Source organism: Lepidochelys olivacea (assembly GCF_965140295.1).
Source record: "Lepidochelys olivacea isolate rLepOli2 genome assembly, chromosome: 14".
Taxonomy (NCBI): Eukaryota; Metazoa; Chordata; order Testudines; family Cheloniidae; genus Lepidochelys; species Lepidochelys olivacea.
Genome location: NC_140424.1, coordinates 10811231 through 10883319, shown reverse-complemented (window position 1 = coordinate 10883319; position 72089 = coordinate 10811231). Strand labels below are relative to the sequence as shown.

Here is a 72089-nt window from a genome sequence, read left to right as displayed (position 1 = left end):
GCTTAATTTTCAAAGATGGGGGGGATGCCCAAAATACACAAAACACCATGGGGGGGGGAGAACATCCCCAATCATAGGAATTGCTGTACAGTAACTGACCCCTGCTGCATCTATTCTAGTCTCCTCTCTCCAACTAGATATAATACTTCAGGGGAGCCCCTCACAGTAGGCAGACACGACAAATACTGGTGAAAAAAGTTTAAAACAGTGTTGCTGTGTAACTTCTTTTAAAATAAGCAAATTCTGTAGAGGCTTCCTTCTCGTTCACTAACATGGAATGCAGTAATCCACATTTGTATTATATTTTATCAAGCCTAAAATCACTGAGTACCTGAACAGAGTTTTCAAAAATTAGGCAAGTAAATACTGTAACTGTACATTAAGTGATACAACACCATATAGGGGTGGGATAGAAGCAAATATTAGCATAAAACAAGGGCTAGACTTGCTATCTTTTCCTATTTTATCCTATAGAGTTCCAATTAAAAAATGTTTAAAAGCCATCACAATTTTGCAAAGTTGCTTCCCTTCCTTGAATTGAATTCCATATTTTTCCCCAATCAAATGTGCCCTTAACTTTTGGGCAGGTGACAAATATATGGGAATGCTTCAAATGCATTGGGGGGGGGAGTTGCTAGGCAACAGGTCGATAATGCCATAAAAGGAGCTCAGGAATAAGTGATCTCCCCCTCCAGTCCCAGTGCTAAAGGGGGAGGTTGGGCTGTATTGTGTGTTGCTGTCAGTACAGCACTGCAGAACACCCCAGCTCCATTTCAACATGGATATGTAGCCCTGCCTGTTACAGAGCATCAGCTGTGGGGATGGGGAAAGAACATGCTACAGAAGAAGCCAAGACCTAATGCTTTGAACCACTTCTCTTATTAGGAGGTACAGGTACTCTGCCCCAGAGCCACAAGTGCAGCCTGAGTTCTGGATCAGATGCCCTGGCAACACGTCTTTCTTACTGCAATGGGCCTGGTTGTGACTAAATGCTTTTCTGAGCTTAAGAAAGGGCAACCCCCCGCACACACACACAAAGACCATCTCCACTTTTGCCTGCCCCTTCCTCCCCAGATGCCACCCTCCCCAAACACAATCTCCTGCCTCCGCTCCGCAAACACCATCCCTCGCTGTTCTCTGCTCTCCAAACACCAACCCCTGCTGCTCCAACTCCCTAAACACCATCCCCCGCTGTCCTCTGCTCTCCAAACACCAACCCCTGCTGCCCCCCCAACTCCCCAAACACCGTCTACTACCCCCATTCCCCAATCATCCCCTGCTGTTCCCTGCTCCCCAATCACCCCGTTTCCCAAACACCATCCCCCCTCCCCAAACACCATCCCCTGCCCCCGTTCCCCAATCATCCCCCACTGTCCTCTCCTCCCCAAACACCAACCCCTGCTGCCCCCCAACTCCCCAAACACCGTCTACTACCCCCGTTCCCCAATCATCCCCTGCTGTTCCCTGCTCCCCAATCACCCCGTTTCCCAAACACCATCCCCCCTCCCCAAACACCATCCCCTGCCCCCGTTCCCCAATCATCCCCCACTGTCCTCTCCTCCCCAAACACCAACCCCTGCTGCCCCCCAACTCCCCAAACACCGTCTACTACCCCCGTTCCCCAATCATCCCCTGCTGTTCCCTGCTCCCCAATCACCCCGTTTCCCAAACACCATCCCCTGCCCCCGTTCCCCAATCATCCCCCACTGTCCTCTCCTCCCCAAAACACCAACCCCTGCTGCCCCCCAACTCCCCAAACACCGTCTACTACCCCCGTTCCCCAATCATCCCCTGCTGTTCCCTGCTCCCCAATCACCCCCCTCCCCAAACACCATCCCCTGCCCCCGTTCCCCAATCATCCCCCACTGTCCTCTCCTCCCCAAACACCAACCCCTGCTGCCCCCCAACTCCCCAAACACCGTCTACTACCCCCGTTCCCCAATCATCCCCTGCTGTTCCCTGCTCCCCTATCACCCCGTTTCCCAAACACCATCCCCCGCTGTCCCCTGCCCCCCAAACACCAACCCCTGCTGCCCCCAACTCCCCAAACACCATCCCGTCCCCGTTCCCCAACTTCATCCCCTGCTCTCCCCCGAACACCCACCCCACACCGTCCCTTCCCCGCTCCCCAAACATCACCCCCCGCCCCAAACACCCACCCCCTCCGCGCACCCCAAACACCCACCCCCTGCTCTCCCCCCACCGTCCCCCGCTGCCCCCTGGAACCCCCCTACTGTCCCCTCCCTGGCTGGAACCCCCGACCGCGCCGCGCGGGAGCTTCCCCAGCGGGGCCCCCAGACGCCGACGAGCGAAGCCCCGACTGGGCCCCTCGCCATTGGCACAAAGTAGGTCACTCCGCGCTCCCACGTGATCCCTGCCGAGCGCCCGCCGCCTGGACGCAGGCGGGGCTCCCATGTGACGGGGACGCCCGCGCGGCTCGCAACCAGAGCGCGACTCTTAGGTTCGCGTCTTCCCGAGCCGGTCCAATATGATTCGGTCGGGCAGCTTCTGAGCAGCCTGGTGGGAAGGCTAACTTCCTGGTCCTGTAGGAATCCTGCCTCCACCAGCGCGCGGGGACCCCTCCCCCTGGAACCCCCTCAACGCTCAGGGGTCTCCCTTCCTCCATGGGAGCATGAGATAGTGATTTCACTTCGAATTATCTAGGGGCTTAGCGGGGTAGGTAAAGAAACATCAGCCGGTCTAATTCTATGGCCACCAATGACATTGCACTTGTTTTACAAGAGAGGAAGGTTTGCTTCTCAAGTGTGCCCACTTCCACTTTGACAGTATGGTGATGGGCGCCTGCAACCTAGTTACTTTTTCAAGAGACAACCAGGACCCAGCATTTACTGAATTATTAGCGACAGGTCTGCTATGTAGAATTAGGCACATCTGCATTTGGAAATGAGTAATGTGGTATTTGTATAACCTGAGCTGTTGAAAGACACGTCGAGTGAGCGTGAAAGCAAAGGCCGAATGGGTTTGACTCTGGAATGTCGTCTAGTTATTGCAGAAGATAAGGAATCCCGGTGGTCAACTCAGGCCATCTGTTCAGACCTGGCTGTTGCCCAGCACCATCTCCACAGCATCTCTTCAGCTTTGTGGTGACTATGGTGGAAGACGGCAACAGCTTGTCCAGCAAAGACTCAGGACGTCAGCCGGCAGCTGCAAGAGCAGTTCTATCGATGGGAAGCTCATTTCAAGACACTCCTTGATTGTCTCCTGCCAACTATCCCTCTTCTGGCAAGAAATTCCAGCAGAGCCACTTTCCTTCAACCAAGAAGAGACCCGGATTGCAGTCTGTGAGCTGAAGCCTGGGAAAGGACCCCTGAGTTGCTGAAGTCAAGGGAAAGTATTGTTATATGACAGCTGCATGGGCTCTTCCAGACCATCAGGTGCATTAGTGTAATCTGTTATGACAGGAGGGTGTAATTCTATTTCTGTTCAAAAAGGCCAAATATAGCAACTACAGAGGTATTATGCTCCTTTCAGTCCCTGCCCCTCTGATACTCTTCTCTTCCCTGTTCGTATCTTGAAATAGAGAAAAGCCAGGCTAGTAAGTGCAGCCTTAGACCTGATCAGTCCAGTAGCAAGCAGACCTTTCACCTTCAGACATCTTCTGGAGAAGATGGCTGTATTCAATAAGCCATGCACTACACTTTTTATAGAGGTCTGTCAGGCCTTTGATTCAGTGCATCGAGCCAGCTCCTAGGATCTGATAAGGCAACTTGGCATCCCTGGGAAGCTAGTGTTATTGATAGATCAGCTCTATACAGTAATGGAATGGAAAACCCGTGTTTTGAGTTAATGGTAGATAGAAGGCATGGTTTTCTATTTCCAGGGGAATTTGGCAAGATTGCATCTTGTCACCATCATTCAATATTGGCATTGGTTGGTTGATGGATAAGCTTGAGGAGGCATCTGTTGGTATTGAGATGAGCACCATATTGCTTCAAGACCTTGAATATGCCAATGATATTGTCTTGTTGGCTCAGTCTGGTAAATCACTGTAGCCGAGGGCCAATTTGTTCAGGCAAGAAACAGCCTGCATTAGTCTGGTTATTAATCCAGATAAAAGTAAATCCCTGGCTATTACCATCAATCAACTGCCAACTCTAGATTACAACCAGCTCAGTATTAATCTGTCCAGATGGTCACTGTCAAATACTTGAGAAGTGTCATAGCCAGTGTTGAGAATGCTCAAATTATGTGGACACTTGTATAGCAGCAGCTGCTGCTGTGGTCTGGGCCTCTGTGGAGATGACCTGACATCATGTTTACTACAAAGCTGTGGATCTATAGAACAATGGTTGATTTACTGATTTATGCCTCTTCATTCCAGGCAGAACATAGGGCCTTTCACCACTGCCTTCCATCTTTGCAGGTTCTCACTGCAGTCTTAGCTTCTTCCTATGTAATTTTGGTAGCTTTCAGTTCCACTGCTATTTTGCATTTCCTTGTTAACCTTGGTCTACCCTATCACCTCTTGCCTGGGAGATTCCAGTCCAGTGCCTGTTTTGTTATGTTATTCAGGTTTTTCCTCCTTCTGTGTTCTAGCCATCTCCATTTTCATTCCATAATTTTCTGTCCTATCGGTTTCAGTTTTATCCTCCTCCAGAGTCCTTTGTTTGTGATTTTCTTCTGGCCATCTAATATTTAGGATTGGTCTATGGGGAGCTGTTTATGAAAACTGGTTGTTTAGATAGTAAGGTCTTAATAAGTCTCCAAGTTTCAGCCCTGTATAATAAGACAGACTTTACAATGGTGTTATATATTCAAAGTTTAGTTTTGCAGGGCAAATTTTGTGTTTCTCCAGAGCAGCTTTACAGTTGTGAAGGCATATCTGGCTTTTGTGCCTTCATCTGTTCCACCGTTTTACTTACAATACTGCCAAGACATGTGAAATATCAGACCTCTTCTGTGTCCGTCCCAGGAAGTGTTATTGGTGTTTCCTGTAGTGTGTTGATTCTCATGGTTTTAGTTTTCTTGGTATTGACTTTCAACCCTATTAATTGTGCCTAGGCCTGAAGATCATTTGGTCTGGTCTGCATGTCTCTATAGGTATGGGACTGGATAGCAAGCTGATGTCATCTGCAAAGTCAAGGTCTTCCAACTTCTGCATGAAACTCTATTGTATGCCCCTGGGTTGTTCTGTGGTCTTTCTCATTACTCAAATTTATTACCAGTAAAAAGATCATGAGTGACATAAGACATCCTTATCTCATGCCAGTAGTAACCTTGAATGGCTTACTTAGTTCACGTTTATGTATTATTTGGAATGTCATATTTTCATAGAAGTTCTGAATGATCACAAATTTCTGGGGAATTCCAAAGTGGTGTAGCAAGTTCCACTCTATGAAAAGCTTTTCTGAAATCTATACTATTTGTGTAAAGTGGTGACTGCCATTCAATCAACAGTTCTGTGTTGATGCATAGGGTTACTATGTGACCTATACATGATTTATCCTGTCTAAACCCTCATCTATTCTTGTCTAACCTTGAATCTACTGCTTTCTTTATTCTGTCAAGAATAATGCAAACTTTACTTAGGACTGCCATCATTAGAATACCCCTCCAGTTTTTTCACTGACTGAGGTCTCCTTTCTTTGGCAGATTCACTATATGACCCTTTTCCCACTCATTTGGTATTTTCTTTTATTTTCCCATATCTTTTGTAAGAGGCCTATCAAACTATCTATTGTGTTCTTCAAGTCTGCCTTGAGAACCTCCACTGGGATGTTATCTGGACCTTGTGCCTTTCCACTGCCCTCCCTACTTCTACTCTGGGGATAAATCTTAGGCTGACATCCAGATCTTCTCCTCCTTCTGTGTCTGGGGGATTGACTGCTGGGTCGCCATTCAATAGTTGACTAAAATACTCCCTCCATACATTTAATTGTTCTAATGTCTTTGTTGTGAAGTTGCCCTTCTTGTCTTGGACTGGTCATTTGATATTTGTTTTTCTTCCAGAAAGTATGCATTATTCAATGTTATGCTCAAACAAATCACGCTAGCCAAAAGGGAAAAGAAAACTTCTCTTTTTTTTCAGGATGTCATCTACTATACTCTGTAGCTGCTCATAGAAGTCCTCCTAGTAACTGAAGGCATGAATGCTAAAGTTAGGAGCTACTACACTGGCAAGGAAGTAATTATGGGGAAACAAGGCCGTGGTGAAATTAACAAAAATGGTGCACTGGTCGCTGATTTTTGTGGAATGATATGGGCATTGGAGGAGATATCTTCCCTCAACATACTAATTATAAGATAACCTGGAGGTGATCAGATCACAGAACTGAGAACCAAATTGATCACATTACAATTCGGCACAAATGTAGAAGAACGTTAGACGATATATGTAACAGGAACAGGGCAGATATGGGAATGGACCACACTAGTGAGAACGAAATTGAGAATAAAAATAAGAACAAAAAAGAAATCTGAACATCAGATCTTATAACATCACCAAGCTAAAACAGATGACAGTATGACAAGAGTTTAGAATTGCGCAAGCAAATAGATATCAAGCACTAAAGATTAAAATGATGGAACAGTAGAAGGCAAATGGAAACAGGTAAAGGAAGCTCTCACTGAAACTTGCTGGGATTCAGGAAGAAACACCATAAGGAATGGGTTATCTGAGGGTACATGGCAGAAAATAGATGAAAGATGCAAAATTAAACTGAAAGTAAATCAAGCAAGAACAAGAACACAGACACACTGACTCCAGGAGAGAAAATGCTGTAAAGAACAAAGAGGCCCCCCAAAGTGCTCGGAAAGACAAATGAAAATGTATAGACAAAATGGCAACGGATGCAAGACCTCAGCAGCATAGAATGACACGAAGACATTGTTCAACATCGTTGGACAGTTTGTCAGGAAGGAAAACAAATACCAGCCGAGCAGAACCATAGCGATTGTCTCATATTCATTGTATGGCAGTGAAACACGGGGACTGAGACAGGCTGATGAGCCACATATTGACATTTTCAATTCTCCTTGTCTCTGTCAACAACTCTGTATTGACAAAAAGAAAAGGAGTACTTGTCCTTTTCTTTTTGCGAATACAGACTAACATGGCTGTTACTCTGAAACCTGTCATTATGCAAAACTCTGTATTAAGTGGCAGGACAAGATCAGCAATGAGGATTTTCTTAGCTGACCCCAACAACTGCCTCCAGGCTTGGCAGCTCTCAGAGGATGGATATGTTATTGATACAGAAGACTAACAAATCTCAAAGTGCATTGACAAAGGAATACTGCTCAATGGCCAGCGAGCACGTCGTCATGAAAAATGTTGGTGGCACAATAAGACCGGCAATGACAGGCATAAGATGATCCGGGTGGCATTTGACCTGCAAAGAGGCTACATCCATTTAGGATTTGTCTCTGATGATAATAAAAGTAAGGCCCATTACCCGTCCTAATATGGTCGAGCATAATAGTAAATTACTTCATGGAATATCAGGGTTGGAAGGGACCTCAGGAGGTCATGTAGTCCAACCCCCTGCTCAAAGCAGGACCAAAACCCAATTTTTTCCCCAGATCCCTGAATGGCCCCCTCAAGGACTGAACTCATAACCCTGTGCTCAATGCTTCAGTAATATCTTCACATACGCTGTTCTTTGCACCACAGCTATATCCCACATAGTAGAAGCTGAAGAGACTAACGCCTGTTTCTGATTGCTCCTGTTCTTACCATGAATTAATGGTGACAGAGGCAGCAGACAGATACGGCAGGAAGAGGAAATAACAGAGGGCATTTCCATCATGAGGAATATGGGGAGAAAGGTGAATGGAATCAAACTTTGGACCAGAAACTGTGGAACTGGAAATATCTACATGTAAAATCCTGTTCATACTGCAGCCTTTAGTCCATGTAAAGTGGATAATGTGGTTTGCAAGATTTTAAAACGGCTACAGATTTATTAGAGCCCATTTACACTAACACTTGTACAGGGCCTTGTCTAGCACAGATAAAATAATCTGTGTTCTGATATGTTGGTATTGTGATTGGGAGTTATAGGACTGTGTTATAATTTAGGTCATTAGTCCTCAACACAGGTCTATAGCTATGTTGTCCCACCTAAATGCAAAAGAAAACCTTAGGTTAAAAGGCCGTGTCTTAGGTGTGAACTGGGATGGTTAGACTTGTAGTATAGATGGGCTCTTCGGAAGAAGTGGAAAGCTTCATGTGTTTAATTTTTCAAATCACCTAGATGAAGGGAATCACCTAGAGAAGGGAAAGAGTTATCAGAAAGCAGGGCCTCAAAAAAATATGGATTTATACTAACTTGGCTGAACTCAGTTTGAAAAATAGCATCCTTGGACACTTTTTATGCTGACCCAAGGTTTTGTGATTGAAAACACCTGGAAAAGGAACATAAACATTCACTAACTGACTTAATTTTTACCTGGGAAGCAAACAAAAAGTTTTCTTTATGGAAAAATAGTGATCTGCTCTGGTCTTCTGTCATTCTATACAATTAAGTTTTTTCTCTTGGTGAATCTAGTAGGAATAAATATTCAAAACAAACTGCCTTTTGACTGTATGTGGAACTGTATGTAGAATCCAGCTAGATTATTGCATAATTAGTTTTAGAGCTTCCTATGCAGCATCTGTCAACAACCACTGTCGGAAATAGGATGTGGTCTGACTAGAGATGAACTATAGCCAGTGAGCATGAGTACTGATGACCCGTACTGGATAATTCTGAAAAGCATCTCAGTGATTTGCCCCTGTCAGGGGGCTGTCTGTGTGATATAAATAACCTGTGTGGCAGAACTGTTGCTTCAGCTGATTACCTTTGTTAGGCTCCATCTACACTATGAGCGAGGGCTGTGACTCCCGGCTCGTGTGGCCATATTCTCACTAGCTCTCGTCTGAGCTCGCACACTACAAATAGCAGCATAGCTGCAGTAGCACCGGCAGCAGGGGTTAGCCACCCCCAGCACAAACCCACCTGAACCGCATGGGTGTATATTTGGAGCGGCTCGCCCGTGCCGCTGCTGCCCGGGTACTGTGGCTTCACTCCTATTTATGGCCTGCTAGCTCAGGTGAGAGCTAGCACAAGTATATCTGTGCGAGCTCGGAATCGCACCCCTTGCTTGGAGTGTAGACATATCCTAAGAAGGGGGAGAAGATTATGCATCTGGAAGCACAGAACTAAGTGCTACATACTTGTGCAGCATGTTTTCCCTGGATGCTGGCCCAGCTCTGCTGGCTGGTCCATAGATGGGAGGGAATGACTTTTCCCTTCGAGTTAATTTCCAGTCCCTGCATGCTGGGAACTCAAAGACTGGGATTATACATGGCCCCTAGACTGTTTTGTTGCTACTTTCTGTCCTACACTTATGCAGGTCTAGACACAATTTGTTCCTAGGAGTTTTTCACGCTTCATGGTGTCAAATAATGAAAGAGACAAGCTTGGGTCTTATTATAGTTAATTCAATATCCTATTTCATCAGATTTTACTGAGTATATTTTGCATTAGGTGGATAATAACCGTAATAAAGTTGAATAGTTTTTCTCGTCCTTCTTGAGCTTTTATATCCTAATTCCAAATGAATATTGTTTGTTATTGGTGGTTCCCAGATTCTCCATTACCTTTGCATCTTATATTTCTGTTCATCCTCATAGTTGCTTAATACCAAATCTCATAAAGGTTCCCTTTCTTATTTATGCACATATTGAATAGAAAATCATTCCTGTACCAGATATGTAAGCAACACTGCCAATCATTTTCCTCCTCTTAATGTCGTTTACTCTGTACTTATGTAATTAAAGTCTCCAGTAACTAGCAATTTGGCCATTTTACGCACTATTGCCATGTGTGCAATCATTTAATAATCCAGTCATTCTTTCTCGTTGGGTGGCTTGTAATATGCTGTGCTGCTATTATCATGTTACTCCTTAAAACATCTCTAATCTCAAACTGTGGCTCTGTGCCATGTCATGGTTCTTTCATTTCCTCTTTTTAATTGTTTTCCTTAATTATGTTAATGCTACACTTTCTCTGAAACACCAGATGATCACTTTAAATCCCTAGATTTTGTCTAGGCCAACACTCTCATACTCTCTTGGTTCAAGGTTGAGATTTATTGAGCGCTTGTGGGTTATTGCTAATTTTAGCGGGACTGTTTGTATAAATACCCATCAAAGTGCCTAGATAATAGACAGACACCCTTTTAATATGTTTTTTCAATAATGACCATTCAAAAGCAAAGAGGTTATGAAAATGTAATGTGTAAATCTTTGTAAAGAAATGAATAGATCAGGGAGAATATAATTTTTCTTTTTTTAGGTATGTAACAAATGTGAAATAATTAAGCAACTGAGTCTGAGGAAAGTTTAATAGGCCGAAATAAGGGAAAGTACAACTTGGCTAAGTGATAACCAACCAGGAGGAGAAGTAAAAGATAAGCGATTACAGGTATTTGAAGAGTATAAACACCAAGGGTAGAGTGGAACTGTTTAAAAATGGCAAACATAGTAAGTGCTCTGATCCAGTGATGAGGGGTGAAAACCTATGTGGACCAAAAAAAAAGGGGGCTGTAACTGAGAGTAGGGTCACAGAAATTAAAGATGGAAAAGCCCCTCAGGAAAATATAGATAGGATATCAAGAAACCTTCCTAATGGTGAAATCTGTAGACTAGTCTTCCACAGTGTGTGCTGGAAGGAGCAATCCTTTACTGGAAGCAAGATGAACTAAAAGATCAGTTAGGGCTCTTTCATCTCTAAATACATGAAAGCTACAAAATAAAAAAGCTGTTGTGTGAAATTGTGGTACCATGGTTAGTACCTAGATACCAGAATGATTTGGGTGCTTCATAAATAGACTAGATAAATATAGGTTTCAGAGTAACAGCCGTGTTAGTCTGTATTCGCAAAAAGAAAAGGAGGACTTGTGGCACCTTAGAGACTAACCAATTTATTTGAGCATAAGCTGCATCCGATGAAGTGAGCTGTAGCTCACGAAAGCTTAGGCTCAAATAAATTGGTTAGTCTCTAAGGTGCCACAAGTCCTCCTTTTCTTTTTTAGATAAATATAATGTCACTTCACCCACACCTCATCTAGCATTCTCATGTGTCAACAAAATGAGACTGCAGTGTAAAAACTATTGGGGTTTTTTTTTTTTTTGGGTGTTCACTGTAAAAATGTCTCTCAGTCCATTGAACTAAACTTTGTTACAAACAAGAATTTTTATGTTTGTTACTGACTTTGGGGTGGAGGGAGGGACCCGCTTAGCTGCAGAGTTTGAAAGCGCTGTTCTATTGGCAACTGCCAAGAGCTAGATATACTTGGTCCTTCAAATTCCACAACAGGGAGTGAAGCCCTGGTTGGAGTGTGAACCAACAGGTACAGGAATGTTCCCAGGTAGGAAAAATTAACGACAAAAGGAATCACCTGCTTCCAAATCAGCAGCATTCTGTTCTGTCCTAGCTATGAGCGGATCTCATTTGCAACTGCTCCAGCTGCTTTCACTTATCTTTTCAGTGTTTCCAGCTCTTTCAGTTGTCTCCTGAGTCCTGCAGTATTTGCTGTTTTTCCTTTAGTGTTGCAGAGAAGAGCTGGAAAAAAATGGACCCTAAAGGCTCAAAAATCTAAAGACAAATAAAGAGAATCCAAAATGTATTTTTTAAGCTCATAAATGTTAAGCCAACTGTTTTTGTTTGGGTATTTTTGGTGGGCTGACCCATGATTTTTGCGTGCTTGGGGTTGACAATACTACAGTATATATTTTCCTCTTCAAATGCAGTGGAAGCTTGGGGAAGGAGGGTGTCAACACCTCATCGGATAGGCACCTAAGTAATCCTCTCACCCTTGTCTGATGAGTCCCACTGCAATGTTGATATTTGCATTTAAGCTGCTGTGCGTGTGTGAAAGTTTTTTTTGTTCCAGGTATGCTCTGGGCATGTTCTCCTGCTCTGATGCATCAGGACAGGTCAAACATTCAAACTCATTCACATTCCTCCTGGTTACTGTGGAAGCTAATTGAACACTGCTTGGAACCCTCCAGTGCAAGCCGGGGATCAATGGGGAGAGAGAGAGAGAGTCACAAAGTAATAAATGGATGGTGGTATGTAGGCAACATTATTGCTGCCCAAGGGTGCGCTCCCTTCTGCAGAAATAGCAAGTGGGGAATTGATTCCACTAGGATAACTGAGGGCAGAATTGGGCTCGATGACCCCTAAAAAAAAGTAAAGGAGGACTTGTGACACCTTAGAGACTAACAAATTTATTTGAGCATAAGCTTTCGTGAGCTACAGCTCACTTCAACGGATGCATGCAGTGGAAAATACAGTAGGGGGATTTTATATACTGTGACAAAGTTCCTGCTCTACCTTGGTGGGTCTTGCGCTTATTGGCGGATTTGCTCGCCTTGGAGTTTCACGGCAGCCCTCAGCTTGGCCGTTTTTCTGAATTCACAGTCCAGGTCAACTCCTCCTGTGTCTGACCAGGAGTTGAGAGGATTTGGGGGGAACCCGGGCCCGCCCTCTACTCCAGGTTCCAGCCCAGAGCCCTGTGGAATGCAGCTATCTAGAGTGCCTCCTGGAACAGCTGTGTGACAGCTACAACTCCCTGGGCTACTTCCCCATGGCCTCCTCCCAACACCTTCTTTATCCTCACCATAGGACCTTCCTCCTGGTGTCTGATAATGCTTGTACACCTCAGTCCTCCAACAGTCCGCGTTCTCACTCTCAGCTCCTAGTGCCTCTTGTTCCCAGCTCCTCACATGCACACCACAAACTGAAGTGAGCTCCTTTTTAAAACCCAGGTGCCCTGATTAGCCTGCCTTAATTGATTGTAGCAGCTTCTTGATTGTCTGCAGGTGTTCTAATCAGCCTGTCTTAATTGTCTCCAGAAGGTGCCTGATTGTTCTGCAACCTTCCCTGTACCTTATCCAGGGAAAAGGGACCTACTTAACCTGGGGCTAGTATATCTGCCTTCTTTTACTCTCCTGTAGCCATCCGACCCGACCCTGTCATAATATATAATAAAACTAAAGTAGAACCAACAAAAAACCTTCCCTGTACCTTATCCAGGGAAAAGGGACCTACTTAGCCTGGGGCTTATATATCTGCCTTCTGTTACTCTCCTATAGCCATCTGGCCCGAACCTGTCACAATATACAGAGAACATGAAACAATGGGTGTTACCATACACACTGTAATGAGAGTGATGAGGTAAGCTGAGCTATTACCAGCAGGAGAGAAAAAAAAAAAACCTTTTGTAGTAATAATCAAGGTGGGCCATTTCCAGCAGTTGACAAGAACGTGTGAGGAACAGTAGGGGGAAAAATAAACATGGGGAAATAGTTTTACTTTGTGTAATGACACATCCATTCCCAGTCTTTATTCAAGCCTAAGTTAATGGTGTCCAGTTTGCAAATTAATTCCAAGTCAGCAGTCTCTTTCCCCATGTTTATTTCCTCCCCCCCTCCACTGTTCCTCACACGTTCTTGTCAGCTGCTGGAAATGGCCCACCTTGATTATCACTACAAAAGGGTTTTTTTCTCTCCTGCTGGTAATAGCTCACCTTACCTGCTCACTCTGGTTACAGTGTGTATGGTAACACCCATTGTTTCATGTTCTCTGTGTATATAAAATCCCCTTGCTGTATTTTCCACTGCACGCATCCGATGAAGTGAGCGGTAGCTCACGAAAGCTTATGCTGACATAAATTGGTTAGTCTCTAAATCCTCCTTTTCTTTTTGCGGATACAGACTAACACGGCTGCTCCTCTGAAACCTAAAATAAAGTAAATCACAGCGCGCGCGCACGCACGCGCGCGTGGAAAATGCATTAAGGTGGTGACAGGAAACGCAATTGCATTGTAACTGTATCCGTGGGGACTTAGACCAGCGGGGGGAGGAGCTGCCAGCTATCCCTGGAGCGGTGCTGGGCTTTGACGTCATTCTTGGCAGTGCCTGTCTGCACATGGCTGGGCGAATGGTCTGAGCGGTGTGTGCCTGGGCGGAGGAAGCAGCTGCCTGTGTTGTTGTTGTTGTTGGGTTGGTGTGTGAGAAAGGGGGCAAGAGCAGAAGAGGCTGGGGTAGCTCTGGCCAGGCCTGCTCCAACGAGCTGTAACTTCTCCCCCCCCCCCCCGCCCCCGGCTCCAGCGACACTGAGGATTTCTATGTCAGAGTAGCAGCCGTGTCAGTCTGTATCCGCAAAAAGAAAAGGAGGACTGGTGGCACCTTAGAGACGAACAACTCTGTTTGAGCATAAGCTTTCGTGAGCTACAGCTTCTGGAGATTTTTAGTCTTCTTTTATTTGAAAGGCGACAGAGAAAATGTCTCGACCTCTCCCTTTGAACCCAACTTTCCTACCTCCGACTTATGGGGTGCTGAAATCCCTGCTGGAGAACCCGCTCAAGCTGCCGCTGAATCACGAAGACGGTGAGGCGCAGAAAGTTGCTTGTGTATAAATTGTTTTTAGGGGGGGGCGAGTCACAGGAATGTTAAATGCAACGTAATATTGTAACTCGTTAGTCCCAAGTGCATGCAGGTCAGGACGATAGTGCCAAGCGTCTGCGTTTCCAGTGCCGAATTCCACTGTTTCATCTGTTCAATACATTTCCTCTTGAGAGTTCTGCAGAGTTAGAAAAGCAGATATAAATAGGAAGAAACCTGCCTACCGTTCAGCTGTAAATCCCAGGAAAAATTAGGTTTTGCAAGGAGATTCGAATACTTATATTCTTTAGATAAAGATAGTATGATACGAATAATAAGCATGACCAATAAGTAATGAAAGACAGCTGTCTTTCTTTTGAATCAATACATAGCAAGCTCTTTCTAGCTAGGTGACGGGCACTAAATTGTATGTCTTCAGAAAATAAATAAAATAAATTCCATCTGTACTGAATGAAGACGGACTTATTAGGAAGGAGCAGACAGCACATCTTCACAATTTCCTTCCAGAAATGAGTATATATTCTGGGTGACTGACGTTTGAGCATTTTGGGGGGGGAGGAGGGGGTTTGTGACCATTTTATTTCCTGACTTTGCACCCTCTTTTTAATGAACGTGTGTAAAACGTGTTTGTGTGAATAGTAACTAATAAGAATTTTAAAGCTGAAAAGTTGCAGCTTACACTTTTGGGGGATGACAAAATAATGCAAACATAATAGGATTTTATCAAGTGTGTTTTTATTACAAAAGTGTGTGTTACTTAGAAAACGTACATACTTCCTGCAACATCTATGGATTCTGTTCCTAAAGGGAATATAAATAGGAAAAAAAACTATAATAATTTGGACTCTAGCAAATCAAGGGGCTAAATCTTCTTCTTAAAATGTATGGTATAATAGTGTCTTGTTAATTTTTAGTAGGAGTTTAAAGCATTTTCCAAAGTAAGAGTGAATAAGGGCACTTTGTTATGTTGTTTTACAATTAGTGGATTCTTAATATTTCAGTCTAGGATTTTTCTTAATTTATTTACCTGTTTTTACATCTCTCGAGTGTATTTATCCGAACATATTTTAATCATTATTGTAAACATATACAGCAGAAAATGAAGTAGCTTAACATTATTTTGAATTCTACAGACGATAGATATATTGTGTTATTACTTATTATGGGCCCGATTCTGCAACCTCAAAGCAAGCAAAACAACTCCAGCTCAATGGCTGATTTGTTGTTTAAGGACTGCAGGATTGGGCCCTTTTATTTAATAACGTTAAGATATTTGGGGGTTTTAGATGAAAACTGTTCCTTTCAAACACAATAAAATACCTGGCAACATCTGCCCTATAACTTGCTTTGTGGATTAGTACAGACACTCTCAAGAAATCTGTGAGCATTTATTTAAAGCTCACACTGAATGCTGCTGAATTGTTAACTAAAAATAGACCGAACTGATGAAAATATGCCTACATTCAGTTCATGGTCATTTGGTTCGACCTTTTAATTCTGTGCAAGATGAAAAGAATCAAAGGACTTGTGTATGTGATGAGATGTTAGGTTCTTAAAACAGGAGACAGTGGAAAATATCTTCTTGAAAATAATAATTAACTACTCAGCACTTACATCTTTATTGTGTTTTTTATAAGCATTTGGTAAAGAAAAAGACAAAGAAAAGAAGCTAGATGATGACAGCACCAGCGCCTCAGTCCCACAGTCAGCTTTCTTGGGGCCAACGTTATGGGACAAGACCCTGCCATACGATGGAGACACTTTCCAGTTGGAATACATGGACCTGGAAGAATTCCTCTCGGAAAATGGAATTCCACCCAGTCCAGCCCAACATGACCACAGTCCACACCAGCCAAATCTCCAGCAAGCTACCTCAGCAGCACCCTCTGTCATGGACCTCAGCAGCAGGGCATCTACATCAGTCCATCCGGGCATGGTGTCTCAAAATTGCATGCAGAGCCCAGTCAGACCAGGTAATCAGCCGTAAGACCTTCCCTAGGGGCTCTTAAATGAGCCAGGCAAACAAATGAAAAAAAGTAAATAATTATTTCTGACCACATGATTGACACTGGCAACATAGAGAAGTCCAGCATGAAGCAAGTCGTTGGCAGGGGCAATAATAATAATAATGAGGGCTGTCAAGCGATTACAAAAATTAATCATGATTAATTGCACGATTAAAAAGATTATTCACGTGATTAATCGCACTGCTAAACAAAAATAGAATACCATTTAAATATTTTTGGATGTTTTCTACATTTTCAAATATTTTTATTTCAATTACAACACAGAATACAAAGTGTACAGTGCTCACTTTATATTTTTTATTACAAGTATTTGCACTGTAAAAAAACAAAAGAAATCATATTTTTCAATTCACCTAATTCAAGAACTGTAGTACAATCTCTTTGTGATGAAAGTTGAACTTACAAATGTAGAACTATGTATAAACAAACAAATCTGCATTCACAAATAAAACAATGTACAATTTTAGAGCCTGCAAGTCCACTCAGTCCTACTTCTTGTTCAGCCCATCATTCAAACAAGTTTGTTTACATTTGCAGGAGATAATGCTGCCTGCTTCTTGTTTACAATGTCACCCGAAAGTGAGAACAGGTGTTCTCATGGCACTGTTGTAGCCGGCATCGCAAGATATTTAGGTGCCAGATGTGCTAAAGATCCATATGTCCCTTTTTGCTTCAACCACCAGTCCAGGGGACGTGCGTCCATGCTGATGACGGGTTCTGCTCAATAACAATCCAAAGCAGTGCGGACCGACGGATGTTCATTTTCATTATCTGAGTCAAATGCCACCAGCAGAAGGTTGATTTTTCTTTATTCGTGGTTTGGGTTCTGTAGTTTCCGCATCTTGCGGAAAAAAGTTGCTCTTTTAAGACTTCGGAAAACATGCTCCACACCTCGTCCCTCTCAGATTTTGGAAGGCACTTCAGATTCTTAAACTTTGGGTCGAGTGCTGTAGCTGTCTTTAGAAATCTCACATTGGTACCTTCTTTGCGTTTTGTCACATCTGCAGTGAAAGTGTTCTTAAAATGAACAACATGTGCTGGGTCATCATCCGAGACTGCTATAAAATGAAATATATGGCAGAATGCAGGTAAAATAGAGCAGGGGATATACAATTCTCCCCCAAGGAGTTCAGTCACAAATGTAATTGACACAATATTTTTTTAACGAGCATCATTAGCATGGAAGCATGTCCTCTGGAATGGTGGCCGAAGGATTAAGGGGCATGCGCATGTTTTGCATATCTGGCAAGTAAATACCTTGCAATGCCAGCTACAAAAGTGCCATGCAAATGCCTGTTCTCACTTTCTGTTGACATTGTAAATAAGAAGAAGGCAGCATTATCTCCTGTAAATGTAAACAAACTTGTTTGTCTTAGCGATTGGCTGCACAAGAAGTAGGACTGAGTGGACTTGTAGGTGCTGAAGTTTTACATTGTTTAGTTTATGAGTGAAGTTATGTAACAAAAAAAATCTATATTTGTAAGTTACACTTTCATGATAGAGATTGCACTACAGTGCTTGTATGAGGTGAATTGAAAAACACTATTTCTTTTGTTTATCATTTTTACAGTGCAAATATTTGTAATCAAAAGTAATATACACTTTGATATCAATTACAACACAGAATACAATATATATGAAAATGTAGAAAAACATCCAAAATATGTAATAAATTTCAATTGGTATTCTATTTTGTTTAACCGTGCAATTAAAATTGCGAGTAATTGCAATTAATTATTTTAATCCCGATTAATTTTTTTTAGTTAATCGTGCGAGTTAACTGTGATTAATCGACAGCCCTAATAATAATCTCGAGAAATGCTAACCAGCTGTGCAGAAATTTTTGCTTAAATTTTGTCAAGAATCTGTGGGAATTCCATGGAAAATTGCCTGTCATCTGTTTCCTACTGGTAACCTAGCTATTGACAGGCTAAAAATACAAACAGAAGTAAAAATAGTAATACACAGATGCCACAATGTAAAATGAACAGGGGAAGAAAAAGGGAGAAAGAGCGCAAGAGAATTCGTACAGTAAACAGGACCATATTCATTAAGGCAGAAGAAAATTCAGCTGTCATTTCAGTGGTAATATTAGGGAGGAAGGTTCTTGTTTGTAATGTTGGCCATATCATTGTATGTCCTATACTCCTGTAATATGCCAGGCAAAAAGCACACACAATAAAATATGGAGAAGTAATAGTTAAACATCAGGCAAGACATAAATCACAAATATTTACATCAGGTTCTGATCTGTTACACTAGTGTAAATCCAGAGTGTAATTATTGACTTCAGTTGAGTTACATGAGACAAACCTACAGAATCCTGTCTTCCCAGTATCCTTTCTTCTGACCCTGGCCAATGCCAGGTGCTTCAGAGGGAATGAACAGAACAGGTAATCACCAAGTGATCCATCCCCTGTCATCCACTCCCAGCTTCTGGCAAAAAGAGACTAGGGACACTCAGAGCAGTGTTGCATCCCTGCCCGTCCTGGCTAATAGTCATTGATGGACCTATCCTCCATGAACTTATCTAATTCTGCTCTAAGCAATAGGCAGAGAAGGAAACATCTTAAGGCTGGATTTTGATCATAGAGCCTAATTCAAAACCATTTGATGTCAATGGGAATTTTTCACTGCAGACCCTTAGTATCTCTAAAGGAGTTATACCAGTGTTAGAGATGGAAACCTGGTGCAAAATATCAACAGTTTGGTGGAAATGGAGCAGTAAGAAGCCTTATGTTTTCAAATAAAGTGGCATATTCTTACTAAACTTTGATTGTGACCTTACACTCAGACAACATCTGAGAAAGTCAACTTTGCTGCTGGGAGCAGGAAACTGCTCCTCTCCCCTCTGGTTGACCACTTGCCATGCGCAGCATGCAGTGCCTTTGTTAGAACCATCTGTTAAAGAAGCAAAATAAATAAATAGAATGACAGTAGTTTGGGAGGAAAAATAAATATACAAAAATCACATGAATTGGCAAAATTTATTTCTTATTTAAAAAAATATAAAGCTGTGAACAGTGGTTTGGGCCCAAGCTGGGAAGTTATTCTGTGATTTTCATTTACTCACCTTGACACTGGCTAGTTCTTGTGAAACTGGTTTCTTCCCTCAGTTTTAAGGGGCCTCAGAGTTTAGAGTTAACAGTAATTAATACCACTCTCCCAGAGTAAATAACACTTAGAGTTGGCAAGAAGAAAAAACACCCCTACTTTTCTTGAGATATTTGTAACAAGCCATTTTGCCCACAACGTGTGTTTTCTCTCTCTCTCTCTCTCTCACACGTGCGCACACACAAAATTAAGAAGTGATTATGCCTTGCCATTCTTTTTTCAGAAGCCCCTGAAAGTGAGCCAGCCTTTTAATGATCACCTGTCAGATTGTATTTGTAATTGGAGTTCTGGGTCAGCTGTTTGCATGGTTCTTGCAGCGCATTGATCTTTAGTGTTTTTTCCCCAAGCTGTTTGCAACATTCTTGGGGCTCATAAACTTTTTTCACAAATGCAGTTCTAGATACTTTTTTTTTTTTTATATTGTTGTAAAAGAAATCCAGATCTCGGGCAGATGGGTGGGTGGATTGGGGGGAAATAGCTGAGATTGCAGTTTTTAAAATTTCATGGCACCTTCTATTGCCGAACAATCATGTAGTTTATTTTTCTCTAGATGAGGAGCTGAGTTCATGTTTGTAAGTCACAATATTTTTTCAGTGCTATAACTGGATGCAGAGTAAAACCAAGTAAATTTTTAAGCAGTAACTTTCTTAAAGACCATGCAAATTCACTGCGTCAATAGATTTTAACATACGTCATTTTATAAACATCTCTATTTTCACAAACTCTGTTTTGAGGAAACATCAGAATTCCAACATGGACTTGAGTATTTGATCTACTTTTAAAATCAGACTACAAATATATTTTAAAAATATAAAACTCTTTAATATTTAAAAATAGCAATTAAAACTGCTGTGAAAAGACTTAAACAAATGTTCTGTTCTGAAATATAGAACACATGAGCTGCAGCTAAATTATTATTCATAATGTAAAAAAGCATTAGAATGGAGGCATGCCATTTACACATTACATGTGGATTTTATAGTCTGTTTTTAAAATTGTGCCTTGAGAAAGAAGTCTTAGTTTGATAGTTGTGGGCTTCCTTTTTTTAGTTACCAAAAGGGCTTCTGCTTGGTTGTCATGATTTATTTTATTATGACAAGGCGCTGGACCAATTAGAATTCAAAAAAGTATTACAAAACCAATACAAATGCAATTCATATGGTCTTATTGGTGTTGGCAAAACTAAGATGCCAGGGTGATAACTCTACCGCAATTATAATAAAATGTTTATATTCTTTTGTGTTCAGCATGCATTGTCTGGGTTTCATCTTGCGTAATGTTTTTAGTGCTGCCTGTCTTGCAGTGTGGCAGGTAATATATATATAGGGCCAAATCTTGCTCACCTCCCATCAGATGGGCTATTGGTTTAAATGGGTCTGCTCCCATGAGTAAGACAAGCAGAATTTGGCCCATATACGTTGGTGCTAAAATAAGTACATGCATACATGTGTGAGTACTGTGTGTGTGTGTATATATATACATGTTTGTGCGGTGGGGCAGAGGCTGAGAGATGTGTATGCATACAACATTCATATACAAGCAACATAAAATGCATTGTTGAAATTATGATAGTACATATCACATATATGTGTACTGAAATTTAACCATTGTTTGAATGACACAATTAGCTCCTAAGTACTAATGTATTTTACCACTACTGGAAATGATTCAGAAACGTGCAGTGATATTTGTCAGGGAACTTAGTTGAGCTCAGCAAAGCTAATCTCACCTTAACTGTAAATATGACAGTACAGAATTATAACGGATTAGTTTTCCTTAGGAAAAAAATGCTCCTTTTCTTGTAGTGGACTGTGTATCTTTACATTATGGTTGACAAAAAGATAGGTTCATCAATTTATCATGTGCTCTCTGAGTGAAGAATGAATAAAATAATAATACAACCCAGTAGAGTAAGTGGAGGCTGGATATAAAGGATATAGTTTTTATTTGGATCAAGAGCTATCCAATACAGCGAGTGCTGCAAGATTAGATTCTGGTTGTGATTTTGTTTAATAATGAGGCATAGTGACTGTTCAACTCACCAGTGCAATGTTACATCCTTCGCTAATGTGTCGATGGACTTGGAAATATTTTCTCTTTGCTATAAGGAGCACTTACCTCTGATTAGTTGGTTTAAATCAATGGTCATCTTAAGGAAAATGTTTCTACAAAGTTAGTTTTTTAAATTAACTTGTTCACTATGAACGCATTTTGTTGATGCTCCATATTATGTGTTTTCCATCTTTACAGACCTTGTGTTGTCTTTGTCTGTTCTGTAGTAGGAACACAGACCTGGATTTGGCTAGGGAGCTGTTTAAAGAATGTTTAACTGCACTTTGCTGTTTTTGTGTGAAGAATGTTGAATGTAATACTTTGCTGTCATCAGGTGATACCTAGTTGGTGATCACAGGCATCTGTTTAACATCTGGCTTTTTATATGTCATCTTTGTAATTTAAATGGATAGTGCAGCTGTCATGAGCGGTCTGTAGAGAGTGGGTAAGGCCACAGGGGGCTCAGTTGAAGCTGGAGTAGGAAGAATTTCCTTACATTTTTGCTTATTCGGTGTATGAATACAGCAGGAATGGAGTGCTGTCATGCACAATCCATGACATAGTTCTTCCCCTTTATTTGCCAGATAAATACTGAACCGAAATGACAAAAATGAGTTACCGTTGGGAAGTTTCCAGTTCTTCCTCTTAACTGTCTGGTTCCAGTACTAGGGACACCAGGCAAAAATAGGCATGGCCTTTCACTTGATCCATCTAGCCTCTCAACACCATATACAGAGTGACTTAATCAGTGGCCTAGTCCAAGGAGGGGTGTGTTTTAACACCCCTTAATTCTGGTTTGCCTTTTCCCTCCCATATAGCTTAATATTCCCTCCTCTTCCAGAACAAATTTTCACAATTCAAGGATTTACATAGTCCCAGCAGACAGATATGCACTCAACCTCCTCCTAAGATGTAATGCAATGACTAGGTGCATGGTCCATGCCATGAGCCCCCTTACTGAGAGGCTGAGGACACCACCTCCCTCTGAATTTCTTGAACCTTGGACAGCACGTGGAAGTGACCAGCAGAGCCATCAAGCAAGCCCCGTACTGAGTGCTGCTTCTTCCCATTGACTCTCCCATGAAGGCTCCTCTGAGTGGCTGTTGCCTGCATGACCATGTGTTTTAGGCACGTGGCACTGCCCTGTGTAGCCTGCTCAGCATGACTTTTGCTAGAACAGCAGCAAGCCCAGGTTAGGCTGTTTGTTCCTGCCACGATCAGCTGATAGTGAAATGACAGCGAAATGGAAAGGTTTAACTGCATGGGCCTCGTGTGCCAGGGAAATGTAATAGGCAGAGAAGATCCTCAACAAACGGTTTGGGATCAAAGAAAAAAGATACAGAGTACATTTTGGCCAGTATAAAAATAGACTCTCTTGCATTACAAGAAAAAAAAATTCTGAATGCACAAGCCGAGCTAATGCTGGAAGCAAGCACTTTGTGTAATATTTGCTGTTAAATTGTAATGATTGTTTAATAGATTCTTTTTTATTTGATCAAGAAATTTAACATATTTAGGGGTTAAAAAGTAAACAAGACGGATGTTCTCCTTTTTGTGTGATAATTTGGAAATATACAGGGCCTGAGTTTGCAAACCTCACATGGAGTAGCTTTTACCAAATGAATGAGACTACTTGTTTGAGTAAGTGCAACTCAAGGTAAGTAAGGATTGCCCAATGGGGGCGACAAGCGTGATTTATTTCTAGAGAGACGTATCAGGGGTGTCTGAGAACAACCTGTATGTGTCATGATCATCAGAGTAAGGTGAATTTCTAAGAGCCTTGTTTCACATCTCTAAATGTGGTGCAGTGTTTGACTAGTTCAGTTATTTGACTTTTTAAGAAGCCAGGGTATCCTGAAGGCTTCACATATTGTTTCATGATATGGTTAGGAGAGGGGACATCATCAGGTATATGCGAAGAAGACATGGATTAGACATCTGATTAGAAGTAGCTCAGAGTAAACATTAAATTGTTCAATGTTTATTTATTTGGCAGTAGACTGGCAAAGTGGGAGATGGCTATGGCCAGATTCTGCCCAGTTAATCACACTGATGAGGAGTTTACTCCTCAAGTATTCCTATTGATTTTGATGAGGCCATGTATAGTGACATAGCCATGGCACTGTATCTGTGCTGGCATAACCTCATAGGGTAGGTGTAGCCTACAGTGACAGAAGGGGTATTTTCCATCACTGTAGGAACACCACCTCACTGAGCAGTGGGCGACAGAAACATTCTTCCACCGACCTAGCTGTGTCCACACTGTGGATGAGTTCAGCATGACTATGGCACGTATGGGGGTGGATTTTTCATACCTTTGAGCGCTGTCGCTATTGCAATCTAAGTTTTCAGTGTAGACCAGGCCTGAGGTGCTGCTCAGCAGAAGAAAGGGGTTGCGCAAACGAGCACTTTGTTTGTCCCCGATCAACTCTAAGGGGCTTGGGAGACCGGAAGCGTTCTCCTGTCTTTCTGGATTTTCTGTGAGAGGTGGTAGCTAATGGTCGTTTCTGTATGTTCTAAGAACAGTGTGAAAAGACACTCTCATGATCAGTTAAGAGTGCTTTGGAGCACTGTATAATCAGAAGCTCTCATTGGCTGGTGGTGCATTGCCAGGGATTTATTTAACAGGCATATTAGTAACTAAAAATGATGTTTTTAAAAAATAAGCATTTCATTAAAACAGTCTCACTTTCCTCAGTGGTTAAAAGGTTATGAATTCCAGACAAGTTCCAGAAAAGCCTGGGATGGATAGAAAAGCAGTATCTTAGCCAACCAGTACCCAGAGACACACATGCTATGATCTTTAGCATATAAAATGTTCTGGATAGTGCAAGAGCTAGAAAACCACAAATGGAAAAATATTCAGTGCATCAGATTCAGTGGTGTTTAGTGGAGTAAATTACACTTTAATTTACTTCTCTTGGTTGTTTTTCCTACTGTAGCCCCCTCCTTGGCATGGAATTTACAATATGCCCATTGAATTCCAGATTGGTGCAAATTACATATTTTGCCACTTACTCCTGCGTTCTGCCAAATGTACACCCTGGTTTACATCACTGCTGTTACTGGCCCAGAGCCATCACAGGAGTTGCACCTGTTACTCTGGGCTGCATTTGCGCCAAACATTTGAAGGGCCAAATTCTGCACGGATTTACATCACATATGAACCCATTTTTTAGCTGCTTTGACACTGAGCCCTATTCCATTGCCTCAGGTTTCCGTTTGTAGCCATGTCTTAATCTTTTGCTTTTAAATATGGTAATGTTCTTCTGTTTGGATGAAATTTCATTTATTATTCACAAGCATGCCAGAGCGGTAGCATTTGCTCTCCCCCTCCCCCCCCCATTTAGGATGGTAAAACCCCAATCTTATTGGGGCCAGGGAAAACTCTCTTAGTTCTTCAGTGCTTAATTGGAGATGAAACACAGATAATTACTGAAACAAAATGTACCAGGTGCCTACAAATCAGCATGTTCCTTCAATTAGTTCAATTAGTATACATTTGTCATAAACAGATGCCAGAATGAGCTACAGCAGTAAATCATCTGTGACAAAGTGTCCTCCTAAAAAATGTACATGCATAAATGGACAGGCACAAATATATTGTTTGGTGGTAGGGATGGCAATGACTTCTTTTCCAATTAGACATAGGTATCTCAGTCTGCTATAAACTCTTTACTCTGGAACACAGCTGGGAACAATAGGTCAAAGATTAAGTAGTTCATTGCAAAACTGGTTGGTGCTCCTGAATTTAATAAACAAATGGATAAACATGTCTCTTAATTCATAGCAAATCCATTACTTCGTAGGGCAAGCATTGGACCACACTCTTTCTCAAGTGCTTACAGGCTCCCCTACTGGCTCAGTACCTGCGCATGAAAATGACTACATTTCAAATAGCCTGGTCACTCTGTAATTGCAGTACAGATGAAAACAGTAAAACCAAACACCAAGTGCTGTCTAAACAGAATCTAAGTAGTGATTGCTTTCATGGTTTTATTTTCTAAGCGGGAAAAGAGACTGTAACTCTTTTTTTTTTTTTCTTTTTCTTTTTTTTCCAAACGGAGGAAACAAACATGATGTGAAACAGATTCTAAACACAGCACTCCTGCGTAGCTCATTTGAAGGAGTAGCCGATGAAGTTACCAAAGTCATAGTGCTCAATCCTCCAAGAGCAGAATGTCGCACTGGCCTTCAAAATGTTTAATACAGAGAGTCAGTCAAAAAAGGAAAAGAGGAGGAATCATGAAATAGCTTGATCTTAAATTCTGCAACTTGCAATTTCAAGATCTCACGTCTAACAATGTGCAAAAGGGTAACACCAGGTTGAAGTATGACAGAGGTAAATTTGGGTCTGAAATGAGGTGCATCATCGAGAACTACAATGATAATATCAAGCGATTAAATTCTAACTCTTGCTACATATGAACTAGGCACGTCCTAAGGGCTAAATCCTGTTCCTTTTTAAAGCTGGGATGCTAACTGGCTTAGTTCCAGGGACTCTTCAGAGATCAGGCAAAGGGAATATTCCGTCTTTCAGCTGTTACTGAGGTCTCAAGGAGTCTCGTCTTTACAGCAGCTGTACCTCAATGCAAGGGGGGCATTTGATGTACACAGTGTTGCTAACTCTTGCAATCTTATCACAAGTTTCTCAGTATATGGGGTTTTTTTTTTCCCTCCTGGAGTCTTGTGATGATATGCGAATCTTGGCTTCCTTTTTAAAATGTCAATTTCTAGTCCTCGTGGCTGTAGAGAAAATCTTCAAAACACTGAATTCTAAAAGGTAAAGAGATCCCAATACTCATTTTTAAAAGTCATTTTTTTAAGCCAACTGCATGACTTCTTGAGGCCTGACTCACAGTTTATAATGCTTTGGTGTGGTAATATTGTCTGTGTATTGTAAAATTCAGCTGCCTCAGCTTGTCCTGTCTCCCCTCTGTACTTGGGCAGTGGGAACCATTACAGAGGATAGCTTTAGACTGTCCTCACAGGCTTTTAGCATCCTGTTTCCCACTTTGTGAAGCAGAACCACCCCAGTTCTGTAGTTGAGGGCAGCTTGCTGAAATGTCTCTGTTCTCAGCCATGTCCCATTTCAGTTTGGTGCCTGTGATCTTGAGCACCTCATCTTATCACAGCTGCTGCAATATCAGTAGTGGGAAAATGTTTGTGGGGAGGTGTCCGAGTGACCTTGTATATACGTCTTGCCTTCCAATCTCCAAAATATACATCTACCAGCCCTTTCCACCTTATGCAGCATGTTTTAATCAGTGTAAATTTCCACTCATAGGCTGGGGCATGGAGGGGGTCGGTTAGGAATCAATAAGAAACATGGTGGAAGTGGGCTAGAAACAGGGACTGAGGAAAGCTAGGTCGTTAGCGGGATAAAGGAGAGAGAGATTTGTTTTCTTGTGGGTTTTAAAAAATTGTGTAATTGAAGAATTGGATTAACCTGATATGACTTTCTGTTTTTCTGCCAGATTAGATATGTTGAGTTTCTTGGCATGGTGCACTGTACAGTACATTGTGTGCTGTAAATATGGGTGTGTCGGTAGAAAGCTTTAATGACACAACAGCCTTGCAGCATAATGTAGTACATCAGTATAGTACTGGGCAGATTTTCCTTTTTTCCTCTTGCTTTTTAATCTACTCTGTATTATGTTTCCCACATACAATCAAGTCACTTGAAGACCAACTTCTGACATACCAAAAAATCTTTGGATCTAGTAATGGCATCATAAAAGGGCATGTGAAGTGAGGAAGGACTGGTATATAAAAAGTAATGCTTTGACAGAGAGTCGGGACTGTTCCCTGGACACAAAGATACAGTTTACTGGGAAATGTTGTGAATGTTTTTTATTTTATAATTGTGTCTTAAGATGTTGCCTATTCCCAGGGGAATTTTGCACCAAAAAATTAAAAATTCTGTGCACAGTATTTTAAAATTCTGCATATTTTATTTGTTAAAATAACGCAGTATAACCCTGCTGGTTTCAATTATTTTGGTAATTTATTTAAACTGCAATACAATGAATGAAGAATAGGAGCGGGGCGCACTGCAGGAAAACCCCAAGCCCCCTTTGTCTAATAGTAATGTAGCTAGTATTGACCCTTTACTTCTAGTTATTTAGTCAACAAATATATGCTCAGTGTTACATCGCAGGCAACTGAAGAGCAAACTTGGGCTGGGGACTCAACTCACAGTTTATATTGGCTACTGACCATCTCTAGAAAGCTCAGTAGCAAAGAGTTCATGGAGCACATTTTGTCCAAAAATGTAGACCAGTTCTAATCACTAAAGCACCATAAGCATTCATAAGGCCACAGAGTAAGACACAGAGACTGTATGACGCAGTGACTGTGTGTGTGTGTGTGCTGGCTGCTGGGAAAGATTCTGAGACACCCCGCGCTGTCTCTTTAAGACACTCACTAAAAGCTCTCCTGCTCTGTCCTGAGCCCTGTTGTCTCCCTTCTCCTGCTCTGCAGAGATGGGTCTCAAGAGGGGAGAGAGAGAGAGAGAGACTCGGCGAGCTGGCTGCTGGGGAAATCTCAGAAACAGTGCACTGTCTCTTTAAGAAAGGCACTCAATCATTCACCCTTCCCCGCAGCAGCTCCACATTTGGAAGAATTTGTATTCAGGGAAATTCATGTTTCTATGTAAATAAAGGGTTGACTAAATATTCTTGTTCATCATCACATTTAATATTATTCAGACCCTTAAAGAAAGAGCAGCACTCCATTATGGAGAGGGAAGGGGGAGTAGGAGACCTATCCAGGTGGAATAATCAATTCTGGTTTAGGCCAGTTGGAAGGAAAAGGTCATGTTTCTTAGCTCCCTGTTGCTATAGTTCCTGACTCTAATCAGCCACGCAACGAAATATTGAACTAGCTCTTTGGATGATACATTTTCTGAAGAAGTGCTAGGATGGGACTTTTTTTTTTAGTTGTTCCTTAATTTGTTCTCTCTTTGAGGACAATGCAGATTCAGTGTATGATAACGGGCATTCTGTTTGTACCTATATAACCTATAGGTTAAAATGAGAGAACTCAGAATTGAGTCCATTTAAAGATAATCCAGGCACCTGCATTCTGAAAAGGTTTAGTTGAAAACTTGCAAAAGTGGCCACTGATGTTGGGTGCCTGTATTTTGGGTGCCAGCTTGAAACACCTCAGGCCTTGGCTCCAATTGGAGTCGTTTGGCCCATCTGAAAACCAGACCACAGGTGTCACAACTAAGGGACCCCCCAAATTTGGGCATCTAGAAATCATTGGTCACTTTTGAAAAAGCGGACCTTTCTATTGTATTGGGCCTCTACTGCAGTTTTTGCTGTGTTAGGAAACTTTTGGAAAACTGTCTGGTCACTCAGTTGTGTCAGCCACAAGGTTGTTAAAAATCATTGTTAAAAACCATTCTCAAGACTAGTAGTCTCTGGCAGTCATGTCATCCTTGGGTCCTGCACCCATTCATCACTTAGGGTAGTAAATTGTCTGCTTGCTAAACAGACTGAGGCAAGACACTTTCAATACCCATTGTAGAAAGCCATGCTAGTTTTCCAGGATAGACCCTAGGAGGTATCTAGTCTCAAAAAAGTTTTGTTTTGTTTCTAAACAAACTTATGACCCATAACACTGGTTGGGAAAACTGTGTTAGCAGAAACCCTGTTTAAAAAAAAAAGGTTTCCCAAGAGGGAAAACTGCTGGTTAGATGGGGCTTTAATAACAGGTTTTGTGGACTTTCAGTTCCAGAATATTTAATCTGATTCTTAGAAGGACATTAAAAAATTGAGTAGTCTACACAAAACAGCACAGAGAGATGAAACACATACTCCGTACTCTCTCAAATCCCAGTGGAAGTTTGCTTGAGTAAGGTTTGCAAAATCAAGTCATCGATGTAGTTTAATGTATGAAATCATAAAAAAAATTAAATGTGCAAATGGATCACTGATATGGAAAGATTCCTCCTTTTATAAAAAAAAAAAAAAAAAAGTCCCATCTTCAGCAGTGTTTTTAACAGGCAGTTATATGCCTACTTGTCTAAATGCATCTGATTTTGCATTAGATGACTCACATGTGGCTAAATTTGGCAGTGGTTCCGTGGTTGCTCAATGCATTTTGTTTTCTGATCTAAAAATCAGCAATCACAATGTAAATATCTTTTTATAGTAAAGTTTTATGAGTTAGAAAAAGCTGATAGATTCCACTTATCGTGGCTTAATTTCTTGCACTGCAACTAAGGAGACAAGAAAACCAAAAGTTTTGTGCACTTGGTTAACTAGTGAGAGAAAATCAAACACGTGAAAAGGAATCATCGGTCAGATAAAAGGAGAGAACTTAGAATATCAGGGTTGGAAGGGACCTCAGGAGGTCATCTAGTCCAGCTCCCTGCTCAATGCAGGACCAATCCCCAATTTTTGCCCCAGATCCCTAAATGGCCCCCTCAAGGATTGAACTCACAACCCTGGGTTTAGCAGGCTAATGCTCAAACACTGAGCTATCCCTCCCCCCAGCTTGTATGTGTCTTTCTGTGATTTCAGGAGCTTCTGCACGTGTCTTGATTATCATCTCATTTCTGTAGTAAGTAAACAGATATATTTTCATTCTGTACCCCTGCTTCTGTTTCATCCTTCGTCATTCTACTCTGCAGCAAGGATATATTTCCTGCGGTCTGGTGCTGGAGGTTTTTCTGTTTTGTTTATACCTGTAACATGCTCTCAGGTATAAGAGAGTGAATCAGCCACATGCTGACACTGCTACTGGCAATGGCTGCCCCTTGTCGTTACTTAGGTCCATTAGTTAAATGCATTACTGTGATTAATATCATCATAACAATAATATCTTACATTTGTAGCATCGTTTATCCCAGGGGCACCCAAAATGTTACTTTGGGTTAAATTGTGCCCCCCTTACTTTGTGAGTAGTCTCATATATTTCATTGGGACTACTTGGGGACTACTTTAAGTAAAGGTATTGGAACCGTGAGCATGTGGCCCGTCATCAGATATGTACTTTTATCATTCTTATACTGGGACAGCTCCTGAGAGGTGATGGGCACTTTTAGCTCCCGTTGACTTTGGGATTTGAGGGCACTATGCACTTTGCAAGATTTGAGTCCATTTTCAGTCCACTCCTGTGAGGTGCTCAGAATCCTCCTCCGTTGGCAGTTCTCAGTCCCTTTCAGGATTGGAGCCTGTGTGCTGGAGTGACGGTCCCAAGCCCGAGAGGTGCTGATCGTCTGTGACTCCCATTTAAATCCATGAGAGTGAATGGTGCTTGGCACACTTCACAGCACTGGGACCCTAGTTTAATTTACAGCGTTGCCAACACTAACAGTTAAGCAAACCCCTAAATAATTTCTGAAGTTGCTTCTCCTTTTTCTGCTGCACGCCAGTTCATAGCCTCTGGCTTGTTCTTTCCCACTTTCTCACGTTTTCCCAGAGCCACTGCTGTGTACAGTCTGAAGATCACATTTAACCAACACAAGGAAATCGGCTTCACCGTCACGTGGATTAGAATGTGTTCAGTCTGTACTGCCAGATTGTGGCTAGCTGAGCAAAATACAGCAAAGTGCTGGGCGCTTGGCCAAGCTTTTATTTCAGTTTGGAGCACACAATCACACATATGCAGTTTGGCAGGACATCCACACTAGGATATATTTGGATAGTAATCAATCTTTCTTTCCTTCTTCCCTTCTTTCCTTCTTTCTTTCCATCCATGCTGGTCATACAACACCACCATTAGTGTTTATCCAGTAGACTCAAGTCCCAGTTCAATGTTCACACCCTATATACATGTTCGGAACATGTTACAGCCATGACATGGGATGCATTTAGGATGAGGCTATAATTCTACAGCTTGAAAACCAAACTTCTTAACTCTGCCCCCACCCTCCCCACTGCCAGGGTGCCAATGACACAGTTATGCTCTTACTCTTTGAGAGATCAAAAGCTTCTCCAGGATGGATTGAAGGCCAAATATGGAAGGAAGTAGCTTTGCTGGAGCTCTGAAAATAGCAAGAATTGTTAAACTACTATAGTCTGTCCTTGTCTCGAATCTTTTATACTTTTTTTTTTTTTAAGTTTATTGTTTTTGTCCCCAGCTGTAAGTGGAAACTACAGCTTGTCAGTGAAAATATTAGTAAATGTCTTGGGGAAAATAGGAGGGTGCAATTAGAATTCTGGAGATGGACGCGTGTTTCTCTTAAGGTCTCTCTCTCTCCTGCCCCCAACTTGCCTTCCTCTGAAGCTGTTTGCATACAATCTGACTCACCCATGAAAATAAAGCTGGATTTGATTTTAGCCGTCTAGGAGGCTTTGGGATTCTTGGGGGACAGAGGCTTTATGATGCAAACTCGTTTATTTCTCAGTGAATCAAAAATTGACTTTTCAAAATCCAGTGTATGTTTTGGAAAGTTGGCATTGTGGTCAAAACCCCATCATTTCTGATGATGCCCTTCTAAAAAATACCACAGCCATCCAAAACACGGGTTAGTAGCACGGCTCTGGCATTTGGGGCTGCTATGAGAAAACACTGTAGTATTTTATAAGGGACTATTTCTTGTGATGTGGTTTTGGTTTTTTTTTTATACCTAAAAAATAGTTTTCCTAGACAACTTTTTTGATTGCTTAATGTGAAACTACAGGCTGTGTCTGAACAGATCAACAGACTGAAATAGCTAGTCCCACAATAGCTATTTAGCAGCCTTTCTAAAATCTATACAGAGGGGTCTTGAGAATATATAGCAACCATCACCTCTGCTGGACTCTTCTAAGTTCACAAATGTGTAGAAAAAAGGAAATAGTGGGCCAGATCCTCAGCTGATGTAAATCAGCAAAACTGCATCAAAGTCAGTGGAGCTATGCTGATATATGCTAAGGGAATAGCAGGACCATTATCTCTAAAGCTCCTGATTACAAAGTGAAAGGGACACTGTAGTAGCCCCTGCAGTTCTAGAGATCTCAGAAAATGTGCCACCTTCATAAGGTCAGACTTCAGTTAAAATACTGTGTCAAGCTCTGTTGTTACAGGACACTTAAAATATGTGTAGTGTCTCCAGGTCTTCTAGTGATTTATAGTTTGTTTAGTGTATGGTGGGAAAGCCTTGAAGCCTCAAATTCACTGTCATTAGAAGCATTCAGGGTGTGTTTACTTAAAAATCAGGGTTTCACAGCCTGATCCACAAAAATCAATAGAAAGCCTCCCACTGACTTCATCAGGCCCTTGATGGAGTGATGGAGAGGGTCAGGCTGGGCCCTATCTAAACTCGTCAAATTTCACTGAATTTGAAATTCAAAGAATTAACTTTCAAAGGGTCACTCCCTTCTTATAACGCTTCCTATTCAATCCTGTGTGTTGATAAGTGTCTGTTTCTTGTCCACCAAGCCCAAGTAAAAGAGTTTTTGGAGCATGGGTTGGGGCAGTTGGAATTCCCATCCTTGAGACAGTGTGCAGAGCAGCTGCGCAGCACCCACTGTAGTCTCCAGACAGCAAGTTATCCTCTGTGGGAGGGTTTTGTTCAGAGGATCTGTGGTCAGAGTCCCACTGGACACACTCTGTAGCCTAGCCTGATTCGCTGCACTCCTTCTCAGTGTCTTTACAACCCGCTCCTTGCACTGCAAGGGCTACACTGTGTTCCCGTTCCTACCAATGATACATTTCACTTAATTACGTTCACTTTGGTGGAGTTCCTACAGATAGAAACTAGAGGAGAATTTGGTCCCAAAAAGCCCTCAAGGATTCAGTTGCTTTTTCAGGTCTTGCGTGCTTGCGCAAGGGTCTGGGCTGGATTTGGCCCCTAAACTGCTTCATTATGGGGTGGGCAATAATCACATTTGATCTGATTATAAGTACATGGAACAACTCCTATTAAAACTGGGCTATGTACTGTGATTTTGATTTTAAAACGCCCGTGCGCACACACACGCGTGCTTAAGGACTTTAAAGATTCAGGTTGAGATTTCTTAAGGAATTAGGTGCACACTGAATTTTAAGAGGATCTAGGCACCTTACTTCCTTAGTTGCCTTTTGAGAAATCTCAGCCGTAAACAGTAATCTTAGAGAGCTGTGGGCCCGGTGACACTTAGGAGCTTCAGCCCTTCTCAAAAGTGCCCTCAGATGGTGATCTGGAGCTGCTGAAACTCACCAGACAGGTTCTTGTTAAGTAATTAGCCAGCTAAGCAAAAAGAGTAATGGTGTGTCTCCTGAGATGAGTTTTTCCTTTGCATAATTTAACTCCTTCCTCCCCAGCCTTCAGGAATTGTGTACATTTGCCTGCATTGACAAAACAGCAATGGGACTTGAGGGTGGTAAGAAAGGTGTTGCTCTTACGAACTTATTAATTGGTACCATGCGACCACTCATGTGTAAAGACTAGTGACATGAGTAAGGGCATGCAGGATCACAGGTGTGTAGCTTGAGTTCTCGCATCCTTGGCTTGCCTACAAGTTTCATCCTGCTCCTCAGCTAATTTTTTGTACTGTTCAAAGTTTTTTTCCTTTTTCCGCTTTCCTTGCCCCAGCCCCAGCCATGTCGCTGGGGTGGGGTGTTGGGGAAAGGTCCCACGCTCACTGGCAGCAGGAAGCGGAGTGTCGCGGCTGGGAGCTGGTGGAGTGGAGCGGGCTGGGGCCGGGCTGCTCCACTTCCGCCGCCGCCGGTGAGTGCGGTGGGGGGGGGGAATTCCTTCCCCCAAGCCCCATTCCCCAAGCGACACGGCTGGGGCCGGGGCGAGGGAACCGGAGCCGGCTGCTCCTGGCCCCCTGCTAATCACTCAGGCCACTCTGGGCCTGCGGGGCCCCCAAAAGTGCCCCCGCAGAGCTCCTGCCTTCCAGACCCTGGCGGGGGGAGGCCCTGCCTTTGACTGCCCCCCTGAGACCCTCTGCCCCTTATCCAACCCCTCGGCCCCTGCCCGGCCCCCTTAATATGCCACTCAGAGCAGCGTGTCAGAGCCAGACACGCTGATCCACAGGAGTGCGCAGCCCCGCCCCCCAGAGCCCTGCTTTACTGCATTATATCCGAATTCGTGTTATAGCGGGTTGCATTATATAAGGGTAGCGGTGTATTTGCTAACTAGAGAGAGACTGTGTAAAAAGAAATAAAGAACAAGGAAAAGGCTAAGTGCAAGAACCGGATTGTAGGGTAGTCAGTGCTGCTCTTTTCTCCTGAGCTGTACGATGTGTGTTAACAACAACCACACTTTCTTTCTTTCATTCATAGATATCGCCGTGTTTTACAAACAGCAATTTAATGAGACTTTAGCAGGAGTATTATACCCATTTTACAGATCACAAAGCTGAGGCACAGAGAGTTAAACCAACTTGCCAGGGTCACACAGCAAGTAAGCAGCAAAGCCAAGATTAGCTGTCCTCATTTCTAGCCATTAGAACAAACACCCTTGAAATAGGTGTGAAGATATTGTCTCTTATTTCAATATAATTATTTTTAGAATGCAAGTTAGGTCAGACAAACGTTGAACGTGCAATATTGTCTAGGTGGAGTGCATGCACTTAAATAGATCTGGGTATGAGGAAGCATACTTTTTTTCACCACTAAATAGATGATTAAGGTGTACCAGAACACTGAATTGTATTCTTTGGAAAGCCCAAATAAACAGTGGCACAGAATACCTTCCTCATTGTGAGACAGACTCCTAATAGATCTCATTACACTGTAATTCCTTAAGTCTGTTCAATGCAGGTTTCATTGTTCCTTATTCATTTGTAAAATGAAAATTAAGAAAAAATGTGGCATAAGCCTAGCCATTAAAAAATAAACACCGTTTTAAATTAAGCCTCTTCGTTACCCACATATTTTCTTATATCCAAAATGCAGAGGACATTTAAAAACATGAAAATCTATGTGCTTGAATTTACCAAAAAAAAAAAAAATTATCTTAATGTCAGACTGCAGAAGTGATCTGATATGACAGTTGCTGTGGCAACACCACCTACTTCATGAAAATTGCAGTGAATAGGAGTGTAAAAGGTAAAACCCACATAATTTTCCAAGCACATGAATTTTCACTGCCCTCAACTGCAGGGCTTTCCAAACCGTCAGATGTTTCTTCTCCTGTTTGGGGAGAGCACTTACCTGTTTCCTCAGGGTCAAAGATGGAGTCGTCACTCTGGGAAAGCCTGTCTATAAGAGTCCATACTTATAGGATCAAATATCTGATTAAAAGCATACACAACTCCTGCACTGAAAGGGGCTGAACCTGTTCAACCCAAGATGAACAGTAGCCAGGTGCACAAGGAGGCAAAGAGCCTTAATTTGCTGTGGTCATCCTGAAAAACTTGTCAATTGCCTTAGGTAGCTAAATACCATTATCTCTGTATTTACAGTGTCCCCTACAGAATATATAAGGACTGGTGCAACTAGGGCCCAATCCAGTCAATTAAAAGACTCCCATTGATTTTGGAGCAGGCTCATACTAAGAAAATATGAGCTTGAGGGTGATCAAATGTTTGAGGGTGATCATTGTATAGTAGAAATTGATAAAATTGTTAAAGAAAAATACATTGTTACTTTTCGGCCTCATTAATGATCCCAAAGCAGTGGTGTTGCATAGCAATGATTAACTGTACTGTTAACCAAGGCTAGGGAAATATATTGTTTTCTAATCTGAGCAACATTTAGCTTGTTTTGGATGTTGGAAAGTAAAGAGTAAAATACGCCACACAGAACATTTTGATCGTTTTAAATTGGTATGGTAGATATATTGAACTTTGCTCCGAAAGGTGATGCATGGTATATGTTCAATGTGGGTGTCTGTTAGCACGCTGTTTCAGGAGCAAGGCCTTGTTTGAAAATCATTTCAAACATCTGGCTGGGTGATTAATTTTGAGATCCCCAGCTCGGATTGTTTGGAGAAAAGTAACTTTAAAGTACACCTCCAGATGGTGACTGACATTGTCCTTATTTCTCAGTGAACAAAGTCAAACGTGCGTGTGTACGTCTGTACAATGCAGGCATGTGTGTTTAAAAGTGCCTAAGCTCAATGAATGGATATAGATATTTGCTAATTACAGCTGACCTGATAATCATTATGGTACAGTAGAACCTCAGAGTTAGGAACACCTGAGTTACAAACTAACCAGTCAACCACACACCTCATTTGGAACTGGAAGTATGCAATCAGGCAGCAGCAGAGACCCAAAAAAAAGCAAACACAGTACAGTATTGTGTTTAAACTTAAACTAATAAAAAAAAGGGAAAGCAGCATTCTTCTTCTGCATAGTAAAGTTTCAAAGCTGTATTAAGTCAATGCTCAGTTGTAAACTTTTGAAAGAACAACCATAACCTTTCGTTCAGAGTTGCAAACCTTTCAGAGGTGTTCGTAACGCTGAGGTTCTACTGTATTCAGTTTGTTCATCTGTTTTTGGCAGCTGTGGGGGGGAGGGAGGGGGGCAAGATTTGAGGTGTCCTTGATAATGAATTGTGCAGCCTCCACTCACTTGTACATTAAAAAAAAAACTTTTTAAAGAAAGCAAGGTTTAATGATAATCATAAGCAATTCCCATCTGCTGAGACACTTCCTGAGGGCATCATGATAAGCCAACTTTTACTAATAGACAGAAGGTGAGTTACATACTGAGTAGACGTCTTAATCTCAACATTCAATAATGTATGCTATATAACATGGATGTACTAATACATGGGTTCTCAACATGGGGTCGTGAACAGGTTTCAGAGAATTGGAACTATCTTCCTTTTCTTCAGTTAGACACAAAGAGGGTCCCACAACTTTCTTGTGGTATATTATGAGGTCGCAATGTGGAAAAGGTTAAGAATGAACATGAATAGTGGGATTTGCTCAAGAAATAACTCCACAAGCATGTGGATTTTTCTATTTTTCTACGTTTTTAATGATGCCTCTGTCAAGGTTCCTTCCCCACTCTGAACCCTAGGGTATAGATGTGGGGACCTGCATGAAAACCTCCTAAGCTTACTTTTACCAGCTTAGGTTAAAACTTCCCCAAGGTACAAACTATTTTACCCTTTGCCCTTGGACTTCCACTGCCACCGCCAAACTTTATCTGGGTTCCTGAGAAAACGTTGTTTGGAAACGTTTTTTCCCCCAGAATCCTCCCAACCCTTGCACCCCACTTCCTGGGGAAGGTTTGGTAAAAATCCTCACCAATTTGCATAGGTGACCACAGACCCAAACCCTTGGATCTTAGAACAATGAAAAAGCATTCAGTTTTCTTACAAGAAGACTTTTAATAGAAGTAAAAAAGAATCACCTCTGTAAAATCAGGATGGTAAATACCTTACAGGGTAATTAGATTCAAAACATAGAGAATCCCTCTAGGCAAAACCTTAAGTTACAAAAAAAAAGACACACAGACAGGAATATTCATTCTATTCAGCACAGCTATTTTCTCAGCCATTTAAAGAAATCATAATCTAACACATACCTAGCTAGATTACTTACTAAATTCTAAGATTCCATTCCTGTTCTGTCCCCGGCAAAAGCATCATACAGACAGACACAGACCCTTTGTTTTTCTCCCTCCTCCCTGCTTTTGAAAGTATCTTGTCTCCTCATTGGTCATTTTGGTCAGGTGCCAGCGAGGTTACCTTTAGCTTCTTAACCCTTTACAGGTGAAAGGATTTTTCCTCTGGCCAGGAGGGATTTTAAAGGTGATTACCCTTCCCTTTATATTTATGACAGCCTCAAATTGAGACGAACACAACATTTCAACATGAGTGCCTTTATCTGCATTATAAATTTTAATTAGAATTTTTGTTGCTCTGCTAAACATGATTTTTAAGTGCAGCAGAAATCACTGGCCCTTGTTACTGTTTCTTGAAAGCCGTTAATCCAAAACATGGTATTTCTTCACACTTTTGATGCTAGATGGCTCTCCCAGTGGGAGAAAGAGGAAATGTCTTGTCCAATATTCAATGACACAGTAGTTCCTTTTGCTTAGACTTCCTGTGTATGGCTGCCCATTTTCTTGTGCATTTGATGTACCATCAAGGTGCACATTAAGCAGCGTCATCCGATGGGTAATTGGCGAGCCATGTGCGGAATAATTTCTTTCTGGAACAGTCTGTTCTTTTGGAATTTGCCCTAAACATCATTATAAGTTGTTCTAGCTAATCTCAACCCCTCTCAGCCTACTGTGCTATCAATGCACTTATGTAAATTGTGGGCAAAGACAGAGAGACACTAGATACATACACTCTCTCATGCTTTGCTTACAAAGTGCAAAATAAGAATATAGGGACAAATTCTGCTTCTCCAGGTATCCCGTGGGATGTAATTGGTGGCAGAATTTGGCCCATTACAGATATGATTTTTTTTGTCTTTGCATGAGCAGCCCTTAATTTAAATAGGAGGAAACGAAATTTACTGAGCCACAAATTATTCATTATTTGGAAGATATGTGAACACCACTATTTACTCCTCTTTGTAATTTGATAATCATTTCTTACAAATAATCCTGTGTAAAGTATCTGTTTGTTTTTGGCACTGTAACAAACACGCTATGTTTTAATGAATAACAATCCTTAAACTAAAGCCAGAAGAGTTTCTAATCGGTAGATGTGCAGATCCAGAAAGGGAAGGAAAAGGTCTGCAGAGATCTGTAACTCTCTCTACAGTGGTTCCCCCTTGCTAAAGGACTCTCCTGTACAGCATCTCTTAGCAACTGTCAGTGATTTAAAGAATTACGACTAACTACTGGCTCTGGGAAGGGGGTGGAAAATGCACTCATTTTGTTGGGTTTACCATAGTGACAGTGCAGGGTTTTTCCATGCCACTGGACATCTTACTCTGCAGACTTTTGAGAACACGCAGCCAGTGAGTTGACAAGATAGGCTTGGGTACCATAATTAGGGAACAGATACATGAGGCAGGGGCAGCTTATGCTGGCTTTGCATGAGATGTGTTGCTCAGTGCGAGACACCTGTCCTGGATGTTAATGCCAGTCACTAGTGTTCATGAGGAGACTAAATAAAAGGAACAACAGTAGGGGAATGTGAACAGAGGCTGGAGTCTCAGAGCACTCTTGGTTCTAAGCACAGGACACTTTGTCAGTAACATGAATGCCACATGAGTCCTGGTGGTATCTTTTCAATTTCATAGTGCCTGTTAAGGGATTCTTATGTATACCTCATGAGGTTGTTATCATAGGAGAAAGGATCAGGTAAAGTCCGTTGTTTGTGGGTTATGTTGATTAAAGTTGGAGAGAGAGCTTCTGAAGGAATGGAAAGCAGACTTTAGGACTTCCTTAGAGTGGATTTTACCCTTTCTGATGCCCCAAAGTGAAACTACATATGCTGCCCCAGCCCTTTCCCTTAAGGGGAGGAAAGAAAAATTGCCCCTTTTGCACTTGAAGGTTGCCTAGCATACTAGTATTTGCAACAACAACAACAAACTGTACAGCGTTCAAGTGGTCAGAGAACATCCCACTACTCAAAAGGAAACACCCAAGTCAAATGAAAACCAAAATGAAATAATTATATGCAAAACCATCCATATATCCTCTCCCCCTTTCTGCCCTATCCTCCACTGAACATCACTGTTGGCTCATCTGGCATGCAGCTAAATATTCCATCAGCTCCCACATGCTTTGTTTTTAATGCACTGGCCCATGAGCCTCAATGGCCTATTGAGTCGTAAATCAGGTGTGATCACACCCAAGCTGTGTCTACACGGGCCTTTTCTATGGAATCTTCAACCATTGCAGTTCCACTAGAGGGAGCAACTTGTGCAGGCAGAGCACAGGTAGTTCTTTTTCACCTGGTGGAGTGGTGCAATGGTGGGAGATTTCCTGATTAAGGATAACCCAAGCAAGGCTCATGATAGGGTGAGTTGAAGGAAGCAGTAAGAACGCCGGCATTGTCATTGGCTCAAAGAGGCTTAAGCAGACCAACACTGTTCAGATGCTTCATGGAGAATCTGAGTGGATCCGAGGTACCTATGGAGAAATCATTTTACTCCAGAGAAGCAGCAGGGAAAAAACCTGGGAGTTAGAATGTTTAAGTCTCATTTTAAAAGAAGAGCAGAACCCTGGGCAGTGTCCACCAGACAGCAGAGAAAACCCCACAATTTCTTCAGATGGCACAGCATAAGTCAGCTAGTTCGTGTGAAAGACCAGGGGAGACATACGAGATGGAACAGCGAGGCTTAGGCATCTTGCTGCGTTTTTGCTCCCAGTCACTTATTTTGGAAGAGAGAAGTTTGGCTTATTTTCTGATTGGGTCCTTAGAACGTATTATTATTTATTATGGTAGCACTAAGGGTATGTACTGCAAAGAAAAACTCTTGGCACCAAATCTCTGAGTCCATGTCAATTGACCCACTATGACTACACTGCAATTAAAAACCCGTGGCTGGCTTGTGCCAGCTGACCTGGGCCCCTGGGGCTTGGGCTGTGGGGCTGTTTAATTGCCATGTAGACGTTCAGGCTCGGGCTGGAGCCCGGGTTCTAGAACCCTGCGAGGTTGGAGGGTCCCAGAGCTGGGGCTGTAGCCCAAGCTGGAAGATCTACACCGCAATTAAACAGCCCTGGCCGCAGCTCAGGTCCCGTGAGCTCGAATCAACTGGCACAGGCGAGCCACGGGTGTCTAACTGCAGTTTAGACATACCCTGAAACTCCGCACTGCAGGTTTTTCTTTGCAGTGTAAACATACACATTGAGGTCTCAGTCAATGCACAGGGCCTCATTCAGCCAAGTACCGTATATGCACATAATAAAAAAGACAGTGAAAGATTTTCAAAAGTGCCTAATCCCCTTTTTCAAAAGCGAATTAGGAGTCCTGGTCTAAGTGAAAGCCAGTGGGGCTTAGGCTGCTAAGTCACCTTGGCATTTTCAAGAATTTTAGCTAGTCTCAGTCCCCAAAAGCTTACAGTCTATATGAAATGATGGCTTGTGCATATGCCTGGGATTTTCTTTTGCAAAGCAGTGGAGTATAGTATAGGCACAGTATATCTATTACACACAAACTGTTAAAACAACACTATTAAGGTTACAAAGTCAAGCACTCAAAAGATAAGTTGCCTGTTGCAGCCTATAGAGTAATGTTTGCTTATGCTAATTGAAAATGTGCTGAACTGCAAGTAGGGAGTAGGCCTTTAGGCCTAACGTTTAAGCTTTGTATTAGCTAAAGCTAAGTTTGTTAGCATGAGTGAATGAGGTATTAATAGAAGTGAAGCAAAGCATCATCTCGGGTCACATATTAAAGATGTTTGTGTTTTCACTGGTGTTAGCAGGTATTGTAGGGGAACTTTTGGATGTTTTGGAATATTGGAAAATCACAGAATTTGTATTGATGCAAATGATAATTAAAATAATGTTTGATATTAATAGCCAATAAAAGATATTTGGGTTTTGGGGTCCAGAAGATTAAATACGGTAGCAGAAATACAGATATGGAAAAAGGTAAATTTAAGTAATTAAGGGTATTATTATAAGTGATTATAAAAAGGGTAGTATGCCAATTTTAGGTAAGCGTGTCACTCACCATCAAGGTACCATTAGAGAGAGGATTATATACCCATTCTTCTCATCCAGAAAGTGATCACCTCTGAATACACCATTTCATCTGGGAATGTGAGTACAAATGCAGTGTGTGGCATAATGCCTGTTTGTTTTAACTAATATTTTATTTTATGTTTTATTTTAAATAGTCTTTAATTCTATCATGCATGTCATTTACAGTCCTCCCCTCAGTTACATGATCTGTAAGTGCTCGGGAGGCTCAACCCTTAAAGAATTCAATTTGTCTATTCCTTATACTTCAACTATTAATTGGTAACACACAAATGAAGGTTACACTGTGCAGCCTTAATTCAGCCCCCCAAAACCTTGCGCTTATCCGTTATTGTACAATATTTTCATACAGGTCCCAAGCAGGAGTACACACAATGCCTAGAGATGAAACATACTGTATGGTGATTCTTTTAGAACTCAGATGCAATTTATAAGCAACACTTTTGTCTTAAAGGGGTTTTTTGGTTGTTGTTTTTTTTAAAACTCACCAGACTTTCATCATAATGTTTTAGGAGCCATTAATCTGCCAGAGCGGTTGCATTGGTCATTCAAAGATATTCTTCCTTCAGAAACTTTTACTGGTCAGCCCACAAATGCATATTATAGAATCCAGTTTGTATAGGACTGGAATATAGGAACAGCCACACAGGATCAGGCTAATGGTCCAGATAAACAGAATCATAGAATATGAGAGTTGGAAGGGACCTCAGGAGGTCATCTAGTCCAACCCCTTGCTCAAAGCAGGACCAGTCCCCAATTTTTGGCCCAGATCCCTAAATGGCCCCCTCAAGGATTGAGCTCACAACCCTGCGTTTAGCAGGCCAATGCTCAAACCACTGAGCTATCCCTAGCCCGCTACACTGGTCTCCTGTCACTGACAGTTGCTAGCATCAGATACTCCAGAAGAAACTATAAAATCTCAATCATAATTATTTGCAATAACACACCCAAGGGTGAAGTTTCTTCCTAACCCCAGGCAGCTAGTGTTTGATATTGTCCTGAAGTATAAAAGTTGATGTCTCGTACACTGTGTATTTTTATTCTATTTAGTGTAAGCATAGGCTATGTTCTTATTCTCCATATAATTGTCACTATTTCAGTAAGCACTATTAGTGCTAATAGTGTAAATGTGAAGATAAAGTTTAGTTTCTGTTAACATGATCACGTTTGTAGCTAGCAGTTACATTCGTTAGTGGGAGATTGCCCTTAAATAATTACCAAGCTCCTAAGTGCTCCTTTCACTCTCCCCCCCTACATTCTGCCAGTCTACAAGCTCTGTCCTGACTGCTGTGCTGTAGATCTGTGTGCAGATGTGCTTATCTATGGGATGAAAGAGTTAATGTAAAAGTAGATCACAGATTAGGCTGGGACTGTCTGTGTTTCGGGGTCAGAGAACTACCCCCAATGGCTAGACAGCTGCCAAAGGGAAAGACTTGGAAAACTTATTGACACTGCAGTGTTGTTCTCTAGGGCAACTCTGGGAGAAGATTTTGTGTCAGTTTAAGTGTGTCATTCAGTCCAGACTGTGTTATAATTGACAAACCCAAAGTACATTTTAGTTTGCATAAGAAAGTCCATTAACTGAAAGTATGTAATCTGTTTCTGCTGGGCTCCTAACAATTGCTTCCAACCCCGTGTACAAATGTGCAAAAACTACTAGATCATCAACAACAACAAATATTTCAAGACAATGTTCTCCTCTCCCCTCCCTGTCATATTTGTATACATTTTCCAATCAGCTTTAGACCGGGGTGAAAAATGGGGCTGGGGAGAGAGAATTTCCAGGAAACCGAGTGGATTTATTTTTGATATAAAATTTTCTGACCAGCTGTACCAACATAATTCAGCATCCTGGTCCTGCTTGGGACCTCGGGGCTATTCTCCAATACAAATAATTTAAAAAAAACAACCCATCAACAAAAGACACCTCTGAAAATGTTCTTTTCACTTGTACCTCTGGTGTATAATGTTGGTAGTAAGTGTTTCCTAGTGGTTAGACAAGGGGCCTGGGTTTCAGGACACTTGCTACTGAGTCACATTGTGACCATGAGCATTGCACATGATCATTTTGGGCCTTATTTTCCCACTCTCTAAAATGCAGGTATAAAAATACTCTCCTCTCTGACGGGTTTGTGAAGCTTAATTAATGTGGCAGTGACAAAAGTTGTTGCTTTCTAATACCTGGTTAGTGACCTAGGTGAGATAAGTTGCTGGCCTCAGTCCAGTTCTCAGTGTACAAGTATCCGCATTGCCACCACATTTGCTTTCCCATTGGCAACCGTAGCAGAGAGACTAAGGGCCAACCAGCTCATCAATGCTGATCTGTTCACCTGCTCCTAAGCATACTACCCTGAAAAATGTCCTACCATTGCTAACGCCTGGAGTAGCAACAGCAGAAGCATTAATGAAGTCAAGGGATTGGTGGCCACTAGAGGTACACGTCATGTGTGGACTTGCTTGAGAGCAAAATGCAAGGAGCCACCCAGAGACCTGTCTACACTAGCACGTTCAGTCTGGCTCTGTACGAGTGGGAAAGCTTTCCAAAGAAAGTTGACATAATTCTTTTCCTTTTAAGTCTGGGTTGAGGCACATCGCTTGGGCTGCATAAGGGCTTCCTTTAACCACTGTACCCAGCTTCCTTCCATCATAGACCTAGTCCTTTAGGGCTGGATTTCCAAGAATTCAGTGCTCATCAGCTCCCATTTAAGACACCTAAATGAAGCTGCTTGATTTTCCAAAACACTCAGTCTCTCCTCGCCGCCGCCCATCAGCTCCCACTGACAGCAAAGGCTGGGCGTGTCTGAGAACTTGGCCACTTCACTGAGCTGCCTAAACGGAAGCTGGTGTTCTTTTGGAAATTTGGCCCCAGTTGCCAGTGCTGAGTGCTTAAAAAAAGACTCTGGCACCTCATGTCCAGCAATGAGATGCCTTACATTTGCCTGGCCTTTGCAACTGGTACCCTGGGCTTCCTTCGTGCACTACAGCCTCTCTCTGGTCGGTTGACCAACTCTTTCACTGGATGTTGTGACAGCTGCAGCACTCACTGATGCGGGGATTAGTCGGCTGCTAGGCACATGACCTTTCGATCGCTGTTCTCTATTGACCTGCCCCTGATTGGGAGGAATTTAGCGCATAAAAATAACACCCTGCACGAACTCTGCAGAAGGAGCTGAGTCCCAAGTGCCGTACAAACAGAGAAAAGTAATATGAGCCTATATACTGTACATTTTACAGTAATATCTGCACTGGATCCAAAGCAGCCCACGTGGTCGTGTTCAGTTACAACAAGTTCCAGCACTGCGTAGATGCAGTGGCCATTAGCCAGGCAACTAACAAAGACAGGTTTCTGGCTAATGTTATTGGCAACAGCAGATAGAATAAATACATAGATGCAGAGCGCCAGGAGTGACCTAATATTGGACATAGAAGAATAGATTTTCCTCCGTCTTGCACGTTCCTGTGAATTCCATTGACTAATTTACACCAAAGGTAAGGGAGTGCAGAACAGGGCCCTATGTAGCGGTAAACAGCTCAAAAGCAAGTGGCCCGTGGTCTCCTAGATGGTTTATGCACATCTCAGGGCATCTGACAGCTTTATGAATGAGCTGTGCATCAACACATGTGTGGAGTTGCAGGATCAGGGCCTTGGTGTTTGGATCCTATGGATCAATTTAAGTGATTGTGTGTGTGTCTTTGTGTGTAGGTAGAGAGGAAGTAGCTTAACTCAAGCTGGTCCAAAAGTTTTTTATCCCATGAAGTTTTCACCTGAAAACGTTGAATGAAAACCAAACTTTTTGGTCACAATATTTTGATGAAAAAGCTAATTTTTCTGGGAAACCCAGACATTTTTTTGCAAAATATTTCATGTTGTCAAAACCGCAAATTTATGCTGAAAAACAATTTTGATGGGAACAATTACTTGTGTGTCACAATAACTCCTAAAGAATTTAATTTTTTTATTTACACAAATCTCTGCTAGAATTGTGTGTTATTTCAAAATATATGCATTATAAACATAGAAAAACACATTTTGTATCTGAGGGATTTGTTTAAGGAAGGTCCAGTGATTCAGATGCTAACCTGGGACTCTGGATATCCAGCTTCAGGTCTCTGCTTTGCCACAGATTCCTGTGTGACCTTGGTCAGGTAATTTAATCTCTGTGCCTCCGTTCCATATGTGTAAAATGGGGACAAATAGCATTGGAGTGCTGTGAGTTTAAGACTGGGAGATGCTTAGATGCTATGGTAATGGAATCCATACAAGCACCATAGATAGATATCAATCTTTAATCCAGATATTGATCATTTCAGAGTTCAGAATTATTTAGAACCAGGTTTTTGGTTCAGATCCATTAGAAAGCGAGAGGCCATTTTCAAAATCCACTCTGTTCTTTGAACACCCCTCTTCCCCACCAAAAATAAATATGTAAAAATATTCACAGCTATGGTTTTGGTTCGTTTCTACCCTTAATATAAAATTTGCAAGATCTATATCTGGCTGCTCTGTTCTGACAGACACAAATGTACTAACATCAAAGGAAGGTGCCTGCATTTAATCATTTAAATAGGCCTGTTTCTGCCCCCAACCCGTATATCTGAAATGAGATTAGCCATCCATTTACAATAAAACTATAAACAAGTGCCTTTGGTTTATTGAGTTGTTAAGCTGGATTCCCCCCCCCCCCACACACACACTTTAAAAAAAGACATAAAATGTGTTAGGCAAAAATGATTTAATCAAAGCTGTTTCAAACTACGTCCTGTGTATCCAGGGGAACGGACCATCTTTTTTCATGAAATTCTTTCAAGCAGACAAAAAACTAGTGTGCCATGTTTCTTCCATTAAGCTTTCAACTTCCTTTCGCTTCACTTGGTAAAATACATCTGACTTGAGTTTTCATTGCTACGTAAAGGATAAAGAGATCTACTAATCATGTGTCACAGTGGAAAGTCAACTACTTTGCTTCGATACAGAATAGGTAACTTCTCCATAGCAGCATGCATGCTCTGGGCACCCTTTCATGATTTTCACACTGTAGCTACAGTTATTACCGGTAGATTTGTCAGCGGGGTTGCTGTCCCCATGTGATTATGTGCTAGGATAATTTTTTTTTCTGGTTTTGTTAATGAACCACAACAGGAAATGTCCAATTTTTAACAATGGGATCTTGGCAGCAGAGTGCCACATCCTTAGAGAGAGAGAAAGAAACACTCCATTGTTGGTACAACACGAGTAACTGAATTGTCTCCGCTTTCTTTTTCTGGGGGAAAAATTACTTTGATCCACCTTTTTCTTCTCCTGTGTTCGTCCCAGCCTTTCCTAGAATCTGATGTTATTGGTGCTATTTTAAAATGGCTGTTACTGAAACCATGATTTCTGAGACCAAAACCTTGTCTAATGCAGTTTTCCCGCAATGTTGTTGTTCTTTATATAGAATAATAAAAAATGATGCTGCAGATAATTCCCTTGAGTTGCTGTTACAAACGACCTTTAATACAGTGATGATTTTAGGTATTTAATTTGCACAGTAAATATTACAGTTGTGGATAGAAATATGAAGATGTTATGAAAAGTAACAGTATGTTAGTAAAGTTATTATGAAAGCCATCTATCTCTAAAGTCGTAATGACCTCACTGACATAGTAAGTGTAATAATGCTGGCCAACATTTTCAAAAATAGACGCCCCTCAAGTTAGGCCTCTAAGCCTGAAGTCAATATGACTTGCATTCCTAAGTCACTGAGATGCTTGTGAAAAATCTTACCCTTAAGCACCTAAATATTTTTGGAAACATTGGCTTATGTTACTAAAATAGATTTCAACAGGAATACTGCCCAGATGGTGACTGCAAGATTGGCCCAGGATGAACAGAAGTCCATAACATTTCTTTTTGCATGTGTAATAGTTTTCATATTAGTAAAAGATGTGGACAAATTGGAGAAAGTCCAGAGAAGAGCAACAAAAATGATTAAAGGTCTAGGAAACATGACCTATAAGGGAAGATTAAAAAACTGTGTTTGTTTAATCTGGAGAAGAGAAAACTGAGAGGGGATATAACAGCTTTCAAGTACATAAAAGGTTGTTACAAGGAGAAGGTAGAAAAATTGTTCTCGTTAACCTGTGAGGGTAGGACAAGAAGCAATGGGCTTAAATTGCAGCAAGGGCGGTTTAGATTGGACATTAGGAAAAAATTCCTAACTGTCAGGGTAGTTAAGCACTGGAATAAATTGCCTAGGGAGGTTGTGGAATCTCCATCACTGTAGATTTTTAAGAACAGGTTAGACAAACAGCTGTCAGGTATGGTCTAGATAATACGTAGTCCTGCCACGAGTCTCAAGGTCCCTTCCAGTCCTATAATTCTATGAAAATGCATCACATTAGCAGTTTACACCTGTATAGTTCCATGGGTGAGGCTACACTGCTGCAAATTTCCCTAATGTAAATAGGACTGAAGAGAATGAAACCTGAGCAGTGGAAATGGGAAAAGGTTTTTCAGTCAGATTGTTTAAAACTCTATGTTTTTTATATCTATTAAACGCCATAAAAACACTTGGAAGGAAAACCCTCTTTCTGTTAAAGATTCAGGCATTCCCCCCACCTCTGCAAAGAAGCAGTTATCTGGTTCTCACAGAAGCCATCAAAAAAAGGGAAGATGAGAGTCACTATTACTAAGATAAAAACAAGAAGTTAACACCTCTTTTGGGAACAGGCACTTTTCATACATTATAAAACAGTAAAAAGGCATTCACCCATGTTCTTTCCCCTTTGCAGGTTATTTTTAAGTGGTCACCATAGTTCTAGTTACTTGCAGTGCCTTTCAGAATATCACTAATAGAATTTCATGGTGGAAGTAGAATTGTACAGCCATATTGCACACTCATGGATGAGATATTTTAACAAAGCTCAATAGCTTTTACACCAGCCATTGTATGTGCTGCTGGAAACATGATATGCTGATTTGATTCCACGTAAACAAATGTGTTTATGAGACGAGAGGGGAAGACTGTTTAGTCAAGTGCATAGAGCACGGGACTGGGAGTCAGAGCCTATGGATCTATTCCTAATTCTATGACCTTGGCTAAGTAATATAGGCCAACATGTTCAATGTCCAGACATTTTATGTCCCCAACTTGAGATGCCTCTCTGTGTCAATAAACACTATATAAAATGGATATTCTTATGCTTAATAGACAGAGTTCCTCTCAGGTGTGTTTGGATGCTTAATGAATTATTGCTTGTAATGTATTTTGAGACCCTCTAAAATCCAAATGCAAAGAGCCTATTTGCTTTTTATTTTATAACACATCTTGAACCCGTCTTCTATTGCTATAGGTCAGATCTTGCCAACAAATCGTAACACTCCAAGTCCCATTGACCCTGAGACAATCCAAGTTCCCGTGGGTTATGAACCTGACCCTGCAGATCTTGCTCTCTCCAGCATTCCTGGCCAGGAGATGTTCGACCCTCGTAAACGCAAGTTCTCTGAGGAAGAGCTCAAACCACAGCCGATGATTAAGAAAGCCCGTAAAGTCTTCATTCCGGAAGATCTGAAGGTAAATTGGAACTGGTGACCAGGCGGTTAGGGAACAAAATGTAGAAGCTATTTTCTCAAGATTTGGAGTCTAAATCTATTCTCATACACTGACGTAAATCAGGAATGACTCCTCTGAAGCCAGTGGAAATATGCAAATGAAAAAATTGGTGTGAGATTGGGATCCGATCAGGTCTGAGGGGAAGGATGTCTTTATGGTTATGGCCCCAGGCTGAAATTTAGGAGATCAGGATACCTTTCCGCAGATCTGCCAGAAACTTCCTATGTGGCCTTGGACAAGTCACTTTCACTCTCCAAGCCTCATTTTCCCATGTATAAAATGAGCTAATGATATTTCCTTTCTCCCTCCATCTGTCTGTCTTGTCTACTGAGATTGTAAACGCTCTGAGGCACAAACCATCTCTTACTATAAGTCTGTACAGTGTCTAGTCCAGTGAGGTCCCTGATCTCAGTTGGGATCTCCTTTATTCTTTATTCCCATAAGGGGGAATTGATCCCAAGACAGAGGCACAACATATTCCCCATTAATGCCTTAAGTGAGGCATAAAGCTACCTGCCCCTGGATGAAATTCACCCAAAATGAATCAATACTGAGCAGCTGTGGCTGATAAATGATGAGTGAAGCTCTCTCTGCTGTGCACCAGTCTTGAGGCTACCTTAATTCTGTCTACGACAGTCAAAGGACAAACAAATGTAGGCGGAAGGGGCTAAACTAAGTCTAGTAAAATGTAGTACAGTGATTCTAAATCAAATAGTTCAGGCCCATAATTTGACCTCCTTGAAGTTGTCTGTAATGTGCCTAAGGACACTGTTGCTGCTATATAGATTTTTATACACACACACACACACTTAAATGTATAGTTTACAATATATAATACTCTTCAGGGGCTTGAGGTTTTTTATTTAGAATTGGCTATTTAGGTAGGACCTACACTAACATAGTATTTGTGTACTTATTGCCTGTGTGATGAAGACACTAGCACACAGACAAGGCGTGATAATTTCATCTCTTTTTTGTGAACGTTGCCACAAGTCACAGGCCAAAATCAGCAGGGAAAAAAGCGTTTTCAAGCGTTTCAGACTATCACAGAGCAAATTAAAAACTAACTTTAAAAAGGACTTGACAACAGTTCTCTTAAAAACAGAAAACGGTCTCGTGTGTGTGATTGGAATGGTGCAATGCAACCTGATTGAGTATCTGTGGTGAGGATAATCACATTAACGAACCGTATTGTCAGTGTTTCAAAAGTGTGAATTTTAAATGTAGTTCTATGTAGAGAAAGATAACTTTGGGGAAAAAACATACACCACCTCCTTCCTCCCATCTCTGAGCCACAAACACATTACCAGAAAGAAGGGACCCCAGTAGCATGATCAGGTGACATGCTTTACTGAAGACCTGGGCACACTGTCTTTTAAATAATGGAAAACGCTATTTGTATAATGCAGCTTCTGTAAGGACATAGCGCCGTGTAGTATTGCATGGCATTGATCTGCCGCTGTTTCCCAAGAGACAGATCCTTAGCCAACTGACGTTAATGGGAATCTTTCCAATGATTGCAGTGGGCTTTGGATCATGTAGAGAGAGAACTGGTATGTGTTTACAGTAGGCTGATGGCAGTGGAGAACAAGTCTGTCAACATTTGCTATTTTTATCCCTCAGGAAAGTGTTGTCAGGAGCAGGCGTTATCATAGTTAAAGGGTAAAAAAATAAATAAATCACATGTCAAGTGGTAACCAAATGATTTGTTACTGTCTTTCTCCATATTATCCCCAGCCTTCCTTTGTACATATGTACTGATAGCGTATGATTACTCCGCCAGATTCTGCTTGTGGTGACACCCTTAAAGCTCCACTGAGATCACTCATGTTTGGGCTGAGGTAAAAGGTGCTCAAAATCAGAAGGGTTACCAGGTGTAAGGAAAGTGGGAATTTGACCCAGAGTGTCAATCATTATTGTGTTCTCTCCAAAGAATCGTTATATGCTAGGTTATATTTACAGTATATGGAGGAAGAAAAGAAAATTGTCAGCCAGGATGCTCTTGGAGTATTTCATATCAACAACTGAAAACGTAGTATCCTTCATGCATGGAGGCTTTGTGTTTTCAGTGTGTGATTGAATGGGGACTCAGGGTCCTGGTTCCCGTCTAAGATAATCACATTTGGTTGCCCTTGGCTGTTAACTGAGTGCTTGACCCAAGCACTCTCTGTCCTGGTGTGAGGATTGGCTGTTGGGATGGGAAGGGAAGGGTAAACAGATTTGTCCAATCAACTGTCTCTGGATTGCATGTGATTCTGAAATGCCAGTCTGGTCTCTCTCAGGCTGGATTAAGGGATTTGCCATTGCAGTTTGTTAAAATAAAGATGCATGAGGTCTAGATGGCACAATAATAAATTGCTTAAAGCTGATTTTTTGTGGAGAGGAATGAGATGGGAAGTTGTAAACCAAGATTTAGGGTCATGGCTTTTTGCTTTTTTTTTAAGGGGCTTTTTGGGGGTCCCATCTAAGAACAAGTGAACGGAGATTTTGATACACTGGGCCCACCTCACCCTTGCCCTGCACTGGGTATAGTCACTTGCACCAGTGCAAATTGAATGTAATGGGGATAGAAAATGTTACCAAAGCAAAATGGGAAGTGTTTACCTCTTGCTTTGCTCTATTGTAAATGTGATGCAAGGCACAGAACAGCAGTACAGCGGGCCTAGTGTGCTGACTGATGGCTGAGGGCAGTTGCAGTGTTTAAAATATTTGCCTTCTCTGTTTCCAACCATTGGCATTTGGGAGAAAATGTTTCATAAGGGGTACCTGAAAAGTTCAATGCAGCCTAAGGACAGAATTCTCCTCTCTGTGTAAATCTCAGAACTGATACACTATTCTGCTCCCAATTTGTGTGCAATGGGAAATCCACCCTTAGAAGGGAGGCAGAACATGGGAGCTGAGATGGGCTGTATGAATCTGAGGGAGAATTTTGACCTAAACTGTTCGTGCCAGGACGTATTCTGAGTGGGGCTTAATTAGTGTACAGGCCTTGTGCTGCAGATGGATGAAGTTCACTTTTTGGAACGTGCACGACCCTGTCAGCATGTGGCCAGTCACCCAGAGGTGTGCTTCCAATTTGGGAAGATCAAAGTAACACTGAAACTACCGAATGCTTATTTCACTGAAGTCTGTTTAATTCTTAAGTGAGGGGCAAAATCAGATACAATGAATGGGTCATTTGTCTCCTTTGGTGCCCAACAAGGCTGAACTCCAGAAGGCAACACGAGTTTTATGACTAATACTTTTCGTACATCTTAACCTAGGAAACATACTGAGGCACTTTGGGACAAACCTCAGTGAGCACGCCGCATAGGCACTTGACTGAAAACGTATGTTGAGCTGTGAGGCAAAAGCAGTCCACCCCTATTTCCCCCCCCCCACCCTTCCCGCCCCGTCTCAAACCCAGCACAGTGGCCTCTCCAAGGATATCCGTTCCAGGGGCCTATTATTATTACTTGTATTTTAATTGTGCCTTAGAAGCCAGTGACGGATAACCGGGCCTCATTGTGCTCGGCACTGTATATACAGAGTAAAAGATAGTCACTGCCCTATAGAGCTTACAGTCTGAATAGACAAGGTAGACAAATGGTAGGGGAAGGAGATGCATCATACCAGCAGAGCAAACAATTTGATGGCAAACCGCATGTGAGTGCCAAGTTTCCAGGACTTCTTTTTTTTTTTTAAAGGAGGGGGGTAATAAGCTAAACAAAAGGCAAAGGAAGGGAGAAGTGGCAAGGTGGATAGGGGTAGGGAGGGAAGGGTGGAGAGCAAGTGAAGTGAGGCTGAGTAGAAGAGACTGTGGCTCAGGCAGCCAATCAGCACAGGGGAGAGCACGCCCAGCCATGATGGGGAATTCCAGGCCAGGACATGTGCTTCACACATTTATATATGCTTTAGGACCTGATCTTCCTCCATTGAAGTCAATGGAGATTTGGTCTTTGCATTCATTGGATCAGGTTTTGTCCCTTAGGGGGTCTGTTTCAGCTCCAGTGGAATCCCCAGTTGCTTCAGTGGAAGTGAGTTGGGACCCTTAATCCCTTGACTTGACAATGACTCCTATACACCATCCCCATTTCAGATTGTTTGTGCTCCTCACTGGGGTAATCAGGATGAGTGGTATCCTGCTGCCAGCGAGGCTCCAGCTGCTTGTTAATTATTCTTTGGACGTCTTCAGAACCAAGATACCATGATGGTGAGCTTCGTGCAGACACTTAGCTAAATAGTCAGGCATGTATGACCATTTGAGAGACTATTACACATAGATTTAGTATTTGCCCCAAGAATTACTGATATTGCCACCGTTCAGTGGGATGTGCAAATGAAAGCAGCAACGGCCAGTGAAATATCAAAGTTAAAGTCACTTCAGAGCTGAGAGACTGCAGTGTGGTTAACAGTGAAACCTTGTGCCTTAAGGAGTTCTTAGTTTACTGAAATCTAATATCTTGTCTCTTTCTTTATGTACTTAATGAGCAGGATGACAAATACTGGGCAAGACGTAGAAAGAACAATATGGCTGCCAAGCGATCGAGAGACGCCCGGAGGCTGAAGGAAAACCAGATTGCCATCCGCGCCTCTTTCCTGGAGAAAGAGAACTCAGCCCTCCGCCAAGAGGTGGCTGACTTACGGAAAGAGCTGGGCAAATGCAAGAACGTGCTGGCGAAGTATGAAGCTCGGCATGGGCCCCTGTAAATGGCTATTCCCCCCCCCCCTTCTTTTTTGTTGTGGGTTGGCATTTTAATAGCTGGACAATGTGTTTCCTTTTTGATAGTACCACACCCAAACCAACCTGTCTGTCATCAGCACTTTACCAGAAGCAGAAACAAAACTGACTTACATTATTTTTCATTTGTGTATGCATGTGTGTGCACAGCTCAGCACTTCTCTTTTTAATGAAACCCTCTTCAAAGGGTGACACATTTTTACCTGGACTATTAAGAACTGCCATAGTAAGCTTTTACATTTTTTTTTTTTTGTCAATGCTGCTTCTGATTAGGATTTTTATGTTCTAAACAGTTTCATCCTCACCATTTACTTGCAAAGATCCCAGTAAAAATAAACCATAACAATAAAAAAAGGTAGATCTCAGTTTTCAAGAGTAACGAGCTATTGTTTAATTTTGTCTAATCTGAAAAGTTAACATGCTAATGAAGTGCACAAACAATAATTCAGTACAACACTACAGAAATATTAATTTATAGATTGCTTTTGTTGTATTTTAAGTTTTGGTGATTGCTGTCTTCAGATTTAAAGTGCTGTTAGACTGAGTTAGCTCTGCTCGGTATAGATCCCAATATGACTTACCTATATCTACTAAGTTTCCTTTTATTTCCACAAACGCCAGATAGATAGGAGTACTATTAATAGAATACAGAGTGTGTATTTTGCACTGTCTGTACCTAAATCAATAATCCTATTGTACACTAGCGCATGCTGCCTGGGTGTTCCTAGTGGACGTAGGATGACTTCCCTACCTAATAATGTCTCAGAAATAAAAGACCTATTGATATAAGCATGCTGAAAGCATCCCTGGAACAGAATGTGTGTATGAAAGAGAGAGGACAATTAGTTGATACAAGAACAAAATTTAAAAGTATCAGATTTGATGTTGAAATTAGAGGAGTTTTTGTTTTAGTTTTCATTTAATTTTGCATTGCTCGGCGTCCCATTTTGTGATTTAATTAACTATTCATTTTTCCACTTTTTGTAATATATTTTCTGAGGATTATATCTTGCTGTTTTAAAATAATTTTATTCAGTTAGAAGAGTCACTGTTTTGCAAATCCCACTTTTCCTAGTGATGTTATTTTAAGCATGTCTTGAACTGATCTGAACTTTATTCTGTTTTCTCTCAATCTGCTTTTGAACATATGTTCTGTTACAAAGTGGACTTCTGAAAACAAATGTAAGAAACACTGGTGAATTTCAGAAGGCAATGGTGTTGTCATATACTGTGGTTAATCCAATCAATTTATATGTTTACTATAGACCAAAAGAATAGATATTATAAAATGTATAAAGTTTATACAGAATAATTATAGTATGGGGTGTTTTGTACAGTATTTTTCAAACACAAATACTGACAGTGTATTTTGAAAGACATATTATATATAGCAAAGAAAAAGAAAAAGTTATTCCATGTTTAAAATATATAGCAAAGATATATATTCACCAATATTGTACAGAGAGGAAGTGCTTTAGGTTTTTTGAGATCTTTAATATTTTAAACCTACCACGGACACATCAACGTGTTGTGCTTTAAATTAAAATTTTCTGAAGGTAATGTGGCTTGACAGGGTGCTTCATATTACTAAAATATTAAGAGGCTTTATAATTTTCCACCAGAAACATATAAAGAATCTGTTTGACACAGACAAAGCACAACATGGAGTTTAGTCAAATATGTATTAGACAATGCAATATTTTGTAGAGGCAGAAAAATAATGTAGACTACAAAAAAAATCTCACGCTCATTTCAAATCCGCTGCTGCTAGAATTTGTTTCCATCTGAAATTCTTAATAAATAGCCTTGGCCATTTATACACGTATATGTATTGCATACATTTATTTACATGTGAGTAAAATACGGTGCTCCATATCTGGCTCTCACAGTTTTCTAGGGTTTTGTCACTTTTTTTTTTGTTTTTATTTTAAATAAAAAGGTTATTCATTCCAGTAAATCATATTTTTGCTTAAGGAAGTTGTTACAAAGGACTACACATTTATTCTACATCAAACACATCTTTTCATCAATGAGATTTTTCAATTTTTTTCCCCTCAAAATCCACAGGGTCCCTTAATACTCAGTAGTTTCCTGTGAATCATTAATTCTGTGGATTGCATGTCTGTGAGCTTCAGGAAGGGTCAGAGCATAGAAAGTCAATTATTGGCCAGTCTAAATCAGATGGGCTGTGAGGAATATGTATTTGGCCTGAAAGTGTTGGATACAAGTTAATATAGCCACTGACCAGAAAACAAACTGATTTAAAAAAAAAAAAAAAAAAAAAAGCTTTTTGGTCGTGGCAGAGTTCTAGAAGATGCCAGTAACGTGGGCACACAGCAGCAAAGTGGCAAATTTGCAACACTGCTGGCATGCCATCTTTTGTGACATACTGCAACTGAAGTCTGAAAGAACAGAAATGGTGGTTGTGAAATCAGCTAGGAATTATTGGTAGTTTGCATTGTTGTCACAATCGTTCATCCAAACATACACAGGCAGCTGAGAAACTTTATAAATGAGCACTTTTGTCATTTTTTTAGTGGGGCAAAGGGGTGGGTAGACATACTTGTCTTTGTAGGGTGGCTGTCTCAGACTTATTTATTGGGGGTGGGTTGGGGAGGAGGAACAAGGTAGGCTTTCCACCGTGTGCCAGCAGAGGTTTCTCGCAGCTACCTCATCCACCATCACAAACATTTCTGAGTCTGTTCAGGTGCCTTATATCTATAGGTCATGCATACTGTTTTCATGGTATGAACATTTGACAAATGCATCCTGCACAACAAAACGAAACCATGTTGTTTGACTTGGAGAGACTCAGAATAATCAAGAAGGGCTGTGGAAGTCCAGTAGCTAATAATAATAATAAAGTAACGCCCAGGAGCGCTGCTATCTAGAGTTGTGTCAACATTCCCATAAAAACCACCATTGACACCATCATTTTTAGGGGTTTATAACTAGGGCATTTAGGCTAGGATTGTCTGAGGCACCTAAAGGCGTCAGGGACTCCACTCTCTTACAGCGGGATTTGGGTACCTCACTGTTTAAGAAAAAAAAAAACATCTGGGATAAACCTTGAAATATAAATTCTCAGCCTAGGACACTTCCCCAAAAGAATAACAATTTTTAAAACATTTTTTTTACCTTGTATTCAACTTATAAGGGCACTGTATCAGGGATACTCAAGATTCTGATGGGCCTTATTGTCTCTAAAGGAGTTCTTAGGTCTGTCAAATTATATGGCATTTAAAAAGGATCTGACAATGTATTTGCACGATAATCCACTGAAATCTAATAAGTAAACAATAAGCATTGGCGAAATGTTTGCATTATGCTAGCCCTTAAATCAATTATTTCAACTTTTTTTTAAAAAAACCCACTGTTCAAAAAATAAATCATTTTCAATTTCAATTCTAGTCATATAGGTTTTATTGCCTTAGGAATTAGGGGGGTCTTCTGATGCTGTTGGCACTAAAATAACCAGCATCATGGAATGAAAGTGCTGACTTAAATCCACAAAAGCAAGGAATTCAGAGCTAAAGGAAAACATTCACATTTCACACTTAACTCATTCTGCTGTGCCTATCTATTGCAGTGTCAATATGCTACATAACATCACAGACACTGGATCGAAGCCTCTGCAAAATGGGATGAGGATTGAATGATCATTTTGCCTTTGTGGGTTTGTCAGTCATTAATGTCACTCTAAAAATGATTTCTGTGTGTGGTTTATTGGCGAGAGAAGGGTGGTTTATTTTTTGTTTTTTAAAACTTGGAAAAAAATATTTAAAAATTACAGGTGATCAACCATTGTATTTTGGGCAACACCACAAGACAGCATCTGTTTAAATACAAGTTTAACATATAAGATCAAATTAAATGTATGTCATGCATTGGATTGCATCCTGTATGCTGTTCAGCCCAAATTTTTTTGTCTGTTGTTCTTAATGTTTAATAAACTTTTAAATTTTTCTGCTCTCAGCTGTATATTTGCTTTAGTGTGTCAGAGAGTGGGATGGTCTTTTTTCAGCCCATACACTTGAAGGTCTATTATTAGTTATCATTGGTCCTGGAGAAACAACCCATAATATGGCACATCTTTTAAGGTCCCTCTTCAGTTAGTCTCAGGTCCATACCCCAATTAAATCACATGTGAAAATACGCCCCCTGTCCATAAAACACTTGTCACTGCAGCGATGTAATGCCAGACTACCTTTGCTCATGAAGCTACTTTCTAAACACCCAATTTTTACAGGGGACTGAAAGTTACTTAAATAAAGCTATCAGTTCTTGAGCGCTTTAAAGAAGTAGATACACATCCTAAGCTCTTTGTGTTCCTCAGTAGGGCTCCTAACACCCGCTTCCTGCTGCCCCCGGGGGAAAAATAAGCAGCCATGGTAGACTGCAAATTGTTTATACTTTCCACTGTTCTAGTAGGACTACAACCAACAAATAAAAAAAATGTCCCGCTTGCCATGACAGACTGAGAAAAAGCTAAGGGAACCTAGTTTTCTTCCTTACCTTAAAAAGAAAAGGAGGACTTGTGGCACCTTAGAGACTAACCAATTTACTTGAGCATAAGCTTTCGTGAGCTACAGCTCACTTCATCGGATGCATAAAGTGGGAAGAAGTGAGCTGTAGCTCACGAAAGCTTATACGCAAATAAATTGGTTACTCTCTAAGGTGCCACAAGTCCTCCTTTTCTTTTTGCGGATACAGACTAAGATGGCAGCTACTCTGAAACCTTTCTTACCTTAGTATCTCTGCTCTTTCTTACAATAGTGACCAAATTACCCAGACTTGCAGGCCTAGGGGCCTAAGGAGACAGCTTCTCAGATGACCAGTAACTTACGGATTGAGCAACAGACACGAGGTTTAGGGTCAGAACTTAACACACCCCTGTGCTGATCCTTTACAAAAGAGAGGGCTTGATATGCAACCTACTGTCTATTGGCAACATGGCATAGTCACATCAGCGCTGGTTCGCTTTAGCTGGCAGTAGATACATGGGACCTGCACTGGTTTTCAGACTAGTTTAAATGCATTGCTTTCACCCTGCTGTACATTCTGCTGTCATGCTGGTGTAAATGCTGAGTATCTCCACTGACACCGGCAGCATCATGCTGGGGTAAAATTACAGGTGAAGATACCACGAGGCCCTTCAAGTCTGTGCAAATGCACAGGAAGAAAAGATTATCACCCAATATTTTGAAATGATATTAAGGATTTGGGGTTCCAAATTGGCAACTGTAAAAGGGCTTGATTTTCAGCAGGCAGTGTGGTTTGAAAATTGTGCCCCTAAGTCATCAGTCACTTTTTTGGGGGAGGGGAAAAACCCTTACCTCATAACCTTTGAGTCCACAGTTGCATGGTGGTGACGTGAGACCATTGGCGTGTGATAAGCTACAGCTACGTTTCCTGAGCAAGCCCAGCACTAGAGCAAGTGGGTAATTGTTCGACCAACCGTGCCAATTAGTTGCAACCAAAAATGTTTATGGAAACACATCATGTGCAACAAACCTTTTGTTTGGGAAGGTTTCTGAGGTCCAGGATGGAATCTGGGGTGGGGGAAGGAGAGGGAAGAAAGCGAGCAAGTGGAATAGCTAATAGCCTGGTGATTACAGCACTCACCTGGGACCTGCTTGACGCACAGCAGCAAATTGAACCTGGTCGCCCGCATTCCAAGTGAGTAGCCTAACCAGGAAACGCTTGGGTACAAGGTTTCTGTCTCTTGCTTCGCCATGAAAAATGTCAAAAGGTCTCAGTTTCAGCCCCATGCAGACCAAGAGCAATTTGTGAAAGCTTGAAAATTTGCAGCAAATCTGTTTCCAGCCAGCTGTACCTCAGGCATACAGTGTACTGACTACTCTCATGTGTTTTGCAATTCACTCTTAAGTCAATGAGAGTGAATTTGGTTTCCCCTCCCCCCACACCACAAATGTATAGCTAGGCTAGATTTGGAGAGGACAGAGTAGGCCATAGAATCTTATTGAGATTGGCACGCAAAAGACTAATAATATTCCTAAATAATTTTTAAAAGTGTGCTCATTGGGGCAGGGACCGTCAGCTACTACACATTTGTACAGGGCCGAGCTCCGTGCAGCCGAGACCTGTCTTAGACCTCTGGGTCTTACCACACTATAAGTAACAGTAATACGGAGACATAAAGCATTATTGATATAAAGTGAGACACTTCTTCTGGACAGCTAAAAAGATTATTTTTATCAGGCATGTGGAGTTATATAACAGGGGAAATCAAAGCCACTGATTTAGGGTGTGGAAACACTCTTGCATTATTATGACGCAGAAGTGGTGTATGACATAACCTTAAATGCCAGGGTATCTGTCTGAGTTTACATCATCTACTGCTCACTGCTAGCCATACCATGGATGACAGAGCCACTAATAGAAACTGCTTCTGGTTTGCTGCGTCGCCACTAAAACATGAACAACCCCAATGTCATCCCTAGCTTTAGAACCATGTTACTGTTCCGATTTCGCCTGCCTACCACAGGGGGCGAGCCAGGAGTCTCACGTGATCAGGATGGTGGAGCCATTCAGTTTGGGGTCATACGAGGATTAGGTCACCTTGCCCTATAACAACGGTCCCCAAACTTTTCCTCTCATTAACCCCCACCCCCCCACCAGTAATAGACTGTGTCCATGCTGGCGGAGGCTGAAAGCGGGGATGGGGCCTGAGCCACCGCCAGGAGCAGGGAATGGGACCAGTGCGGGGCGGGGGGAGCCCAAGCCTGGTTGGAGCCGAGCTGGGAGCAGAGAAGGGCTGGGTGGACCTCCGGCCCCTTCCCCTCTTGGGGGCTGGCCCAGGCCCCGCTACACATCCCACCCCAGGACATTCCTCCACCCTCCCCTCACCCCCCGCCCCGACCCTAAAAAGGTGGTTTCAACCCTTTTTTTTTTTTTTTTTGTGGAACTCCGCCTCCCCCAAACAAATTTCAAATGGCAGCATGGACCCCTTTGGAAATCTTAGACATGGTCTGCGGACCCCCAGGTGTCTGTGTACCACAGGCTGTAAACTACTGCCGCAGGATCTGCTATACCTGGGTCAGAGGCAACATCCTAAACTCCCATTGAGCCGTACCTTATTCTGCACCTACTCAGAGCCCAGCCAGCTCGTCGCGATGCGTCTGGGTGGCAGAACAGGCTTCATGGTGTGTCAGGGGATTTGAGAATTATAATGAGCATGTTTTCCCAGGGGTTACACATGGCTGTAAACTGTATAATCTTTGTTAAAGATTGGCCCGGCCTTTGCCTGTCTAACAGTCATTCAGCACCTAGTATCATAGCAGCTCAAAGTGCTTCATAAAAACGGCATCCAGCAACTCGAACTCATGCAAACGGGCCACATCTAGGATGTCCCAATGAGGGCAGTGGGACTCCTCACATGTGCACTATGCTTATGAATAAGGGTTGGGCCTTCTAATTTATTAAATTGCAGCACATCAATGAGACAGGTATTATGCCCATTTTATAGATGGAAAAACTGAGGCACAGAGTGGTTAAATGACACATCCAAGGTTTCAGCCAACACTTATAAAAGTCAATGGAAGCTTTTCCATTGACATCCACTGGACACGGGATCAGGGCATTACTGAGTCAGTGGCAGGGCTGGATCTGGACTCAGGTGTCCTGGCCTCCAGCTGTGAACGTTGGGGAACAATGGATTGGCAACGGGTGGAAGAGCCAGCATTGGATGCCCGGCTCTCTCATTCAATTTCATCACATACTAGAAAATGGTCTTTTCTTTCAAAAACTGTTTTACCTGCAGCAAACATCGAAAGGCACTTAGGAAGACAAGGTGGGCAAGGGAATATCTTTTATTGGACCAGCTTATGCTGGTGAGAGACACACAGTTAGCATTCAGTAATTTCACTCCCCCAACCCCCCACTCAAACGTCTTTGCCTTTCAAAGACTTGCTTGCTGTCTAAAAAAAACAGCATGTCCTTGACATCCATGTATCTGTTCACACTCTTGCTTGCTCAAATAATGTCCTTGAGCAGATAGATATACTAGCTTAACAATTTACCATGCTTCCAATATACCACTGTAGCTGTAGCTTTAGAGAATATATGGCAATTTAAGTCAACATGTGTCTTAATTTGTTTGAGCTTTGTCATTTAAGAGGGAACTTTGCATCTAGTGTGCACTGGGTGAGGCTAATTGTGACAGCATGGGCCATTTGATTTGCAGAAGGGACCTCCCTTTCTGGTTGCAAACTGAAAGCCTGTTTAGACTTTGTAGTTTCAATGTAGATTACTCATTCTTTGTGAAATTAGCATTGGGTTCCCTGGGTATCAAATCGACTGTCTGTGCATGATAGGAAATCAATTGGCAGTCAAAATACTGTCATCACAGAAGCACTACGGAAAAGGTAAATGCTTCGTACTAGATTAAGTCCAAGAGAGGTTTCCACCACGCCTAAAACAGTTAGCCCTTCGCTTTTGATGTGCAACTAATTCTGAATGTACAGCACCTGTCTACGCTTCTGCAACGGGGGTGTTCTTTTCTAGCCCATAACTGTTACTGTTCCTCTTCTGCCTGCAAGCTAGAGAAAGTCATCCCTTTGCAGCCTGCCTCCTTGCTGATTAACTGAGAGATACAGTATGGTTGGTGCCTTACAGCATCAAATGTTTTTACAGGTTTCATCTAATGGGCATTAAGACATCTCTTTCCTGCATGCAAAAAAAAAAAAATCCCAGCAACATTATATCAACAACAGACGCTGCTACCTCATTTCCAGCTAAATGGAGCAGTGATCAAGGACGAGAAAAGCTATAATTCTTGAGCCACTGCAGCTGCAAATAAAATCAAAGAGGGGTTGATTTAAAATGAAAGTGGAAAGGGATTAAAAATTCATTTGGAAGCACAGACTTTTAAAATGGTGACATAGGGCTAGATCGTGACTTGGACAGTGGACTACATGCCAGCACAGGGAAGTAAGAAATAGCTTATGTCTTAGCTTATGTAGACCGTGGATCTAGAATTGCATGGGTCAATGGGTGCCATCCGCAGAGGAGGTGGGTAGAGCATGGAGACAGATGGGCTGAACCTGAACTCCACCATTTGCACTAGTTATATGCCTGTCTGTTAGATGTCTGCAGACTGGGGAATGGTCTGATGTTGTTTTCCCATGAGGTCGGAGTTAAGGGTTAGCATTAGAGTGTGCTTGTGAGGACTGCAGCGTGTGTGTGTGTCGTTGTGTTACTGTACATGCTGGATAGGTATGGGACTTGCTGACAGAGGGCAGTGTCTGTGACTGCACATGAGAAAAGTGATGTAGTGGGCAGGGCATAATTCACGTGCCCTCTTACCTTAACTGCCCATTTTCCTGCTCGTGTGGATTTCTGTGGGTGGATGTTCCCCTTAAGCATGTGGGAATATACATACACATGTCTATATGTTGTATGTCGTTCCCCTACCCTCTGTCTGTCTTTTGACTGTGATCCCTTTGGGCAGGGATTGTGAGTTCCTGCTTTGGAGAGTTTGGGCTCTATCAGAAACAGGTATATTATAACAATTTGTGCTGCTCTGTGCTGTACTTACTCTGCCTTTGCAACATGTCCTGTGCAGGGTCTGTGTTGGAGAGACCCAGATGTGCAATGAGGTGCCCCATCCGGGGGAATTTGGACAAAGTGGAAGGAAGAGGAGGAATCCATCAACGTTTCACCTTCAGCTCCCAGTCTCTCCTGGCCCAGAAATCTCTCCCCAAATTGCATTGTCTATTTTTGCTGTCACATTACATTGCAGATCTATGTATACTTTCCTATCAACCCCTCTTGTATTGGTAAAATATTACATTGCAATGTATAATCTGATTTGCAAACTCCTGAGTTGTTAGTAGCTTTGCCATTAGCTCAGTATCCTGCACGTAACCCACATAAATTCTGTATAGTTCTTTGTCTCCCTCTAGTGGCTACACCGTGACTAGAGTTTTATTTATGCTTCAGATCAAGAGGTTCTGGACTCTCTTCTGGTTCCTGCAGACCACTCAGCCCCTGGGGCATCTTTGGAAGTATCAGCCACCAACCTACCTTCCCTGCCTCAAACTAAATGGGGTAGTGTTACATGCACACAGAGTACAATAAAACATTTGTAGCACTATCTGCTAAGAAGAATAATCTGCACTGAGATTTGCCTGCAAGCAATACTTGTTTTGGGTACACAGTGGTCACAAGTTTGCTCAGCAGCCACTGGTCCCTTTAAAGCTGTTCAGTGTGTAATTGTAAGTCTTAGATACTGAAATATCCCATGACATGCCACAGATTCCTCTTAGTTATTCTTTCCCATTACTGGAAGGTAAAGGAGCTGCTGAAAGGGCCTGTAGCAACAATTTGTTGTGCTGTCTGAGTAGCTCACAAGAGACACTGAATCCCAGAGGGAACTCATGTGAAATTCATGCTAACTGGCCGTCACATGATTTTGTGATAATACCATTATCACAGTGGTCACTTGATGGTTAGATATAGTGGTAATCCCAGACCAGGCTAAACTTCATGTTAGTTGTGTTGTAAGTACAGCAGCTTGGTGCACAAAGAGAAACAGCAAAAAGTGCATGTTAGCCCATAAGTGAAGTCAAAGTGACAGGCCAACAATATGATCAGCTGCTGTGGATCTGCTCTTACGACCAAACAGGCCGAGCGATTGGCCTGGAATAGGTGAACACACACGGCGGGAGAGGCAAACGCCCCACTTAGCCATGCAGCGACTGGCTGTAGTTGCAACTTCAGGCCAGCATCTGGGGTATCCTCCAAAGGCTCCTACATTCACCTTGCCCTACAAAAGCGGGAGGGAAGAACAGGAAGATCCCTGGCAAAACAGACTCCTCAGCTCACCTCCTGCCATGCCCTGCATCCCATCCTCAAGCAGCCAACACCAACCTTCTAAGAGAAGATCGGATTTATTCCTCAGACCCAAGGTTCAGTCATGACTAGGGTGGTAAAAGTGTCTTCTTGACTTAGGCCCTACAGATGGAGTCACTTGTTGGCTGCCTGTGGCCCATTTTCAGAACACCATCATTTTCAGCTGGCCTTCCCTGGACCGTTTTATGGGTCCCAGCTTACTCCATTGCGGGACTTATGAGTTCTTATGGCTCAGTGGTCAGATGTTGTGAGATAACTGGACGATTGCTAATTGGTTATTGAGATCTGGGTCCTGAAAGTCTAAAATGGGTGGCTGGGTGCCGGAGTGTCTAAATGAGGTGCTGAGCCCCCTGATTTTCCAGCCCATGTAGAAAATATTGGGCTCAGGGGCTTCATAAAGGGAACTAAGAAACAAATTGTCTTGTAAATTATACTGTTGTTTGTATGACAGGCACACCTGAAATATCAATGCCAGCCAAGATCAGGAAGACCGTGGTGCTAGATACCATACAAAGTAAGATCGTGTTTATATGGGAAAGTTATTCCAGAATAAGCTAGGTAGTGAATTTAAAGTAAAATAGGAGTAGCAATAGGTTATTCCAGCATAAAAGTGTCCACAAGGGAAACTATTCCAGAATATTCTGCAATAGCTATTCCAATTAATTTCCTCATATAGACAAGCCCTAAGAGGCAGTCCCTGTCCCGAAGAGCTTGCAGTCTGAACAGACAAGACAGACAAACCGTAGGAAGGGACTCAGAGGCCCAGAGCGGAGATGTGATTTGCCCAAGGTCTCACAGAAGTTCAGTGATATCACTGAGAACCCCAAAATGACCAACGCCAAAGTAAGGAATCCAAGAGAAAAAGGAGTGAAGGAAGACAAAGAAATGAACAAAGAGGTTTAAGATGCAGATGTCCTGCCCTCCTCTCTTTGGAAATGATGATTATTTTTATCCAGGAATGTAGATTGGTCTGAGGGGGGAATTAAAGCCATTAGCTCAGTGAGTGGAAAGGATGGTGCATTCTTATGACCAAAAGGAGAAGAATGACATCATCCTTAATTCAAGTTCATCCCTTTTGGCTTGCATCAAAGGTGATTGCTGTTTTGTGACAGAATGTACCCCTGTGTCCCCCACACCATTCACACTATTGTAATAATCTTTGTACAAAGTATGTCTTGTAAGGTATCATCTGAAAACTCATAATTTGCTTGTCAATATTGTCCTGATAAAATATGTGTGGCAACATTGTATGTGAAATTATAAGATTCCACTGTAAGGTGTTATTAACTCATGTTCCAAACTGTGATTGGCAAACAGGTCTGTCTCCAACAAAGCAATGTGTGATCCGATTAATTTGCATGTAAGCAGTAAACAGAGTCATCAAGCAGGAAGGGGAGATAAAAGAAGCTAAAATAGGTGAGAAAAAAGCCACAGGGAACATCCTTCCCTATAGACCTTTTGTCTCCTGGTACCCAGCAGGAAATGTTTTTCAGAAGGGAAACTGAAACTATAAAAAAGGAGGGGCAAAGACCAAGACACACTCCTCCCTGTCCATTGCAATCGCAGCACCAGAAGCGACAAAGGAAGCATTTGATGGAACTCTGGGAGAAGGGGTCCCGACCAATGTTCCCTCTCATTTTTAACAGGCCATGTGCGCAAAAAATTTCTTCTGTGCTGCCACCAAAGCAAAAAAAAACCCAAGCCGGAGTGCCGCAGCAGAAGCAAAAAGACCCAGCAACCGCTACCGAAGCCGAAGTGCGCATGGCGTTTCGCCGTGTGCGCGGGGTTTAAGATCTGTGTGCGCGTGTGGGAGCTGAGAGGGAACAGTGGTCCTGACTGCTGTAAGCACATGGTGAGAAACTTATTTGAATCTGAGTTTGTTATATTAGGTCCCAGTAGTGTTTTAACTTTATTTTCTACAAACCATTTCTGACTTTTATGTCTCATTACTTGCACTCACTTAAAGTCTATCTCTTCGTAGTTAATAAACTTGTTTTACTGTTTTATCTAATCCAACGTGTTTAAGTTGAAGTGTTTGGGAAAATCCATCTGGCATGGCAAGCTGTGTGCATATTATTTCTATTAAAGAAATAATGGACTTTATGTAAGCTTGTATTGTCCAGGAGCGGGCTGGGCAGTACAGGACATACATTTCTAGGGCGAAGATGTAAGACTGGGAGTGTATTGGGGTCATCTGAAGTATAACCGTTGCTGATAAGAGCCAGGGTGTGTCTGGCTGGCTTCAGCACATACCCAGACATAGCTGGGAGTGACTTGCACGCTGAAGGCTCTTTGCATTGCATTGCAGCATTGCAGTCCAGAGGCTACAACAGCAAAGTATTGTAAAGGGCTCCCCAGGTTAGATGTCAGAGTTGACACAGCTACTTATTAGTCTGGATTGTACCCTGGTATGTCACATCTTTACACCCGTGATGGAGATAGTGTACATGCTCTGGGGAAAATTGGTCTACAGCAGATCTATGCATCACTCAAGTCCCATTTGAACTTTGCTGGTGTAATAAGAGACACTATTAGAAATCTTTGTGACGTAATTGAATCTTCAATGAAATGTGCCAACGTAGCTGCTTTCAGTAGCTATGTCTACACTGGGATTTCAGTCACTGTTGTCTGTGCACTAATGCAAACCCCAAGTCCAGGCACGATTTATACAAGTATAGTCTTCACCAGTGTAGTTAACCTTCGTTTCAAACAAGGGCAAGCTGCACCAGTTCCGATCACACCGCTGTAGTGTAAATCATGGCTGCACCTTTGCAGCTTAAGTCCTACATTTCGCCCTACTGCAGTGCTGGAGGGAATGGTCTGGAGAGTGGGTGAGCCAATGGGAATTAGTCACCTAAATACAGTTCAGGATCTGGTCCGTAGTCTCTCTGTCCTCCATCTGTAAAATGAGAATATTAGCACTGCCCTACCTCACAGGGGTGCTGAGAGGATGGATACATTCAAGACTGTGAGATGTAAAGATATAACGGAGATATAACCTACAATAGATGCATCAGACCTGCTGGCTTTGGAAGAGCTGTGATTTGCACTCCTTTGCACCAGCCCATAGTAGTAATTTGGAAAAGCCCAGAAACTCTGCCTACAGCTTTTCCCTCTGCCCTTTTCTCTTGTATCTACTAGTCAAAAACTTATTTTCTATATAAATACCACTAATCCACCTTAGGCAGCAGCTCCAAGTTGACTTGTTTACCAATGCTAACTCGTAATGTGGCTGCCTTCCTGGAAATCAGCAGTGGGCTCCAGGCCTGTCAACACACCTCAGGCTTCCTGTTGATGCTGGCTTCTAGCAAACCTTTTCTGGTTTATTTTTTAAGTTGGTCAATAGTTCTTCACACTCCGTTTCTTCTTCTGTAAACCTAGATCTTTCAAATCAGCATGTTACTTAATAAATATGCAAAGCAGTGGCAGTCCCAAAATACTTGTGAGTTTTATTATCATCTGCTGCCTCTTATTTTATTTATCTATTTCAGGGCATGGAGGAGAGACGGAAAGATGGATTTTGTTTTAATGGATGCGTTTTTGCCACAGGTGTTTGAAACACCTCTGTGGCAAAGCCCTTTTGGGTTGAGTTTTAAGTAGAAAAGTGGCAGCTCTTCAATTATATTTTATTGCTTTCACTTGCATGCGGAGGCCGCCGATTGAGTGAGAACTCACAGGGGATTTGAGCCAAAGTTTGTAATGGGTTTGGTTTGTAAAGGAAAATAGCCGCAAACTGGTTTCTGATCCTCCAAGGCATTTAGACAGTGAACAATAAAAGTCCCCCAGTTACAAGCAGAAGGCCAAATTCTGCTTCAAATCTTGCTAGTGTAAGTCTGGCCTAACTCCACTGGCATCGATGGAATGATTCCAGATTTACATCAGTATAACTGAAAGCAGAACTTGGCCCAGCATGTGAAGACAAACTTTTTACAATCTAGGGAACCAAACCTGTGATCTTGTAAGGAAGAGACGAGCCCCTTCGTGTTAAGACGAGCGTATTAAAGGTGACGTGTGATTTCATGCATAAACCTCCCAATAGCTAGTGCTACAGGCTGCTGTTTGGAGAATGCAGCCATTAGCACAGCAAGCTGGACCCTCGTCAGCTTTTAGAAGCTACACAGGTCCTTGTCCAAGTCAGGACTTGTCTGGAGGCCTGCAGGGCAGTGGCACTGGTGGTTCAGTAGGGGGCAGTCTTTGCTCAGAGTCAGTATTGAACAGTGTCTGTTCTGTTCCCCAGAATTTTCCCTCTGCTCTGGTACACCTGGGCTGGGTTACTCTGGTACACCTGGGCTGGAGGGGACTGAAAGGGAGATGAAACTGCTTCGAGCTGTCTCACCTACCTCCACACAGCCATCTGGGGACTGTGCCACTGGGAGTGGGCGGGTGCCTGCTCTCACACCCCAGCGAAGTCCCCTCCATGCAGAGCTCCGGGGCAGCAGTGTGGTTTTGACCGGGGGGACAGTTTCACCACTTCCAACTGTGCTAGGGCCCCAGTATGTTTGTCCTGGTGGCCCATACTCATCAATACCCTAGGGGGCGCTGTATAATCGTGGCCTAAACTTTACCACAAGAAACCCAACAGCAGCAGAACCAGTCCCCTAAAACTACAAATTACAAAGATCTGATAGACCAGAATTGTACACAGGAAGAAAAGGGAATGAGGATGGGAGAGACACTGGCAGAGAGAAAGGCTGAGCTTGTGGGTAAGGCATTGGACTGTGGTTCTGCCCCAGACTCCATATGAGAGTTTGGCCCAGTCACTCATCTCTCTATTCTTCAGTTCCACATCAGTATAATACGAAAATAACCCTTCCTTTCCCTGTCTTAACAGCTGTAAGCTCTTTGGGGGAAGGGTTTGCCTCTAACTATATGTATGTACAGAGCCTAGCACACTGGGCCTTCTTGGCACTCCTGTAATTTAAACAATGATTTATAGAGAGTCCATTCTTACAAGCTTTGGCACTCTCTGTGTAGCCACAGCTAGCAATCCATCAGGCTTTTATAATGTGCAAAAAGACAGAGAAGAGACACCTACATGTCTGAATAATATCTAAATCCATACTCCTCCCTAATCAGTCATGTTATTTACACAGTGACAGCACAGATAACAGACAGGAAAGGATCCAAACACCTTCCCCTGGGGAAATATATAGAAAGCAGATTATGGATCAGGCAATGGATTTTATTGTAGATCACGAAAGGGCTGAATGGGTGCAGATTGGCAATATCTAGGTTAACCTAAATCCACAGAAACACAAATTATATTTCTGTTGATTGATTTGAACCCACAGAAGATATCAGGTAATGCTAAAGCAGCAAAACTTTCACTCCTGTTCCCGGTTTGACTTCTCATTGGACAGCAGCACACAGGGACTTCGGTGGGAGCAGAAGTTAGGCCAACACTAAGTGTTTTGAAGATCCCACCTTTACCCACATGCTTCTCTTTATTCACGTGAGCTTCAACAGAGCTAGTTTTATGAGTCAGGTTAAGTGTGCATGCAAGCTCTGCAGGGTCAGGTCCTTGGAGGATAAGGCAACTGATATTCCCTTTCTTTGCCTCCTTTCCCCATCTTCCTTCCCATTAATCACTGACATTAACTTGGCTGTCTGAGTGCAACCCCCTTCAGGTTACAGTAATCACAGGAGAAATTCTGATACTTAATTGAATCCTATTGTCAGTTGCCATGCAGGAAAGACACAACACAGTTGCTTCATGATAGCAAGATTATTTCTCAGCACATCTGTAACACTTCTGCCTGATGCTGTTGAGAGCAAAAAGGGCTGGGTCCAGTTTTCTAGGGATTCTTTCCAAAAATCTTAAACAACATTGGCTGGAGCCTGCACCCAGAAACCTGGGAAACTAGAGACACTGCCCTGGGCACCCTGGATGGGCTTCTCTACTCGCAAGCACTGAATCCAAGGATTTGAACAAAGAGACAACAAAATAAACTTGGAAAAGCCATCAATTAATCCATTAACTATTTATTCGGTACGATGCCAACTGTCAGGGTTATCTGATGACCTCAGTCCTCGTCTTGCAGTTGTGAGTGTTCTAGCCACTTCCTTCTTTCCCGGATCCCCACTCACACTTTGTTGTCCAGGGTCGGTGAAGTCCAAGGATTCTTTCTGGCAACTCAGTTTCCAGCCCCTAAGGGAAGTGCTGCTCTGGAGGCTTTACCACCTGACCCAGCTGAAATTATTTCAGCTTTGTGTGTTGAGGAGGGAGGAGCACACTGGAATCTCTCAGGTAAGTCATTACTCTCTGTGGCTTCAGCCCTAGTTACTTCAGTGCCATCCACTGCCACCCTAGATGCCACATCAGCTCAGCTTCACCTCTTAGCTGACCTCTATCTGCTCACTCAACACTGTCTCTGTGCTGAGTCTTTGGAGAAGAATCAATATCGCAGAGGATCTTTTTTTAGAGTCCTTATCACCAGAAAGGCACACACTCCCCCAAAAAGGATAAAAGTTTCTCCTGCATTAACCTTTCCCAAGCCCCCTTACCCAGCTTTGCCACTGTGCCTGACTGCCGTCTCAGTCAGGGAGACCCCTCATCCCAGTCACATTAGGTATAGTTTTCGTGTTCCATCATTTCCAAACAGGCATAATAGCACTTTATTGTTCACAAACTCAAAACGTACCTGTCTTTTAACCAGAAATAACCCAAACTGCCACATAGCTGAAATGCAAATGAGGCCTGGCCCATTCACTCATTTCCCTTTGCACACCAAGTGGTGCCAGCAGAGGGCTCCCTCCTCTCTGGACCCACCCTGTCTATCTGAAGTTCTCAAGCAGCTCTGG

The 72089-nt window shown here is 42.1% G+C and overlaps 1 protein-coding gene across 2 annotated transcripts; it reads left to right on the top strand.

The window, feature by feature from the left end:
- Positions 1-13870: 13870 nt before the first annotated feature.
- Positions 13871-58378, top strand: HLF (HLF transcription factor, PAR bZIP family member). Of its 2 annotated transcripts, none has more exons than XM_084647570.1 (4): positions 13871-14401; positions 16054-16389; positions 49434-49654; positions 54164-58378. In XM_084647570.1, the coding sequence occupies exons 1-4, from the start codon at positions 14296-14298 to the stop codon at positions 54380-54382; spliced, it is 882 nt and encodes a 293-aa protein (XP_084503696.1). In that variant the 5' UTR covers positions 13871-14295; the 3' UTR covers positions 54383-58378. The 2 variants fall into 2 exon arrangements, with proteins under 2 accessions (XP_084503696.1, XP_084503697.1); XM_084647571.1 differs by having other exon boundaries at positions 13872-14401; positions 54167-58378.
- Positions 58379-72089: the final 13711 nt, after the last annotated feature.

What these genes read in the sequence shown, in the direction of transcription:
- HLF (XM_084647570.1), top strand. Translation starts at nt 14,296, where the DNA reads ATGTCTCGACCTCTCCCTTTGAACCCAACTTTCCTACCTCCGACTTAT. An exon ending in GCCGCTGAATCACGAAGACG is followed by an intron (nt 14,402 to 16,053) that starts GTGAGGCGCAGA and finishes GTTTTTTATAAG; the next exon opens with CATTTGGTAAAGAAAAAGAC. An exon ending in TCATTCCGGAAGATCTGAAG is followed by an intron (nt 49,655 to 54,163) that starts GTAAATTGGAAC and finishes GTACTTAATGAG; the next exon opens with CAGGATGACAAATACTGGGC.